We start from the raw sequence: 72089 nt of genomic DNA on the forward strand, positions 1-72089 counted from the left end.
AGCGCAGGTGGCCTTTGTTCTACCTGCTTTGCAACGTAGGTACACCATGGAGGAGTTGAGTTTCAGCGCAGAAGCCTAGTGGAGCACCTGCTTTGATTTCAGGATTGCTTGTTTTTGAGTGTTTTCAGGTGGAGAACTGATCTGAGAGCTGTTGGTTTGCTGACCTTGTTCCTCTAGGGGTAGGAACATCATGTTTAGGGACTTTGGATCCCTTGGATTATTGACAATTCATGCCTGATGCTGCAAGGCACAAAATTGTCTATAACAGATGCCCCCTAAAGTATGAGGTCGTTTATCGGGTGAAATGCTTTATTAGGAGGATCCGAAGTTCATTCAATCTGCTGAGAAGTGTCCTGTAATAAGATACAATACAATACATTATTTTTCATACTTTTTCATGATCTAGCTGAGGCGGGCATTCCCATGCTCAGCTTTATAAATTCATTTTGGTACATAGAACAGACGATCGTCTGATGGTAGACTGATAATTCTCTGCTGAAATTATCATCCTTTGAGAAGGATGATCATCTGCTGCAATGATGTACACATCAAATGTCTTTATATCCTGAATATATATCGCAGCCCGGATGGATGAAACTAGATCCGGGGTCTTCAATCTCTTCCGATCTTCACTCGATGTACAAGTCGATCCATGTGAGAATTTCTTGAAGTCGAACATGGAAAGACATCGCTTGATTACCGGTCAATGATGTAAACCGTTAACAAGCGCGAGAGGAATCACCGATAAGGATGATGACCCTCAAGGTACAACAGTACAATTCGCATGGTGGGAATAAAGGACTTGGCGTCGACCACCATGCAAAATCTTCTGGTCGAAGGTCATTGATGTATACCTGTCACCGGAAGTGAGAAACTTGCCATTGAGGCATGCAAGCTTCAAAGTACTGAAGGGGTTGTTCCTAGATCAACTCCTTGGATAATGAGTTGATGTCGACAAGGAGCGATCCGTCAAAGGAGGGCCTTAATGAATCCCACATCAGTGACACGGAATGGAGCTAGTGATTGTGATGAGGTGAAAACAAACTGTGATGTATGATTCAGGGTGGCGGTCATGAAATGGATGAAGGACAATGTATGGCAGTGGATGGGACACGGTTGACTCTTTGCAGAACAACATCTCTTGAACATATAACGACACTGATGTGATGGATCGGTAGCATTACCCCAAATGTGGATGGTGTGGCGAGGACCATGGTGATGAGACCGGTGAATGAAACAACCCAACCCGATGTGATACGGAGGACAAAGTGTCATGTTCAAGAGCGACTTGCTACCATTAAAGCTGTGAGGTTCTCCCAATTTTTCCCCAGTCATTGCTGACCAGTACCTCTTTATTTTTGTCAAGCTTGAGGAGGATAACATATGCTTGTTCTATAACCTGCCCTTCGGGCAAGCCCATCGCTATGTTTTAACGAGCCTAGCGATAGGGAAACTCGTTCTCGTCTAAAGACAAGTTTGTCACTATTTAATGAATTTAACGAGTCTAACGACAAGGATGACTCGGTCCTTTTCATTTTTAGAGAGTCTGAAAAGGTACATAAAGTCAACTCCAGAATTCCTTTTTCGTCATCTAATCCCTTAAGTCCGAAAAAGTATAAAACAATACAAAAGGGATGAATTTTCGATTGCTTTAACGAGCTGAACAAAACAAGCGCTTGATCTTTTTGTGCAATAATCCCTCAGGTCCGAAAAGATTAAAATCTAGAGGAGGGATAGCTCTTTCGGTTGCTTTAACGAGCTGGAAGGCCAAAACTCGGCAAACTTTTCATATTTTACGAGTCAGTGAAAAAGAGCTCAAAGAAGACTCGTCTCTTGAGGAACGAGTGATGAACAAGGCAACAGCAGATTCCAGGTACAGGTTGGAATATTCCAATCACGGCAGTGTCACAAGGATGGCTTAGTGAAATCACTCTTCGCAGCTGTTCCTCAAAATGGGTAAACAAACATATGGAGATGAATGATTGGCCAAATGAACGGATGGAGGTGAGACTGCAAGAACATGACCAAGGGCTTTAATATGGCTGTCAAAGGTTACATTTACCAAGGTTATTTACCGGTTCATTTTTTCTGGGTGAGCTTGAACTCTAGGGGAAGATTGCTCACAACTTATGTTTATTTTTTAACGAGCATGAACTATGTGCTAAAACTGCTCGGAGATAAGTTTGCATGCCCCCAGTATAATAATGCAAATCGAGGTGCATGCCCCCCAAGCTTCATTGCATCCAACTCGGTGGTTGGAATGAAGGTTCACCTCGGGGATTTGTTTCATTTTTTAATGAGGTTGATACAAGATAGGAACTATCCTCGACTCCTTGTTTCATTTTTTAACGAGGTTGACACAAGATAAGAACCGTCCTCGGCGCCCACTGTATTTACAGTATTTCTATTAGGGCGATGATCCATGCCGACAAAATATTTAGGAATCTTCCGAATCCAACCAGAAGATTGGATTAGATTTCATTTTGTAGGTTTCCACCGTGGCCACTCCTGCCAGATTATTTGGAGGCGGTAGGGCAAAAGTACCCATTAAGGCAAGGTCTTTTAGGAGGCCTACTCCGATATTTTGGAGCGAATGATTCCTTCCATGGATCATTGGAATGCTTCCCGTAACTTGTGGACTGCTGGGGAGAAAAGTTTGTTGGTCGACGATTGTAATTCCTCCTTGGAAGGGAAATGCAATCTTCCTGAAGTAGGTCGACACAACTGCGGCCATGGCATAGATCCATGGTCTTCCAAGTAGGATGTTGTAATCGAGGTTTCCATCAATTACTTCAACATCAATTCCTACTGTTTTGCCCCCCAGTTCAACTTGCAAGTTACTTAAAATTCCGTATGGAGTGTATGATCGTCCATCAAATGCTTTTAACGTCGTTGACGATTTCGACAAGGGTAGTGAGCCTAAATCTTTCCAGCAACTCATCGACATAAGACATGTAGATGCCCCCTCATCAATAATTGTTCGATGAACAGTTTTGTTGAGGGCTTTCACTTGAATAAGGAAAGCTAGTTGAGCTGGTAACTGAGGGTCATATCCTTTATGATCAAAGGCCACAAGATTGGAATCCATTGGGCCAATCCTACCTATTGCTGATAGTAAAGCTTTCTCTTGGGAGGGGCAATTTTGTGGTACCTCAAGTGTCGACATAGTGGACGGCGATTGGGCCAGGTCCTTTACTATATTGTAATTCTGTGCTCCTTTGGCACGAGGATTAAATGTCGATTTGTGTACTACTCCCTTTGGCGACTTTATCATCGGCTCAGGAACGATGGGTGGCACAACTTCGGTCAAAGTTGTTGTTGAACTACTAGGTCCTTCATTAACCTTGTTGTTCGACAACTTTGGATTCCCGTAATCTTTATTCCTTGTCAAAGCATTATTCTGTTGCTTTGAGGTAGACAACATAAGCACTTGGGATCCAGAAGCATTTTGATTAGCAACCAGATTTTGACCTGGATTAGGAAACGGATCAGTCAATACTGTTGGGGTTTTTGAACTCTTGAAGAGTTTCTTAACTTCAGCTATATGTGGACAATATTTCATCCAATGATCCTCATCGCATATATGACACCCTGCCGGGGGTTTCCTTTTTCTCCCTGTCTTTTTCTTCTTGCCCCCTGGTTGCTTCAGTTTTTTGCCCTTGTCGGTCGACATGGCATTTACTTCTGAGGCAAGAAGTTCTTCATTTGCATTTTGACTATAAATTTTGCGCTTGCCAATCACGCCATCGCCGGCGTGAGAGTCATTGTTTGATTTAGGAGGAGGAGGAATTGAGAATTCCGGTCTAGGGGCGTCAGGTATTTTGTCGTAGAGCGTGCCGGACTGAGTATAGACCAAGTCTAGATACTGTGCACGAGCGATAACTTGCTCCTCTGTTACGACTCCCCCCTTGGCCACATCTTCCGTTATAGCGGGAAGTAATGACTTTATAAACCATTCAGCTAACAGCTGATCGGGAACGTATGTTTTCACCATCCTACGACGACGACGCCACTCATGTATATGATCAGATATATGGGTGGCTGTCGTCTGTTTGAAGTTGGTAAGGAGTTCTGTTCCCGTTTCATACCTTATCGGTAATTGAAAATGGGTTAAAAAGGTTGTGGCTAAGGTACTGAAGTTGTCGAACGAAGCTCTAGGCAATTCAATGTACCATTTTGCCGCTGGACCCGTTAACGTCCTCTGAAAGAGGCGAAGTCTTATCGAATCATCATTTAGGGTGTTCGATGAACACCATAGATGGAATGTCATCACATGATTTGACGGATCTTCACCCGGATTTCCATTAAATTTAGGAATGTCTGTTGGAAGTTTATGCGGAATCGCTGGCCACCAAGGGGCATAAGCAATTGGATCATTCATCAGCCGGTTTAGGTCTGGTAATTCTAGAGTTGCTACAAAGGGCAACTGTTGATTCAGGTTAGGCGAAGCATATCCAGGATAAGATGGAATAGCCTGAGCAGTGGGTCTTTGCATACCAGCATAATGTTGGCAACTTTGACAAGGTTGATGGGCATAACCATTATAGTATGGTTGCCCATTACTTACAAAGACTTGTTGCTCAGGTCCTTGACATGATTGCTGGAATGGCGGTTGTTGAGTTTGAACCAGCTCTGGTTGTTGGACCATTTGCTGATGCCCAATACTAGATGATTGACCAAGATGAGGAGTCACAGTACTTGTTTGATCCTGAGTCGCTCCGGATAAGGAGGCACTGACCTGAGGTTGCGATTGAGATGTCGAGACAAGAGGCTGTTGTATGGCAACCTGAGAAACTTGGGGTTGACATACAGTAGGCAGCGCTTGTACTTGCGACGCAATCACCATACCAGGTATAGTGGCAACATTCGACACAGGGTGGACTGGTTGCATTGAATATGCAACTCTTGGTTGCTGAGGCAGTATTGGTACCCAACCGCTGGATGTAATTCCAGTTTGACCTGAATTTTGTTGTAAACTCCCATATGGTTGTTCTCCAGGGGGGAACAATGAAAAGGCATACTGTCCTCCATATGGTGGCAATCCAGTACTTAAAGGGTAGATTGGCCTTTGAAGACACGTTGGATTGATTTGTTGAGTTTCAACATAAGAAATACCAGATGATAATCCGGACGAAGAAATAGGAACTAACCATGTCATCGTCCCTGATGGGACTCCGGCTTGTTGTTGACAATTTGCCGGGACAGATGGTATACCAGCGAACATCGTTGGAGTAGCAACAGGAGGCTCTGCTGCTACTGTGTCGGACGACACAGTCCTAGATGTCGACGGTTGTTCAGACATATCTAGTCTATCCAAAAGATTTCTTAGCGATTCTACAGGAACTTCCACTTGTGGTGGACTAACTTCGAAGATCAACGAGGGAAGGGTGATGATTATTCCGCTTAAAATAAATTTTATAACGACGCTTTAGACACAACTTGGTTTTTCAGTTTTAAAGAGTCGAGAAAAAGCTAAAGATGACTCTAGTCTCCTTCGATGTTTTAACGAGCCCGAAGTGACAAATGCTCGGATGGACTTTTTCAGTTATAGAGTTTGAAAAAGGCCAAAAGAAACTTCTCTGGAGTTCTAGGCAGAGGGTGTGCCAAACTTTCGCGAAACCACAGAATACATTTTACGGTACGGGTGGTCGATCTTCGTGAATGCTGTGTTCACTGCATCGCGATCAGTAGGGCGGCCGACACGGCTTCCTATGGATAAAGGCTTTGTTCCTATAGGGGTCTCCCAATATATACGCGATGGTACGTGGGAGCACAAGTCCGTATTAGTGCCACCGACTCTCAGGAGGAATCACCCACCTTCGTAGAGATCGACAGTCACTATGTTTAACGACGCCGGAACACGTCTCTACCTAGACCTCTATGTGTTTGCGTTATGTTACAAAGCGTTGTTATGTAAATTGAATTTATTTTAATGTTGATTTTGTTTAGCAGTTTGCCTTTAAGGATCACCACGAGATGTATGTAACAAATTCCTGAATGCAGTCTAAGATGAGAAGCAAACTTTTCAATCTTTCAACTTTGAAAATCTTAACTACTGAGGGAAAAGAAAGACAAATCTTTTCACACAGATCATAGAGCACACACTAATGCAATTTTTCCTAAATCAGTATGCAAACAGTCAAATGCAAAATGCACAATGCATGTATTTTCTTTTCCCTTTCTTAATGTTGATGTATTACAAAAAGAAAGTTGTTATATAACTTTGATTTCGATTTCAAGCGAAAGTAAACAAGCTGGTCCAAAATCAAAAGACACCTTAAGATTTACTTGTTTAAACACTAGAAATGCATGAAATCAAACCATAATGACGAAAGTAAAAAGACTAATCAGCTATGGACAGCAAACAAGCTAACTCTTTAGACCAGCAAAATGCCTAACACAGGTTCAGATCTAAGAGGCCAAAGCAAGACTAGTTCACTTTCGTTATGGGAAATTGTAAATGATGTAAGAAATACAAAAGAACAAGTACAATTTCGTTATATAACAGAGGCGGAATGATGGCAAGTAAGGTTGGTTTCAGAACAGGTACAAGACTGGTAACTGGCTGCAAAATCTATAGTGAAAACAGGCAAGAAAAAGGGAGGAAACCCCAAATGCACAAGGCAAAATTGGGCCAACGCAGGTGCTGCACAGCCAGTTTGGCTCTCAGCGCAGGTAGCCCCTTCGGGACCTGCGTTGCAAAGCAGGTAGCCTATGTACTACCTGCTTTGGAAAACGAAAGTTGCGTTTTCTCAGTTTCCGGGTCACAATTTTCTCAAAAATTCACAGTTTTTGCTCAAATCAGAAGCTATCAGTCAAGCACACACTAAGGGATGACAAGGAAGATGAAAAGCTATCACTAAGAGCTTACAAGGATCCTTGTAGATCAGCTCTTCAAATCATGAACATGCTCAGAAATGAGCTAGAGTAGCTGCCCTCTACTTCGCTTTTGATATAGTCAAAAGCTTTTCGATTTGGTACTCTTTTGTTCAGGAAATGAATAGCAAAATACTACAAACAATCAAACAGATACGTTCCCCAGCGGAGTCGCTAGTTTGTTGTAGGGAAAAGTATCCGACTCGGATGACCCTATCCCACTCTAAGGGTGATAGTACCTCAGCAACAACTGTAAAGAAAACTACTTAAGGTTTACTTCTTTATGAAAGCAAGAGAGAATGAAGAAATGCACTAATCGTTGCCTTGCGCTTAATATTTGCTCCAATCTCTTCTCTTTGCTGCTTGCTCCTAGCTCTTTGCTCTTTTGCTGGCCCAACTACAATGAGATCCTGCAAAATAACAAAGAAGGAAACTACAAGAAGCATGCAATCATACCTGATTCAAGGATTAGCATAAATCAAATATACAATTATCACAATACATCATTGAAACAAGTGCATATAGAAGAACCTCAATAGCTTTTATTAATGGAAGAAGTAAAGTTCTGAGAGTGTTACAACCATTGAAGGCCCCAATCCAGCAACACCTCCCAGCAGAAAGAATTTCTCCTCTTCACCTCCTTCAAGCAATCACCCAATAGTTCTATAGTGAAACCAACAGCATATCATTACTTTGCACAAAATTCCAGCCTCCTGAGCTCATAGGAGAGAGCTCAATATATAGATGAATTGAGAAAGGATGAGTCAGCTTGCAACTGATGTGTAGCTGCCTTGTGTCCTCTCTCTCTTCAGTTGATCTTCAGTTCTTGAGTCCACTTGGAGAACCTTGCTTCCACTTGGAGAAACAGAGCCTCTGACTCATCACAAGGCGAAATCCCTGATCCAAGTGTCATTTTTGGAAGATTCCAGAGCAATGACTCAGTGTGCCACTTGTCCCATCTCGCTCAGCGCAGGTGGCCTTTGTTCTACCTGCTTTGCAACACAGGTACACCATGGAGGAGTTGAGTTTCAGCGCAGAAGCCTAGTGGAGCACCTGCTTTGATTTCAGGATTGCTTGTTTTTGAGTGTTTTCAGGTGGAGAACTGATCTGAGAGCTGTTGGTTTGCTGACCTTGTTCCTCTAGGGGTAGGAACATCATGTTTAGGGACTTTGGATCCCTTGGATTATTGACAATTCATGCCTGATGCTGCAAGGCACAAAATTGTCTATAACAAGAGCTCCAGAGAGATTCATCTCCACACAAATTCGTGCAAAAGAAGTGTATTTTCTCCTTCTCGTGGTCTCAGAATCTTTGACAAAACGCCCTAATGTGTTTCCTATGGCAGATAACAATTCTGTTTGCCAGTAATCAAGAGGTAGGGAGTAGAGTCTTACCCAGACCGGGACCGAAGTGAAATTCTCTCGCTCCGGGACAAAATTCATCATCCACAACCACATGTAGAGGCCTGCTGCTGCATAGAAGTAGAGACCTCCTTCAAACACCCTGTCTTTATCCTCAATATTTGTAAAGACCATAGTGAAAAATCCCTTTGACCCAAAATGTAAGTCTATGCTTCCTTTTGGTTTCTAGTGGTATTTAATCCATGTCTGTAATGTCCTTTTAGTGGGCCATAATCCCATGAATTTACAAATGATAGCATATGTCCGCATGTGGTCCTCGTACGCCTGCAAAGCAGGATCATTTAAAACTACTCTAAGTCTAACCTCAACTTTGGGTTTTCATGGTCCCTTTTGTACTTTGTTTTTTGTTCCTTCTTCCTTGTCATCTTCCTCATTTTCTTTTGTGCTATTATTCTCCCTTAATTTGGTAAAATCTTGCTCTTCTTCCATGTTCCTTTTCCCTTCTCTTGAAGGACCTCTGATAGTTTCTATTGGTTTCTTCCCTCGATTGGCCACGACGTGCTTGTACGAGGGAGTGGAGCTCTCTCCTTTGCATTCTTCCATGGAGTTCAACACCTGCAGAAGCATGAAAACCCTAGCTTTTCATCCCATTTCTCTCCACTAAAATCCCGTCACGTTTGGCACCATTCAAATTTGATATAATTTAAATAATTTATATTTTCTTTATTTTCTTTAATAAAAAATAATATTAATTATTTAACATTAATTTTAAATTAAATTTATAATTTTTCCAAATAATGAATTACTTCTTTCGCATTTAATTCAATATTAACAAAAACTAATAATAAACATTACCATTCTTATTTCTCACGTCATGTCTGTTTACATTAACCTCAATTCAAGTTGAAAATATGACCTACTTCAAGTTGATGACCAAACAAATTTTACATGAGTGTCTTACATCAGTTAAATGTTCTACAAGTAGAGTCCCAAGAATTATATAAGTTTTCAGCTCTTTAGTGGTGAACCAATTAAATGTTCTTCGAGTTGAGGCCGCTTAAAGTACTAGTTTTCAGCTCCTTAGTGGTGACCTCAATCCGAGATTCAAAACGTATTAAACTAATTTGTAGAAATTTGGTCATGGATAACTATAGAGTCAAAGCTTATTAGACTAATGTGTACAAATCTTGCCATTGAAAAATGTGTTTTAGTGTTTAGATTAAAATAAAATAGCTGTAAACTCTATACCAGGCTTAAAACTTCTTGAATTAAGCTATATAAATATTGTCATATAATTTTTTTTCTATCGGACTTTTGTGTCTCCTTCATGCTTTGTTGGTTTCCAACCCTACTTTTGTGTGGATGTTCCATTTTGAAATTCGTAAAAAAAAAGTTGTCGTTGCTTAACAGTAAGTTCTAAAACTTTGAAAGAAAAGGGAGACTATGACCTATAAAGCTCTAAAATTGTTTATTATATTTCATTTTTTTATTATCTTAAATGTAAATTCCTACATTTTACAAAATTGTATCCCATCCTATATCAAAGATATAGTTAACAAGTTAATGGTATTATGTAGAATAATGGAGTGACAGTAGTAAACATTTGACTCTATCTGTGTCCGTGGCTTAAAAAAAAGGCCATACAACCTTTACTTATTAGTCCCCTCTCTCTAGGCATGGACTATAGTAATCGTTCGCGACGGATATAGCATTAATTGATCTACTTTTAGTCCCCGGTCATCAACTATATACCAAGTTTTGTAAAGACATATTGATAAATCATGTTATTTGGCCTCTTCCCGAGGACCTAAGGTAATCCGAAGCTAATCCGAAGCTAAAGCATATGTTATATATTTTGTGTTCGCTTCATATTTTCAAACTCGTAAAAATACTAATCTAATGCTAGGATTAGTCCACAGCACTAAATGCTAGCTCCGATATTTTGGATTTCCATGGTATATCACCGCCTATACCCCTATACGTCTGCCTGCCTGCCACAACTTCCAGGTGCCCAGGTGCCATCTCCTATGTTCTGCATGTGCCATCTCCTATGTTCTGCATGTAACCAGGTGTAATGTTATTCCAAATCTTATTAGAGGACTAGCAGCACTAGAAACTCGCCATACAAGAGGAATGATTCATAAAGAAAGGAAAATGAATCATGAAAAAAATAGAGAAGTTACCTCCTGCTTCTACCCATGGCCTCTACCATATGAGGAAAGGGCAGAGTTGCTAGTCGCGACCCTCCAAATTCCACATCTATGTAATACGACAGCAAAATTTTATTCAGTTTCTTGGAATACGGCAACATTAAGGTCAGAGTATTTGTTTTTCTTTTGGAATCTCAGGATGAAATATTAATGGCTTAAGTAGAACAAATTAAAACATAGGCACAGCACGACTATGATGTCTATTTATACAAGTTTCTGATTTTCTCCTTAAAATCTAGTTTAATGAAAAGTTTAGAACTTGGCCTCAAAACTAAAAATAATAGGCTCTAACATCAAAAACAAGGGTTCTCATCACTTCTTTTTTGATTAGGATGCAACATTATGTATGATTTTTAATTTTGGAATATTTCAAATTCGCAGCTGGGTGAGGTTTCCCTGTAACTAATAAATAAGACTATTTCTAACGAATAACTTAATTGTCAATCTTCAAATTTACAAATTATAGATTCATATTTTGTCCATTTGAATTTCAAAACTCTACGATCAAAATTCGCTTGAATTTACAATCTAATTAAACTAGGCCAAACGAGACTAGGTAATTGTGTTACATACAAGGCACTGGCATTTGTTCCTGCAGCGGGGTGTTCAATCTTCTTTGTGCAGTGACACATGCCCGTGCAACCACTCTTTGCAGGGACGTTTCCGAAGGTTTCTCCTCCATATTTCACTTCGCTGCCAGGCTTTCTCCGATCCTGTAAAAAGAACAGGGCAAATGCTTATAATAGACCTGCTCAAATACACCTTACAACAACATCTTAAACAAGTCGGGACTAACTAAATTTGCACAGTTCCAACAAATTCTCGTTGCTGCACCTGCCATGAATCCAATAAGCGTTGCCCGTGACAGAAAGTCGATTATAAATCCCAGCCTGTTGCGACACATGAATCATTCATGTCAATAAACCCATTTATCTTATCATAGAATCCAGCCATATCAATTAGAGAATCTCCTACCTGAGAATCCCTAAAGAAGCCTGGAAAACACCAGCAAAGAAAGTTGCAGTGAATGCAAGTTGCAAGTACAACACAGGCTCTCTGGTTGGAGAAACCTCCTCTCTGAGCATGGCTCCGAGAAGCAGAGAAGCAATAGACACGGGCCCAACTGCAAGATCCCTGGAGCTACCAAGTGCCGAATAGATTAAGGGTGGAACGAAGCTTGAATCTGCCCCAAAACGAGAGAATTATGTGAGAAAGAAATATTTTTTAACAAATTATTCATCATAGTTCAAGGTTCACAGGCTGGAACACTCACACAGCCCGATGATGGGTGGCAAGCTAGCTAGCTTGGCATAACTGCTGCCCTGAAACATCCAGGTCACGCGTTATCAGCCATAACTTTCAATTTGAAAAACACAAACATTTAATGATCTGTTAATGGCTGCCTAACGTACCAGACCAGAATAGGTTGCTTACAGCGACGGCGATAATGGCAATGCGGCCGACAACTTACAGCGAAGGCGATATGGCAACGCGAAGGCGATAAAGCCGGTTTGACATGTTACACTATCTGTGCATGCACCCAATGATTTATGTGCACAGGTCTTATGCTGTAGAAAAACATGATAATTTGACACGCGTCGGGTATTCTGCATGTTTCTTCGCCAGGAGACGATTTACCAAGCTCGTTTCTTCGCCTTCGCTAAGATCTTAGATCAGTTGCCAATTTGCATTATACTTAAAGTTTCGACCCAAAACTTGGTTCGTTGATTTCATTAAATTGTAACTATCGAGATTGGGGCACTAATAAGTACGTGCACAGCAGGAACACCTTTACAGTGGGTTCGGCTGGCCAACCAGCGCCACTCGGGCTAGTCACTCCCACCTTCCTTTCAGTGACGCACGTTAATTTATTTATTTTATTAGTGGCTTTAATATTTTAGTCACTCCGTCCTCTCGCTGAAATATGTTACGTTATTTATTTTATTGATCGCCAACTTCATGGAGGTTTCGACGCGTACATCCAACTGGTTCTCAAAGACTTGTTTTTCAAATAACGCTCTCTCTCTTTAATGTTGCAACGGTTCACTGATGACTGTGAAAGGTCATCTTAGATCACGAAAGTGCAGAGCATATAACGAAAAGATTACGGTTCAGGTTTGAAATAATTGATTATTCGTTACGAATTGTACTTAATTGAACAAACGATAATCACATGGGATGACAGCTATTATTTAAGGTGTATATGATATTATTTTAAGAATTTTCATCACTAATGTATTAACCTCTCAGTCCAATTATTCGAATCATGGTTCACTTACAATTTAATTGAATTGGCATGATGCTCTAATTGTGCCGAAATGCTGTTGTTATTATAATATATTTGATTTAGAAATTGTTGTGCTGCAGATACTGTCTTCGGTCCTTGGTCAAAACAGGATTTGTTGCTGAGGTTTGCAGATTTGATTAACAGAATTTGGTATCTCCACAGGCAGTTGTTACACAGCTCCCAGCACCCCACCATCTTCTCACCTCTCGGTCCACTTCGACTTCTCCGCTGTCACTGGCTTGGACGAATTAGGTCACCTTCACTTACTTGGTCTAATTAGTCCCATCCGGAGCTTGATAGGGGGAATTTATAAACACTTCGCAAAATAATTGTTGGTCTATTAGAATTTGCAAACGATATTTAACATAAATTAACATCGAAAGAAGAACTTAGAAGATAGTGATACCTCAAATTTTCGAGAGAAAATTCACACAGGCAAACTTGTTTGTGACTGCCAATTACTCTCGATGTTTCCCTGCATATGATGGCTAAGCTCCTTGAAAGTTTTTTCATTAGTCTTGTATTTGGCAATTAATTTTATTTAAATATATAGCTTGCCATTTCTAATCTCTCGCCTTTGGCAAATAATTTTATAATTTTATTTAAATATATTGCTATCGTTTGACAAAAGCTGACTAGAAAATTTTGAGAGGCCTCTATTCTTTTATTTTAGCAGTCCACTACATAAAACCATGCACTAACCTTTCCCCTAGCCTTTGCAAATGATCTCTTTGAAGATATGTAGTCCTAATATGGAAGTCTCTTGTTGTTAATTACAAAATAATTGGTAGCACATGCTGTCGAACATTTTACTGGACACGTTGTGATCCCGTACATCTGTCAGCCAACAGAATTGTTTAGCAGAGGCGACTGGACACTTCAGTGAAGGCAAACAGCTAGAAACAGTCTCTCCCAGAATTAGACGTGGGACACGTGCCACTGATTGAGGAGAGGACGTCGGCTCTGCTCCATGTGAGCCCACCCCTAGGCAGGGACTAGTTGCCTTGCAACACCTCTTCTTTTCTTTACGAACTATATCTACGTTAGTGGCCTCAAGATTCCCATTTGAACACAGTTCATGTCTCCACTCTCGCTGTCTTTTGTAGGTTCACTCAACCTTGCCCCATGGCCGTGGGAGTGATGAATCCCCTTCGAGCAATCACTACAACTTCATCTAAACCTTCACGTTCGGACGATATAAAACCCTATTCTTGCATGTTCACACAACTTCATATATATATGGTAGCATGGCTTCTCAACCTCCTTATCCATTGACCTAAGAGAAAAAGATAATTCAATTCGGATATAAAGTTTGTTCGGATAACTCCAACTGTAATGAGAGCTTCCATATATTTCTCATTAATTTGTAAAATAGAGATTTAAATGCAACCACATTTAAATTAAATGCCATTCTAATTAGTTTGTGAAAATTGAGCAACATGACCGAGTCTCAAACTTCGAAGCACTCCGGAAACAGATAGTCCACACGTGGTACTGTTACATACAGCTAGTTTTTGGTACCTGAACCTTCGCTATAATTAAATGATTGGTGATTCGTGAAACAGTCTGTGGAATATTTTCACATCAACATTTCAAAACGACGTCAACATATGCAATTATGCGGCATTTGTGTGATTCGATTGGGAAATCTGTGGTAGTAGGCAAAATCTTAAAGGATGGATGGTTGGCATTTTGCAACTAATATACCTGCAGTTGTACTTCTGTTAATGTAAGCGATCAAAATGGCTATTGAAACTGGTTGTCCTATGGATTTAAGGCTTCTGGTCAACATCAAAACTTGGAAGATATTGTATGGGAAGGCAGAAAATGATTTTGATTTTGTAGATCTTCTCTTCAGCTTTTCTCACGCTGCCAACCGGTTCTGTTATTAAATTGCTTTCAGCGTTGAATCGCACAAAGAGAATCGGCTGCCTCGCGTACCTTTAAAACAGCGTAGACAAGCTTCAGACTGTGTTTATGAATGCGGAGAAATCCCATTTTGGAACCAAATGTTATGTCTACCCATCCTAACGACTTCCTTAGAATACAGTCGGTCCCACTGTTTATTACGTTTGCGGTTCTCAGGGTGCAGGTTACGGTATTACCCACTATTTTACCACTTAGAGGGTGGCCGCTGTGCCTGCAGCCATAATATGAGCTATACGGTGTAGCCGCATAACTTCTCCAACGGAGATGACACTAATAGCGCAGGAAGCGGCCCCAGAGGTTATGTGAAGAGACTGTTACCTTCATAATTACGGATGACTTGGAGATATCTCTCTCCTCAACCATCACTAGCCTTAACTTGCTGAATAAGCTCAATATCAAAGATTTAACGGATTTAGCTGAGCGAAATGTGACTTTCGGTCCCAAAGAGGCAAGGAGTTACTATACCTGCGATATTTTTTTTGTGTTCATAATGCTGTTGACAGGGAAGGGATAACAATTTTATGTTTATTAGGCACTGGAGCTGCTTTGGACTTCTCTGGCTTCTACCACGACTTTGATCGACGTTTTTGGTCTGTCTCTCCACCAGTAAATGAAGATAAGAGCGATTTGAAATTCTTAATCGCCGAGAGTATATGTTGTGTTTTCCTTCTAATGCCTGTTGTCAATACAACCCTTGCAGCTGAGATAAAACTTGTATCACTTCGTGTTGCAGGGTGGAAGATAAGTATTATAGGCAAACAATTGTCTGCTTGCTTGCTTTTATATATATATATATATTATTCTCTAAATATTTTTAAAAAATTAATAAACATAACCTACTATGATCAATTTACTGAAAACTTTTCTATAATTTTATGACATAAATTAAATATAATAAATAGGTCTAAAAATACAAAATTATGGTCTATATGAAATAATCATTAAACAAATAGATTATAAAATGATAATTAATTAAAATAAATATTCTTAAATACATTAAAGACTAACCAAAGTTGAGGTTTTCAACAGTTTAATATTTTTTGGATTTTTTTCAATTTTATTTAAAATGTGGCCATAGAATTGTTTGTTTAAATTATATATTCTATGTATTTTTAATGTCATTGAAAATGTTTAGGATGGTAGTTTTGTTTAGGTTTGTTTAATTTATAGACGAAATATAATATTTTTTTGAGTTAATTCTAATAAAAAAAATTTAATATTTTAAAAAATTTGAGTTTAAGTTGTTTAATTTGTAGAATCAAGAGCGTTAAAGAGCCTTTGAGGATGCTAAATTAATTTAGGTATTTAAAAATGTATTTTAAACAAAAATGATAAAAATTATAACTTTTTCATCTATAAACTAGACTATACATTTTATTTATAATTTAAAAATACAATTTGAAAAAAAAAAAATTCTAAATTAAAAAAATTATAATAATTTAGAATATATTTATATTTAAAAATTCTTTTGATATAAATAATGTCTTTTCAATTTAATTTTAAAAAAATCTTAAATTATATATAAAATAATAAATATTATATTTAATTATAATATTATATAATATTAAAATATAAAGATGATTTTGTCTTAAAAACATTATATAATTGATTATTATTTTTTGTTAATACAAAATATATATAGAAATTCAACTTGAATAATGTAACAAGTATATATAAAATTGGGAATTAATCGAGAGAACAAATTCTTATTTTAAATTTACTAAATATCATTGTAAGTTTATTGTAAACTTGGATATCTCAATTACGGTAAGAAATAAATAATTTTATTCGCATTTAAATTTTAATATTATTTAATTTTATGTGATATATTAATTTTTTTATATTAAATAATAATAATAAATATAAATGTGAGTTTTAAATATATATAAAATTTAAGTATATTTCATTTTCATTATCATTATGATATAATAATTAATAATTTTTTTATTTTTAATTATAAATCAAAATTTATTTATTCTATTTTTATTAGTTATATAATTTAATAAATTAATAACATTTTCTCCACACTTTAATGTCCATATTTTTATGTAATCAAAATTATTTTAAAAGTTTAATGTGTATTTACTTTCACTTTTTTAAAATGATATGAAAATTATTTCACTATATATTATTGAGTTAGTGTAAATGTGTATATTTTATATACAGTAATTAACATCCATCTTAAGTCTAAATTTTAAATTTATAAAATATTGAAAGGGTTGAAATATTTATACTTCATCTATCTAAAATTAATCAGAAACAGACCATCTCATTCTCTTTAAATAGAATGGGATGAATATGACATCCTTAAATAAAATATGTTTGCATGAAATAAGATACACATTATAAGTGTTTTAATACTAGTAACAATATAAAAACATTGTGTAGATGAGTGAAGGAAATAATGACCTGTATAGTCTCTAGCAATTACTACAAATTTGTCTCATGGTCACACCTACAACATTCCCACAAATTTGTCTCATGGTCACACCTACAACATTCCCACAAATGTCTCATACTCCTCTTCAGAGGTTGATCAGTGCACCTATAATTTAATAAATTAATAACATTTTCTCCACACTTTAATGTCCATATTTTTATGTAATCAAAATTATTTTAAAAGTTTAATGTGTATTTACTTTCACCCTTTTAAAATAATAGAAAATTATTTCACTATATATTATTGAGTTAGTGTGAATGTGTACATTTTATATACAGTAATTAACATCCATCTTAACTCTAAATTTTAAATTTATAAAACATTGAAAGGGTTGAAATATTTATACTTTATCTATCTAAAATTAATCAGAAACCGACCATCTAATTCTCTTTAAATAAAATGCGATAAATATGACATCCTTAAATAAAATATGTTTGCATGAAATAAGATACACATTAGAAGTGTTTTAATACTAGTAACAATATAAAAACATTGTGTAGATGAGTGAAGGAAATAATGACCTGTATAGTCTCTAGCAACTACTACAAATTTGTCTCATGGTCACACCTACAACATTCCCACAAATGTCTCCTACAACATTCCCACAAATGTCTCATACTCCTCTTCAGAGGTTGATCAGTGCACCATGACCCTAACCCTGAACATGAGCACTACACAAATTAACAAATTCGTCGGTGTTGCCAAAAGACAATATATCAGCGTTTCTCTCCCTCACTACTCCAAGGGATATTTGTATATTTTCAATTGCCTCGACGCACTTTTGTAGTCTATGCCAACATTGATGGCAACAATTTCCTTTCTCAACAATGCCAGCGGATCCTACGGAAGCCCATCACACCCGTCGTATTTTGTTCAAAGAGAACTCTCGTTGATCTTTATGAGTCTCCCCACATCTAAATTTGTATTAGAGAAGTGGAAGGGGCATATTAGAGAAATAAGCTCCTCATTGATGATGGCGTGAGCATAGAACACAAATCCTCCTTGTAAACATTATTTTGTTCATGATCTGAAATAAATCAATTTATTGAGTGAGATAATTCAGACAGGTTGAAGAAAATTCATAAAGGATATAAAGAACATTACGTCTCAAAGTTTTAACACTCTTGTTTACCTGGAAATTTAATCGGTCAAGTGTTAAGAGTTATAGTTTGAAATTGAACAATCAAAATGAGTCCAAAAGAACTTGGAATATCAATTTAACAGTCATAACAATATATTATATAAATACATTTTTATTAATAAAAAAAGCAACTCAAGTTATATTTTTCATATCGGTGGTTTATCATATATTTAACCTAGTATCAAAGTAGACCAATTATAGCCTACTCAAACCTACAAGAATGCCAACAGATCCTACGCAAGACAATCACACCCGTCGCATTTTGTTCAAAGAAAGAACTCTCGTTCATCTTTATGAATTTCCCCGCATCTAAATTTGTATTAGAGAAGTGGAAGGGGCATATTAGAGAAATAAGCTCCTCATTGATGATGGCGTGAGCATGGAACACAAATCCTTCTTGTAAACATTATTTTGTTCATGATTTGAAATAAGTCAATTTACTGAGTGAGATATTTCAAATAGGTTGCGAAGAAAATTCATAACTCTCGTTCGTCTTTATGAGTCTCACCACATCTAAATTTGTATTAGACAAGTCGAAGGGGCATATTAGAGAAATAAGCTCCTCATTGATGATGGCGTGAGCATAGAACACAAATCCTTCTTGTAAACATTATTTCCCCGCATCTAAATTTGTATTAGAGAAGTGGAAGGGGCATATTAGAGAAATAAGCTCCTCATTGATGATGGCGTGAGCATAGAACACAAATCCTTCTTGTAAACATTATTTTGTTCATGATTTGAAATAAGTCAATTTACTGAGTGACATATTTCAAATAGGTTGCGAAGAAAATTCATAAAGAATATAAAGAACATTACCCTTCAAAGTTTTAACACTTTTGCTTACTTGTAGTTTAGTAATTTATATATAGCCCACGGGGCTTTGGATTGACGTGCGCTGTTAAGGCACTCCTTGCGATAGGTCACTGGTTCAATTCCTCGTGGGTACTTAGTTTAGTCTTAACCTAGAAAAAAAAAGTTTAGTAATTTATAATATAATCTGTTAAGAGTTATGTTCTGGAACCAGTATATTTTTTGTTAATAGAAAATACAACTCATGTTGTATTTTTCACATCTCTGGTTTATCATGTATATATATGTTTAACATGATATCAAAGTACACAAATTATTACCCTACTCAAGCCTGCCCCACTTGTTTTTTTGTGGCATTGTAGACCTTCGCTAATTATTAACTCTGACCATTTTTCTTTCCCGATCTTTTTATTGACTGCACACTCTTGCTCCTGGCTATTCTTAATCTTGAACCATAACACCTCCTGCTGCATATATGCTTGTCTTTCCACTTGCCTATTTCATTGTTGCGCAGACAAACAATACTTTTCTCAGCGCTATATGTGCCATTCTAAAGCTGTATTCTCTAAATACACACTCCATACACTGCTCAGGATTTATCTAATTTAATTTTAAAGTTTTATGTTTCTTTGCCCCCGACCGGAAGCTTGGGAATGCTCGTCTTTGTTAGCATTATTTGGCTATCGATGACATGGATTGAAGAAAGTGGATTACTCATTTTGGTGCTCGATTTCCATTCAGTCTTTCAGAGCAAAGGAAGTGCTTTGAGAGCCCTACATACTGTTGTCTTCTCTGAGCTCACGGGCATTGAGGATGTTGGGTAAAGATTTTTGAGCTCACCGGCATTCAGGATGTTGGGTAAAGATTTTTGGTTGAACTCCTTCAATTTTGAACAAAGGGAATGATTATCGAAAAGATTGACCTTTGTTATTATTGTTGTTTACAAAGTTATTTACAATATCAAAATTGTTGAGACAATTTCTCATGAGGACAGTGTTTCGATGAGCATGTGAACGAGCCGAGCGACGGGTAATCACCATGTTGAATCACTAAGCCAATCCAATTTTAGAGAACTGGATTTCTATCCAAAAAAAAAACGAAAAGTTCATATTCACCTGGTCGAGATCCTGCTCTTTCAAAAATTATCAAATGCCAACATTGTGACCGAGTTACCCATGTGAATGATCATTGTTTCCGCTATTTTGAAAGATTTCTAAAAATTGAACTAAGTGTTCGTGGTTGAGACCTCAATGGTCTCCTTTTTCAAAACAATAGGGAACACTTTCTCTAGCTGAAGATATGGAAGAATCCCGGGAACTAAAATAAGCGTTACAGTTTTATTGGTCATCCTTAAACCATTATTGGTTGAGACCTCGAGTTCTTCCAACTTGTGTCATCATCTCAGAGAGCACATTCCATGTATTGTTGTCATACATTGCTTTATTTTTGTATTGGAGTTCTCTTCTTAGACACTCATATACCCCTTCCTTTTATTGTTGTCATGCATTGTTTTATTTTTATATTAGAGTTCTCTTTTTAGACTCTCATATACCCCTTTAGATTAAAGGGAAATGTTGAACACCTAATACTTTAAAAAAATTATTGTATGAAAATTAAATAGTTAAAAAATAAAAAAATAAATAAAAAAAAACTTTTAACAATATGTTATTATATTATAAATATATATTTTGTTAATAGAAATAAAACTCATTCTTTATCTTTCATATCTCTTGTTTATCATGTATGTGTTCAACAAATAATCCATACTGCCTACAGTCTGAACGCAGGTTAATTGATAAAGAAATGAGCCGAAAATATTAATGAAGCGTTTTAAAATGATTTAAAGTAAATCTATTTCGTTATGCTTAACTTGAATATGCATTAGCCGTTAAGCAGATTTCGTAAACATCCACATAAACATTAAGCCGATTAAAAAATGTCTGAGCAATTTGGTTACAAAATGAAAGCTCCATCCAATCAATTTATGTAAATTGGTTTCATATCAGTCAATGTTACCAGACCTGTCTCCAATACTAGTCTCCTCCTACACAGTAACAACTACAACTGAACAATGATATACTAGTACTATTCTTGAGAACTTCGATTTGTATACCGTACTGAAAAGAACATTACTAAAAACAATATTAAAAGTTTACTTCGTCACTGCTATAAATTTCTCAAGTCCCCACACACATCCAGTGTGGAAGGGGATCCCTTATACAACGCAGCATGTTAACCATGGTTCGATTAACCTCAAACAGAGCCAAACACGGGTTTAAGAGAACATGTGAATCACGCATGCTAAGGTATCCAACTTGAAATCGAGTATCCCCACGCACATCCAGTGTGGAAGGGGATCCCTTACACAACACAGCATGTTAACCATGATTCGATTCAACTCAAACAGAGCCAAACACGGGTTTAAGAGAACATGTGAATCACGCATGCTAAGGTATCCAACTTGAAATCGAGTATCAATCATATGTTGAAGACATGATTGCCGCTAAATCAAAACCTGCATTAATTGGGAGTGCAATAATTTCTCTTTAAATGGGAGTCGGGTGTGTTTCGAACTCCAGATTTTTGGCTCTAATACCACTTTTGGCTCTAATACCACTTGTTGGAGTCACGATTGCGGTTACACCAAAACCCCCAGGTGTTAGTAAACAAAGACATCGCTAGATTTAAGCACATGCCACAAAACACACAAAGAGCGTTGACCTTCTACAACGCCACAGAAAGCCAACAATCTCCCCCCAACTAGAACCTAGTATGTTTCGAACAGTGTTAGGAATCTCAAGTTCAGTATGGTGATATAATGTTAAGAATCCCAAGTCCAACATGGAAATATAAGGTTTTGACCTATCCATCCATCAAGCCTCTATATAATTAATATTAATTTTTATTAAGCTTTAGTTTTAATTTTATTTTAGTTTATTTATTTTTTTATTATAATTTTATTTTAAATAATTTCATTATTTTAACTAAACATTACATTATATAAAGTTTTACAACATTGCTTCCCTATCATATTTTTTCAATTTTAATTTATTTTAAATAATTTAACAGAGTAAAATAACAATATATAAAGTTTTATAACATTACTAATATTTTTTCAATTTTAATTTATTTTAAATAATTTAACAGAGTAAAATAACAATATATAAAGTTTTATAACATTACTACCCTACTAATTTATAGAACACCTCTCAAATGCAATAAAATAATTTTAAAAATATCACTAAATAATCATAATAGTGTCAAAATTCATTCGTAGAACGAGAAAACTTATATCTTTACATTAAAAAAAGAATAAATAATTCTTCAAGTATTTGAAATATTAATATAATTCAAAAATAGAAATTAAGATTTATTTAGTATAAATAGTTATTTTTAAAAAATTTAAAAATATATATCAAACTAAAATAAATATTAATTTCTCTTTTTGAATTATAATAAATAATTTTTTTTGAATTATGGTAAAATGTCAAAAGTGTTAATTTTTTTTAATCTCAATAATAATAATAACAAAAATGTTTTAAAAAAAATCTATTTTCATATTGAAAACATCCCAATTGACTTGAACATCAATTAAATTGAAAAATTGAATAAAATTTATGGTTAATTATAACAATAGAGTGTTTATTTTATCGTAAAATATTTAAAAATTTAATTTAATTATCAGTAATTATTAGGTGCACAACAATCATTGAACTCTATCAAATATTGTAAAATAATTTAAGTAGTAGTCACATATCAAAGATTGAAATGCAACTTCAAAGAAATGGCAACATTTTTCTATTTTAATAAAATTGATTAATTAAAAGAAAATATATGAACATGAGTTATTATTTTTTTATGAAGATAATGATAATTAAAGTCATCTAATACTAATATAGTGCATCATACCTTAAAAACTTATGAAATTAATCAAAATTTTATGGCATATTTCTATGATTCAAAAAAAAGAAAAAAGCATTACCAAATCAGCGTATTTTTATAATTTTAATAGATAAAAAAATTGGTATTATGAAAAATAATTTGAAAATTAGAAATTGCACAATATAAGAGTACTTTTCATCTTCACAACTCTTAATTATAAATTAATACTATATATATATATTTATTTAATTATTTTTATTATTACAAATTAATCCAATAAATTTAATTACGTTTACTATTACAAATTAATCCAATAAACATTTTTTTCCCGGGACCAAGTCATAATGAACCTAAAATCTCTATTCAGTCGTGTATTTATAACGAATTATGATTATTAATGTACATATCAGATGACAAAAGAGCTCCCGGTCCAAGCTCATCCGGCACCAGCTCCTCGTGGACATCACGTTTTACCTCGATCATTAGTCTTGGGTTTTTTACGGTGTTGTTCTCTCAGACACTTTCAATCCACCCTAACGTTTGATATCCTTTCTTATTAAAAAGAGATAAAAATATAACAGTAACAAATGAACCTTTCAAGTTATTTTAATAATTAATTAACTATTTTTGTTGATTTTAATATGTTTTATAATAAACCCATCACATCTTTAACTATATTATATTACATAAACATATTTTAAAATACCAAAATCTCCAATAATAAATTTATTAATAATCACATCAAAATTAATCCTATAATCAATTCGAATCTAACCTAACTTAACATCTGAAATAACAAAACTTCTACGCTACAATAATCTTACTCGCGCAAATCCAATTTTGATAAAATAAAATTTATAACAATATTAACCGTGTTATTAAAATAAAATTTTAATAATATCAAACTTGAAAATTAAAAAATATCATGCTATTGGAAAAAAAAAATTGATAAATCATAAGTATATCCTTGTAATAGTTTTTGCCTCATGCACAAATATCGAGCATTGGAAAAATGATAACTTGGGATTACGTCCTTCTCAAAGATGACATGCCCAAATATTTTTGATGGTTAGATACTACATAGGGTCGAGCGATTGCCCTTATATATCTGCAAGTGAAGCTGCGGATATTATAGGAGCAATATGTCTCTGCAGAGCATTCATAACTTCAGTTCAATGTTGTTTATTTATTTTATATGGAATTTATTTTATATGAAGAGTAGGTTTGTTTTTAAAAATTTTGAAGTCTAGTTTTATTTTATTTTTTTGAAGTCTAGTTTAAAACAACGGTATTCCTTTCATTTTCTTTTATAATATTATAATTGAAAATATAATTGATTTTACATTCCATACAAATTAAATATGATATTTTATAAATAATATTAAAATTTAACAGAAAGTTTTAAGTTTATAAATAATATTAAAATTTATTGGAAATTTTGGAGGCAGTTTAGTTAGTGATCAAAGTAATGTAAAATATGTAAAAATTGAGAAATTCAAAATTCATTAAAGTGGTGACCTAGTTTATAGAGAAGAGAAGAAGCTATACACCCCAAACTTAGTTTAGGGATACTACAAGAAGCTATAAACTACAAAAGCTTAAAAAAATTACAAATTATTAAATTCCTTAAATGATTAAAAATATATATATACATTAAAAATTTTAAAATAAAATAATATTAAGTAATTAAAATTATTATAAAATTAATTTATAATATTTGTTTAATTGAAAATTAACTTATTAAGATTTATGATATCAATATTAATACATTTATTAGTTTTTAGTTTCTAACATCATTATAGAGTTTAGGTTATTTATAGTTTTTTGATATTAATATTTATGTTCATATTAGTTCTTTAGATTTTAATATTAATTTAGTTTTTAGTTTAAGATTTTGTTTTAAAGATATTAAATAAATTATATTAATTTATAATAAATTAAAATTAAAATTAAAAATCAGGTTTCATTATAACTTCTTTCTGGCCGACCTGTGCTTTGCCTCTAATATTCGTCCCTCTTGAGTATTTATTTCCTCCATCTGGCTCTCCTTTTATCATCTTTCTCTTTACCCTGATGATGGATCCCATTTGGGATTTGAAACGTTGGTGTAAAAACTCTATTACTGTGGATTCTCCGGACAAAAATTCAAAATGCACAAACCACAGATCTCTGAAATCCAATTAACTTATTTATTTTTGTTATTTAATTATATATTAATTTTTAAACCATAAAAATAATACCTTAACAATACATTTATTTACCAACAATCATATTTTGAAAGAAGTATTAACAAAATACCATTTTTATCCGATAATATATTTTTCCATTAACCTTAGGTCACATTAACTTCAACTCCCCTAAAGGATCTACTAGTTCACGACTAAATAAATTTTACGTGAGCGACTTATATTAACCCAATGTTCTTCAAGTTAAGCCCCTCTAAAAATAACGAGCTTTCGGCCCCTTGGCGTCGAGCTTTATGTCCCTTAGTGTTAAACTCTGTGCAAGGTTCAAAACCTTTTGAAATAAGCTGTAGAAATTCTGTCTATGGACGGAGATATGTCAGTAACTAGCTTAAAATAATTTGAAATACTGCAACAATGAAAATAAAAAGATCTTAACGCATATATTCAAATTATTAACAAAATTATATATAAATAATAATATTGATGTTTTAGTTTTACGCCAATCCAATCGTCATTTTACATTTATCAACCCATCAAATATATTTTATATACAAGTAATAATATTAATATTTTGAATATACCCCAATTAGTAATGTACATCCATCCCAAACAGAACAAAACAAACTAAAATTAAGGACCGGTCAACATTTTTCTAAAAGAAAACCATAATCAATAATTAATAATATATAAATAAAATATGTAACCATCAAAAAATTTTCAGCTATAAAACTGAATTACCATCCTGCGATATTTATGCAACAAGTTAAATTTCATATTACTTTAAAAGCATAGTTTTTAGACAGCAGATTAGCATTGAAATAGAAACTATAAGATCCGATGTGATGTTACGAAATCGATACTACATAGATGCCCGAATCACTTGTCCTCAAATCTAAACTAAAGTAAATACTACTTACTTCTGTTAAACCTCCATTAAAAGCAAATAGTGCACCTTGTTCTGTATGCGACCTCTGAATTACACTGCCAAATACTTGCAAAAAAATTCTTTCGATTAACGACCATCCTGAAAATACATATTCAAAATTGAAATACGCCCTCCACACTGCAACACCAAAAAGACATAACTTGACATCAGTATTCTCTTGACGAGCAGCAAACAACACATGTCCTTTCGTATATTAAGGACTTCAAATCACTGTTACCTTCATGTATTTGCAGAGACGGCAGCACCGAAAACATCGTTCAAAGGCGTAGTTGAAACCATAGAAGCCCATAACAGCTCCAGTGCCTAATAAATATAAAATTATTATGGTCTTCCCATTAACAGCATTACCAACACAAACTACAAAAAACAAGTCCCATTAATAGCAGCTCCAGTGCCTAATAAGTCCCATTAACAGCATTATGAACCCAAACTATAAACAGCAATAGTATCTCCTTACCTCATTGGGACCGACACTCGCGTTTCGCTCCGCCAAATGCGATAAATCTTTGACATTGAACTTATTGAGCAAGTTAAGGCTGGTGATGGTTGACGAGGGAGATATCTGTAAGTCTTCGGTAATTATGAAGGTAACCGTTTCCTTCACATATCCTCCCCCACAGCTTCCACTTCCACTGACTCCTGCGGCATCAGTTCTAACTCCCATGGAAGGGTTCTGCAATTGCAACTGATAGCTCATAGTGTTGCCACAGGAACACCTGCCGCCTTTCTCACAGCTAATATGGTGGGTACCGATCTCGTACACGTTCCCGCAACCGTAATATACTGTGGGTGGGGGTGCTGACTGTCGGCTTTATTCGAAGGATGTTGTTGGAAAGGTTAGGTATAAACTTAGGCTCCAGTAAGTCGGATTTCTCGGAAAGCATAAACATATTCTGCAGCTTGTCTACGCTGTCGTAAAGATTTGTGAGGCAGCCGATTTTCTTTGCTTTTTTCAACGCTGAAATCAATTTCAGAACGGAACCCGTTGGCAGCGTGAGAAAGCTGAAGAGAAGATCGACAAAATCCTTTCCTGCCTCCGCATACAATATCTTCCGACTTTGCTTGTTCACCAGAAGCCTTAAACTCATGCAACGAGCAGTTCTGCTTGCCATCTGGATCACTTCACAACTGCAAAGGAAAATCTGAGCAGAGTCGAACTATAACGTCACGAAACTCGATTTAAAGAAGGTGGTCGCACACCTCCCAAAATTGACGTTTTAGTCGACCGTCAATGTACTGTGTGAATGATGCGAATCTCGATCAACCATTGTCATTTTAGATTTTGCTTACGACCGCAGATTTTCGGATTTAATACCACATGTGACAAGCATTCCTTAACGTCCGCCTCCAGTTATGTGAAAATATAATTGAGAACCCGTTTGATAAATTGCCATTCAATAATAGTCAAGTTTTAGGTACCTAAACTTGCCCTTATTGTATTGTATGACATGTAGACTATATCTGCTTCCCATTATCGTCTAAGTACAATCTTTTGTATGTCTTTTAGTTCTGCAAGATTTTCGGTGCATACATGGTATAGGTACAGTAGAAAATTTAAGCAAAAAGTTCAAAATTTCTGGGATAACAAGGACAATGGGAAATTTAGTTGTGGCATATTTCAATTTTTGAATAATATATATTAGTATAGATTTTGGGATAACAAGCACTTTAGTTGTAGCATATTTAAAATTTTGAATAATATATATTAGTATAGATTTATTTTATTCACAGATTTTTAAGATTTTAGAGGGATAATTTTTCTTTTTGTGTAAATATTTTTAGAGTGCAAAATACAATATGTTATTTTCTGTTTTTGAAATTATTTTTAAATGCTAAATAAAATATATATAAAACTAAATAAAAAATCAACCATCAGTGTATAGATATATATGAAGTTGATATAGATATAAGTTAGGTAACATAGATCTTCAAGAAGTTTACTTGAATTTCTAGCTAAAATATTTCTGAAAAGTATAAGATTTAAACATATAATCAAAATTTTTTTACTTCCAATTAATTTACAACAAATTCATTTTTTTTAATTATAACAAATATTATTTTTCTATTTAAAATATAATTATTTTATTTTATTTTTATTTTAAAGAAGCAAAAGCTGATGGGTAAACTTACCCATTCCATCGTACTCATATTAAGTTGTAGAATAAAAATTAATACCATAGTTTTAAAGTAATAAAAAAACATAAATAAAAATTAATATGGTTTATAATTAATTAAAAAAAATTAATACCATAGTGTTGTGGTATACTTTTCTATTTTAAATGGTATATTTTTTTATTTATTTTAAATAATACTAAATATGCTATATAGAACTTTCTAAATTAAAACATAGAAAGTATAAATATTGTTATGAACTTCTAATTTCAAAATAACGATGATAGTAAAATAACTTTGCAAGATTATAGTGATGAAGATATTTATTAGTTAAAATTTTTATAATATTAAATATTATTGTATAATTTTTATTTTATAATATAAAATTATATTTATATATATATGGGTGGCTTGGAAAGAGAGCGTGATGGGTGCGCTTAGTAGCTAGGTGTATTATATAAAAGCTTCGATCGCAATGTATTATTGCATACTCTCTCATATAGATTATTTATGGGAAGCATTTAATTGTTTTCAGGTGAGATCTTTCTTTCGTAGATGCAATTTTTTATGAATTCATTGTGTAATAAAAGCGTGTAATTATACCGTGGCTACTATTGATGACATTACTAGTCCCAAAGCTTATTTCAAAAGCTATATTTCCCAAAGGGGTATGTTCCAATTCTTTTTATTGCTTCATATTGGAGGAAATAATATGTCTTGCATACAATCAAGGAACTTTCAGTGTTTAAGGGAAATTGTCCACCTCCTTGTTGATGCTCAATAAAAGGAAGTACCAAGCCCTCCTCACCTCATTTTTTCTTCTCTTCATCTATTATCCTCAAGCAAGATAACATTCTTCTCCTTAATCATCAAAATGCAATAGGAACTTGAAGGCTATGGAAAATCTCTAAAGTTGACACCATCATCTCTTTTCCCCAACCACAATTGGATGTCCCTCTTGAAGGTATATTATTTCAGATTGTCATTGTTCTCAGTCATTTTACGTCGGTTTATGTTACGCTCTCTTTGGTATATTATTTGTATCCACCTTCATGGTGCATTCTACTTCTTTCTTATCTTAGGCTTTAGACACTAGAGTTCCTTCCTTCATTGAGTTTCCTTGACCTCCTACTCATTATGTTTTATGTTGTATCACCCTCCCCTCTTCCTTATCTTTCCTTTCTTTACCTCTAGTCTCTATTGAGAGCTTCATTGGTTGTTTTCATGCGTCGACAACATGCATGTTCGAGGAGGAAAGTTGGGGACCACAACACCCTCAACAACACGAAGACATGGGCTCTAGATCCCATGCCTCTGCCGATCGATATCACAGACACACTCAAATGGTCAATCAATAGGAAATTGATTCCACTGAAAAAGAAACTGCAAAATACAAGGATGACATTTCTTATTTAGATTTTATGCCATCAATTTTTAATTAGATTTCAAACCTCAATACCACTAGGGGTCAAAAAAAGTTAATATCTTCACACCATCAACCCTTATTGGAAAATCGTGAATCTTCTAGGAAAAGTATTGTTTACACTGAATAAAAATAGATATAAGCTTCTCCTACACATGGAGGAATTGCACTTACTTTATCATCTTAGGGACAAATGCATGGAACACCTGGGCACAATCATTATAGGCACCAATGAATGGAATCCACCAAAAAAAACCATTATCACCTTGCACTTGCTAACTAGTCTCATTGTCTTTCATGATATGTTATAAATGTCATCAATGATTTATATTTTCTACCTAATTATTTTTATTTTTGTGTCTTTTCATTTCTGTTCTTTTTATATCACTCGCATTGATGCCAAGCTTTTGTAAAAAAAGCACTATCCGCATAAAATTTGTAATACAAGTTTTGCAAATTCTATATTCAATTCTCAATTATTTCCTTTAATCCATACTTACAAAACAAGTCAAATTAAAAGAATAATCCAATGTTTGCAATGTAAATGTTGCATTGATTAATATATACTTTTAAACTTCAAAAAAATATAACACAAATAATAATAACTCTTATAAACTTTTCAAATTATAACACATATTACAAACAATATATAAAGATTTACAAAAACTCCCACTTCAATATAATAAAATAATTTTGCAAAATGATAATAATGACGATGTTATTTATAATTAACTATTTAGAATTAATTACTTATAATTAATTAAAAAGTTTTATAATAATAAATATTATTGTATATTCTTAATCTTATAATTATTATTATTATTTTAACTAAATTATTAGAATATATATATAAACTTAATATGTTTAGTAGATTAGTTTTCTATAATTTTATAAAATAAATTAAATATATTTTAAACATATGGTTTATATGAAATAACCATTAAACAAATAGATTTTATGAAATAATTATTAATTAAAATTATTAAATAGATAGTTTTATATTTAATATCTATCAACTAAAGTGGTTTAGAAGATAAGTTGATATGAAGCTTTTATATCTTAGTGGAAATGGAACAGATAGTAAAGAAGGTTTGATAGAAATTCAAGGTTGCTCAAGAACGACAAAAAGGATATGTCGACAAGATTTTTTTTAGAGAATTTAGAGTGGGGGATCACGTATATGCAAGGGTCAAACCCAAGAAGAGACTGTTAAGATGAGGCAGTTAGCCCCCCAAATCTGTGGTCCTTTCCAAATACTAGCTAGAATTGGACCTGTAGCATATCAATTAGAACTACCTAGCCACATACAAGTACATAATGTGTTTCATGTTTCTCTATTAAAAAACTATGTGTATTACCCTCAACATATTATTAATTGGCAAGACATACATGTATAATTGAATTTACATATTTACATCCAAATGAGAATTATTTTATAAAATGTCATAAAATAATGATAGACTTTAAAATGTGAAACAAGTAGATTCAGATGGAGAATTATTGGTAGAGTTTTTGTGTATTCTCGATCAGAGAGAAATAATGTTACAGAGGTGAGTTATCACCCAGGTTAAAGTGCAATGAGTACACTTCAGCCCAGAAGAGGCTACCTAGGAGGATGAAGACCTTATAAGGAATGTGTATCCCGAATTGTTTCAAGGACAAGAATAAACACCGAGGATAGTATTTCATTCAAGGGGGGGAGATGTAACACCTCTTAGACCCTTCAGTTATTGTAAATATTTTTGTTGATTTACTTTTGCTACAGTAGCATGTTAGACTGTGGACTACGTAGAAGCTTAAGTGAAACTTAAATGTTAAGTTATTTATTTTATTGTTACTTTTTAACTTAGTTGGCTAGAAAGTCGTGGATATCACAAGAATGACAAAAAATGAAAATTTTATCATCGAGATAGTTAGGAGGCAACTATTATGTTCTCTTGAAATAAGTCATCCCAATTTGAGGAGGAGAAAACTTGAGAAGAAGAGAAATAGAAGAACAAGTGGGAATATCCCATGGGACAGTGTTAAGAGAAGGCAAGACACTAGCATATAGGAAAGTCTTGATTTGGTTAGCCAGTGGAATCCCTAGTGTGGACTAGTGAAGTCTACAAAAACTTATCTTGGACTAAGCACAATCTGAGAAGGCTTCAGGAGGATCTTGAACATCCTTGTCTTGACTAATCTGGAAGTGCAATGCTCGGGGGGGGCAAGGCATTGATCACTTGTCTCATTAGTTGGGAGGTGTGCTCAGTTCCCTGTGGATATATTGGTTGTCTAACTTGTGGATATATTGGTTGTCTAACTTAAAATAGGTAAATATCACTATCTATGATTTTTCTTTGGATGAAATCTATAATTATTCATGGGGAAATTGTAAGTTGGACTCACATTTATTCTTTGTTTCCAAGGAAATGTTTGTACATTAAGTGAGGAATTTGTCCAATGTCTTTTTGTTGTTGTAGATGTAACCTAGATTGTAGGGAGATTATTAGTGAATAAACAAGAAAATGCAATGAATATTGTATATAGTTGAAATATGGAATGGTTAGTTCCTATTAATAAGATTGAAACCGTACACAGGAATAGTCGATGTCCCATTATTAATATATTTATATGTCTCAACAGGTTGATGGCAGGTCCCAAGGGGATATGGGCCCCTCCCACCTAAAAAGCTAGATAAGAGTAATATAAGAACAAAAATGCCGAATAAAACAGTTACGGTTATAATGCTAAAGATAAATAAGAAATTGCGAAACTAGATTACAACCTTTCGTTGTTGCTTAAGTCGCATACATCAAATTGTAGCATTTACACAATTTTATCATATTACAGAACCACGCAATTTTCACATATGCCACAGTTAGTGTTTTTAATACATTCACTAATTATGCCATCGCCTTATTAGATTGTTGAATCTTGTCATCCTAACAAAAATTATTAAAAACACAGGAGCAACCACAAAGATATTTGCAAAGCCAATACCTGCTAATCGAAGACAAAAGAGTATATAGTGCAATTGATCCAGGTGGCTCTAGAGACACACATAGGACAAAGAGGGCTTATGAAAGCTTAAAAATCAAAATGTTTGGAATGACTTCGAACTAGGACCAGAGCGTAGATCTCATCATCCTAATCGCAAAGGTGTGAATGGTTTGTTAATCCGAGCTCATATGAGGGAGAACGAGCTAGTCAATCTTTTGGTCAAAGTTGGGTTGTGGACCAGGTTTAAGTATCCTACAATTTTACCAACCCTGAGGCATGAAACCTAGCTCCTGAAATTGGTCGAAATTATGGCCTCGTTAATTGTCCCAATATCCCTTATTTTCTAAAGATTTGAGGAGCACCTATATTTCAAAAGAAATAAAAATAAAATTATAAATGAGGTGGCGAGCCACCACCCCTGCCACTCCCAAACTACATAACAAAATCTTTTTATTAAAAGGGTCGACGGGCCACAACCCCCGCCAACCAAACTGTACCACACTTTTTTTAAAATTCAAAGGTTGGGTTGGCGGCCATGACCCCGCCAAACCCTTCTCCAACCGCATACCATATAACATATAAACCATTAATTATGGGGTGGGCAGGGGCCACCTCTGGTGGACCTAGCCCGCACCCCCACACCTTACAACGCCATATAACACTTAGTACAGGACCGATAGGGGTCGAAATCGCTTGGCCCACATGGCCAGACCCCAAGCGGGCGGCCCCAAAAACGAACCCACAGTGAAGGCAACCATAAACATAAAACCAGTGTGCGCCTCAACGTGCCACCTACCATAATAGTGCCACATGCAATGTTCATTTGTTAATGCGTGGGACATTGGGCCGGCCACGCAATGCAAACCTGACCACCCGACCTCCTCCTTATAATGTGGTCACTTAACCAATCCACTTAACTACCTTATTGGTTAATCCGCTGGGAAATATTATATAAATCTAGTATTTTCAATACACCTAGGGGATAGATGGAGGAACCAGGAGAGGGCTTGGCTTTCGAGACAGGAGGACGTTGTGCACGCAGTTCAAGGCAACATTTTGCAGGGCGCTGAAATTTCACTTTGTCAAATTTTGACAAATTTTTTATGGTTTCAGCACTTCTCGACGCCACGAACGCAATGGCGTTGTCCATTCCTCCATCATACTTCTGAATTTTTTGGTCATTTTTCAATATGCAAGTGGAACCATGATTGCTACAAAAACAGGGAGCGGAACCATGATCCATGAAATCTTCCTTAGGAGGTAATTTTTCTCCATGTCAGAATATAATCAAGTTTATAGTCGTTTTTCATGTTTTTCCACAAGGATCGCAATGGAGAGGTCAGATTCACCTTTAGAGTTGTAGATTTCCAATCCACCCATGGAGTAGAATCTTTGAGGAATCTAGGGGGAATCTAAAAGATTCCTTCAGCCCCGGATTCTCAACTTATCAGAATTCATATTTTGGACAGTTAATTTTGCACTATTCGACGCCGCAAATCTAATGCTACATTCAGATTTCTCGTTCTCTCATTCTCTTATTCAGCCACTTTTCTAAGTGGAATGCAGGTGTCAGCATTCATGTGCGAGCAACCATTTCCATGCAATTGATGCCTTGAGATCGATGGTCCAAGCAGCTTCAGCAGTTTGACATCCGCTTCTTCAGATGGCCCTTGGTTGTGAGGTATATGTTGTGTTCATGTACTTATTTTTTATGCATTCTGCTGCATAGGTCCTTGCTTGATGTTTGATGTGGGATCCTTTTTCATACTCATTTTCATGATTCCTACTTGATGTGATGCGGAATCATCTATGTGATGTACTTATTGTCATGATTTGTCATGTTGTGTTTTTAGATCCCTTTGTTGTATGTTGATGGGATACTCATGTGTTGCCATCCATGTTTGATTTGAGATCCCTTTTATGCCATGTTGGCGAAATGGTCATCATGCATGAGTTTTATCTCATATTGATAGGAGCCTTTTGACTTAGAGTTCCTGTAGTGGAACATTTCTTAGAGCCACTCCTGCGTGAGGGCATTTTCCTTGTATGATCGAGATAACATCTCTTGTGTACATCATCACTATTGACAACACTTAATGCAGTGGCCTACACCATCTTGACATCGGGGCCTGGAGACATAGTCCCTCATCGACGAACTCCGTTATCAACGACTTATGTTTTCATGTTGTTGATGATTGTCATGTTCCTCTTCTTTACAGCATGCACATGTATACATTTACGTTCTTTTAAAGATGCAATTTAACACATCACTAACGTAAAAGGTCTTGGAAGGGTCCTTTGTCACACCCGGACCTGGATCAGTAATAAATAAACAACCTCACAGACTTGAACTGCTAGTAATCAAATAAATAATAAATGAATTTGGTCATCAATAAAGAATTTCCAAACAAAACATACTCTGAAGGAATTTGTACAAACTCACAACTTGTTATTTCATGAAAGAAAGATACTATGTACATTGTTTTCCAAAACTTTAGGTCTCATCCCAACCCTTATGGGTGCTACATGTAATTTTGTCACCAATAGGAAAATGATCACCAAGCTGGACCTCTCGCTATCTAATGAGGTGTTTCCAAGTAATCCCCTATAATTTTGGAAGTAAAACTATCACAAATACAACGAAAATCCCGATTTATATTGCTTAAAAACCTATTTTCAAGGAGTGTCGCACTTTTCGTAGCAACTGTCTGCACAACCTCAGTTCTAACCATTGTCTCCATTAAAATGCGTGGTGTCCTTTTAGTCTAGGTAAAAATAAAAAGAAATTTCTAGAAACCTTGTAGGGGTATAATATACCAACAAGAAGGACTGGAACCCCTACCTAGTTGGGCCTTATCCCTTAGTTTATCGATCTACTTCTTCTCTTTTTGGATCCCTAATCCCTCTCTTTATGGATCTAATCCTTAAAAAGAGGATCTCAAACCTCCTCCTCTTGGCATCTAAATTCAGCACACACTAGTGGGGAAGGAGTTCACTTTTGATGTAATCTTATATTGTCAATTTGAGGCTGGAATATTATCACGTAAGGGAATATTGGAGACTATTGGAAGGAGGTTTACAACATCAAGGCTAGTTTATATCCCTCCTTTTTATTCAATTATAATAAAAAAGAGTGTTTCTTTCTCACTATATTATCCAATGGATCTCTTGTATTTCTTTTTTACTTTCAATTTTCCATTGGTAGTGATGTTAGGTACTTGTATCATTCATCACTAATATAGACTTTACGTAATCATTTATATATCATATGCTTTTGATCCTTTGTTTGTTATTGCGTTTGTAGAATTGGATTCTGAGCATTAAGAAGTTTCATTAAACTACAATAAGGGTCTTCATTAGGCATTTTAACTAAAAGGTATGGATTCTATATTTCATTATCTTTATTTCTCATTCGATAAAGACAAGAATTTTCCACCTAACAATGGGTAGGCTCCATATCAAACAATAGAAGAAGAAGAGAACTTGAAACCCTAGATTAGCAATTCTGTTATTTCGAGTGTCGACCTTGCCATAGTTAAAATGATATAACAAAATTAAGTTCCATGACTGGCAGCAGTAGGCTTGTATACTCACAACAACTAAAAAACAATAAGGAAAATTACACTGAGTAGGGTTTTTGGAGAACCTAGAAAAAAGGAAAACATTAGTGAGGCAGGAACGTTGTAAGGACGAGATCCCAAAACTCCAAAGGTAAGAAAATCTAGTTCAAGAGTGTGAGTAGTACAAACCCAAACTTGCACATAGAGCATGTATAGGATTGGTAAAAGTCTATCATTATAATTTTGGAACTAATAAAATTGGACAAGGAACAAGTACTTGAGGTCATATGCATACCCTCATCCCTGCAAATGAAAGAGAGACCTTAGCTTGCAGTTGAGGAAAAGAAAAGGAAGGTTTAACTTTTGGAAATACCAGTAGCATCCTATCTTACCTAGGCATCTCAGGCTCATATGGGAGAACCCGCCACTGGACCCTTTCAGCTACAGAATGCCAACTTGAGCTAAGATCTATAAAGAGATGGAAATTTTAAACTCAGTTCAATGTAAAAGCATAACGAGTTGAAGGGAAAAAATGCTTTATGCAATTAACTCTGGAATATTATCATAACTGTAGAGAAGCAGGGATTTGTAACTAGGAATTAATCAAACCCTAGTTGAAAGTCACAATAGAGAGGTTCTCGTAGTGATGGTGTGAAAATGACCAATAATAAGAGTGAGAAAAGTGATTAGTTACCATTATTGAACCACAATTTCCTAAACCCTTTGATCGTTGTTGGGTCATCTCCCAATGTCTAAAGCATGACACCTAGCAAAGTGTAGTGATAGGACAAAGTTGGGATCGAGACGATTCGACATGTGCCTCATTAAAATCTTATAACCTTATGAAATATTAACCGAGAAGTTGAGCTAAAATTCAACTCTTATAAGCTTATAAAAAATTAACCCAAAAGTCAAGCTAAAATTTAGGGGAAACGAAAACCCTCTTAATTCGTAAACTCCTCCACGGACCACTTACACCTATAGTTGTGATTTATTAACTTAAGGAAAAATATATAAATCATTCCCTAAGGAGGTGTGATGATGAACGTGGTCAAGCCCCAAACATAACATTTAATTAGTTGTTCATTCGAGATAGTGGGTTTCTCATGATATATAGCATAGTATAAATAAAGGTAAACGTTGAACTATGACGACTATAGTAATTTTTTTGATCAAGTACTTTAATGGTTCCTTATGTTGTTGTTATTAGCATGGTAATAATCTTCAGTAAATATAAATTAAAAAAATTATTTTAATGGGATAGCTGTGTGGCGTATATTTATTTTATATATTCTCAATATCATTGAACTTTTTTAGGATGGTAATTTTATTTATGTATTTAAAAATATTATTATAATAAACAAAAATATTTATTATTCGAAAATGAATAATATTTTTAAGTTAAAAAAATTAGAACAATTAGATTATATTTGTATTTAGATTTTTTAATATAAAATAATTTTCACAATTTAATTAAAAAATAAATCTGAAATTATATATAAAATAATAAGATATTGTAATTAATTATAATATTAAAATATAAATTTTTTTTTAACTAATAAACAAATTATTTATATATATATATATATATATATATATATATATATATATATATATATATATATATATTTTTGATAAATAGAAATTCAAATGGAACCATATAATAAATATATAACAATAGGGAATCAATCAGAATTAAAATTTTAATTAAATCTAAATTTATATATAAAATATTATACTTAATTATAATATTAAAATATGAAGATGATTTTGGCTAATAAACAAATTCTATATATATATTTATAATACAAAGTATAAATAGATATTCAACTTGAACAATGTAACAAGTATATGACAATGGGGAATCAATGAGAACTAAAGTTATTTTAAACTAAATTTATAAATGGAAGTGTTACACGTATATTCTTAAACTTATTAAATTTCCTTAAAAAGCGTTCTAGATTTATTTTGGATATTTTAATTGTGATAAGAAACGTATTTTTATATATTCAAATTTTAATATATATATATATATATATATATATATATATATTAAATAATAAAAAATACAATTTGTCAAATTTAAATTTAAAATAAAATTATATTTTAAGTAAAGTTTTTTGATATAAATTACATAAAATAAATTGTTGGTTTATGCATTTAGAACCAATAAGTGTGGTTCATCATGAAGATTATTATTATTATCTAATTTTAAGGTTAAGATTATTATCTAATTTTAAGGTTAAGGTCAATCCATACACCAAATTGGTGTATGAGACCCTCTTGTTTGTGGGACGAGGGACTCACCTTTGTGCATCTATTTGATTGCTAAGTGTACTAAGGCATACATACTCTACACCCTCTCGTTTTGAACCCATGACATTTTAAAAAGAAACACATGTTTTGAACCTGTGACCTTTTAAGAAGAAACACATGCTTTTAACCATTAGGCCCATGCATACATACTCTACCCCCTCTGTTTTTGAACCTGTGATGTTTTAAGAAGAAACACATGCTTTAGGCCCAAGAAACAAATACTTTTAATCATTAGGCCCAGGCATACATACTCTACCCCCTCTGGTTTTGAACATGTGACCTTTTAATAAGAAATACATGCTTTAGGCCCAAAAAACACATGATTTTAATCATTAGGCCCAGACATACATACTCTACCCCTCTGGTTTTGAACTTGTGACTGTTTAAGAAGAAACACATGCTTTAGGCCTAAGAAACACATGCTTAGAAGAAACGCATGCTTCAGGCCCAAGAAACACATGCTTTTAATCATTAGGTCTAGGCATACATACTATACATACTCTACCCCCTCTGGTTTTGAACCTGTGACTTTTTAAGAAGAAACACATGCTTTAGGCCCAAGAAACACATGCTTTTAATCATTAGGCCTAGGCATACACACTCTATCCGCTACATATAAGAAGAAACACATGCTTTTAATCATTAGGCCTAGGCATACATACTCTACATACTTTACCCCCTCTGGTTTTGAACCCGCGACCTTTTAAGAAGAAATACATGCTTTTAATCATTAGGCCTAGGCATACATACTCTACATACTCTACCCCCTCTGGTTTTGAACCTGTGACCTTTTAAGAAGAAATACATGCTTTTAATCATTAGGCCCCTAAGCATAAATACTGTGACCTTTTAAGAAGAAACACATGCTTTAGGCCCAAGAAACACATGCTTTTAATCATTAGGCCTATGCATACATACTCTACCCCCTATGGTTTTGAACCCATGACCTTTTAAGAAGAAATACATGCTTTTAATCATTATGCCCACTCCTCAAGCTATAACGTTTATTTTATTATTATTATTATTATCATATAGTGATTAACAATCTTTTATATTTCTAATTTTTTTCCTTTTAAGAAAAAATACTTGCTTTTAATCACTAGGCCCACATTTATTTTATTATTATTATTATTATCATATAGCGATTAAGAATCTTTTATATTTCTAATTTTTTTCCTTTTAAGAAAAAATACATGCTTTTAATCATTAGGCCCCCTCTTCAAGCTATAACCTTTATTTTATTATTATTATTATTATCATATATCAATTAACAATCTTTTCTATTTCTAAATTTTTTTGTGACCTTTTAAGAAGAAATACATGCTTTTAATTATTAGGCCCACTCCTCAAGCTATTTATTATTATTATTATATAGCAATTAACAATCTTTTATATTTCTAATTTTTTTCCTTTTAAGAAGAAATACATTGTTTTAATCATTAGGCCCATTCCTCAAGCTATAACGTTTATTTTATTATTATTATTATCATATATCAATTAAGAATCTTTTCTATTTCTAAAGTTTTTTTTGTGACCTTTTAAGAAGAAATACATGCTTTTAATCATTAGGCCCACTCCTCAAACTATAACGTTTATTATTATTATTATTATTATTATTATTATCCTATAGCAATTAACAATCTTTTATATTTCTAATTTTTTTTCCTTTTAAGAAGAAATACATTGTTTTAATCATTAGGCCCACTCTTCAAGCTATAAGGTTTATTATTATTATTATTATTATTATTATCATATAGAAATTAACAATCTTTTCTATTTCTAAATTTTTTTCTTTCGATTTTCTAGTTTACATGTCCATTATTACGGGGAGGGTAGCACAAGATTTCAATTCAAGGCCTTAGTTCCGTGAGACTTCATTCCACCGCCATCACCACTTACCCCACACTGACTTCTATTTCTAACTTTAATTCAATTAGATAAATCAAAATTTATCCCCAAATACATTTATAAATTTTCCTTTTTTTTTTTGTTTTTTCTTTAATTTAATATAATATATTACTATATAATAACATCTCCTCTATATTTAATTGTGTAATAAAAAACAAATATCTATTAGCTTTAAATATTTTAAAATAACATAAAAATAATAAATTTCTCACTCTATATCAATCGAACAAGATATCAATCAAACAAGAGAGTGAATGCTTACCTTCTATATATACAAACCTACATCTATTTAATTAACTCTGAATTTATAAGTGAATGCTTACCTTCTATGTATACAAACCTACATCTATTTAACTCTGAATTTATAGCTCTAAATGTATTAATCATTTAGAGGGATGAAATAGGTATACTCCATCTATCAGAATCTAATAAAGGAGAATCTAATAAAGGAAAAAATAAAGTAGATTCCTCTTTGAGGAAAATACAATGTGTCACATCCTTGGCTAGGATCTGCTTGCGTTGGTGATGTAGATTTTTTTTTCAAACAATGTTGGAATAGGATGCAGATTTGGAGTGTTTGAAGACGAGTAACAATATAAAATCATTGCGTGGATAAGTGAAGGAGAGAATGCCCTATATAGTCTCGCACAACTACTACAAATTTGTTTCATGCTTGCGGCTATGACTTGCTAACAAATGTCTGGTACTTATGTACAATATAAAATCATTGCGTGGATAAGTGAAGGAGAGAATGCCCTATATAGTCTCGCACAACTACTACAAATTTGTTTCATGCTTGCGGCTATGACTTACTAACAAATGTCTGGTACTTATGTTTAACAAATGCTTGTTAAACATGTTGAGGGCTTGATCAATGTATCATGACTAGGGTTGGAATTTGGATTTATTGTTAGTTATTATATGTAAAATTCGAATTTAAAATGTTTGGTATTTATGTTTAACAAAGTTCTATTACTCATGTTTATGAGTAGGGTTGGAATTTGGATTTATGATTAGTTATTATATGTCAAATTCAAAATTTAAAATGTGTAGTACTCATGTTTAACCAATGTCTGTTATTCATGTTCAAGGCTTGACCAATGTATCGTGCCTAGGGTTGGAATTTGGATTTATGGTTAACAAAGGTCTGTTACTCATGTTCAGGGCTTGACCAATGTATCTTGCCTAGGGTTGGAATTTGGATTTATGGTTAGTTATTATATGTGAAATTCAAATTTAATTTAGTATGAGCATATTGATATATGATAGCAAAAAATAAATTAACGGTTGGAGGGAGTCTAATCAGTCTCGACTTTTTAAGTTTCTACTATTCGGAGGGCCATAAAATCCCATATTCATGGCAGATTCACAACCTCAGGGGGAGTCCACAGCCTAATCATTCTCTCTAAGTCTACTCAACTACTTCAGCATCCAAACTTCATTTCACATTATTTTTTTTGTACGACACTATATACTATATTATAAGATTTTGTCATTAAAGGAACATCCTGTACACATTTAATGACACTGAATGAGTGAATATATACCTCAAATCAACTCTGCTCTGGGCAGGAGAATCCTATTTTCACCACTATAGGATCATTAATGCGCTCTTACATGCGCGGGAGATAGACGTTTATAATTAGATAATAAAAATAAAAACGGCGCCTTACCCCTGCGCGTGTTATAAAAATCTATCTCCCGAGCATGTAAAAGCGCATTAATGATCCTATAGTGGTGGAAATAGGATTTTCCGGGCAGGAGAATCCTATTTCCACCACTATAGGATCTCTGGGCAGGTCAAGGTGAGTTGGACAATTGTCATTGTCGAGCTTCATCAGATAATGGTCATGGTGAGTGGTAGGTACAAATTAAAGTGAAGAGAAAGAAGAATTAATAACGTTTTAAAATAGTTATTGCCCGTCCAAAAAACCGTTTTCTCCAATTTCAAACACATCCAGAAAACAGACCTACATTTTTTGCGCCATGACGGGCAAAATTCCCATCAAATCCCTGATCATGACCCTGACCATGAGCCCTACACAAATTTGTCGGAGTCACAGCGTGAAACAAATTTTGTCGGCGTTGCCAAAAGACCATATATCTGCCATTCTCTCGCTTAATACATCACACGATGTTTGTATATTTTCAACCGTTTCGAAACACTTTTCCAGTCTATGCTAACACTGACTACAGCAAATTCCTTTCTCAACAATGCCAGCAGATCCTACGGAAGACTGCCACACCCGTTGCATTTTGCTCAAAAAGAGAACCCTCATTCGTCTCTATGACTCTTCCCACATTTAATTTTTTCTTAGAGAAGTGGAAAGGACATATTGATGAAATAATCTCCTCATTGATGATGGTGCGAGCATGGAACACAAAGCCTCCTCGTAGACTTTATTTTGTGCATGAATAGAAATAAGCTAATTTACTGAGTGAAAGATTTCAGACAGGTTGTGCAGAAAATTCACAAAGAATATAAATAACGTTAAATCTCAAAGTTTTATCTGTCTTGCTTGACTGTAGTCTGGTAATTCATGACGAACATTTGAAGCAAATAATCTTGCCTGCCTGTAGTCTGAACGCAGCTTAATCGATAAAGAAATGAGGCAAATATATATTACTGAAGTATTTTAAAATGATTAAAATAAATCTATTTCAAGATGTTTAACTCGAGTATTTTCAGAGAGAGTTAACTTGAGTATGCATTAGCCATTAAGCAGATTTCGTAAACAATCAAGCAAACTTTAAGCATATCATAAAATGTCTGAGCAATTTCGTTACAAAATGGGAGCTCCATGCATTCAGTTTATCCAAATTGGTTTCGTAGCCGTCAATGTTAACTGAGAATCCAATTCTTGTATGATTGTACATAGTAGAAACTAAGATTCATCAATGATATATTATTACCATGCATGAGAATCTGGATTTGCATACCCTCCAACACAGAAAATTACTAAAAGCAATATCAAATGTTGACTTCATCGCCCCTATGCTTTCCTTAAGTCCCCACACACCTCCAGTGTGGAAGGAGGTCACTTATACGACACAAGATGTTAACCATGGGGCGGTTTAGCTCAAACAGAGTTATATGCGAAGGTATTCGACCTGAAATCTAATATAGATACTCAACAATGTTAGTAATCTTAAACTCCAACGACGGTTAGTCAGTAATGTTCATCCCAAGAAGGCTATCTATATCAAGATCATATCTCACTATATCAAGAACTAATTATTATTTTTGGATTTTAATTTTATTTTTATTATTTTAACATAACATTACATAATATTTTATGTAAAGTAATAAAATATTTATTATTATTTTTGGATTTTAATTTTAATTTTACTAATTTAACATAACATTACATAATATTTTACATAAAGTAATAAAATATTTTTTTAAATATTACTGGATAGCAGTAATCTTGTTAAGAGAAATTCCAATTAAGTAAAAAGGCGTTAACAATTTATTAAAGGAGAGATGTAACATCTTTAAATTAAAAAATGAGATCTTTATGTTTAAAGATTTTAAAAATATATACCAATTTAAAATAAATAATGTGATAGGTTTACATTGAAAAATAAGAAATAAATCTCAATTTATATTTTTGAATTAGAAAGTAAATCTCAATTTATACTTTTGAATTAGAATTAAATTTAAAAATATTATCTATTTTCCCGTATCTGGATAATAATAACAACAAACAAAATTATATTTTACAAGAATATATAGGAATCCATTTAATATTGAAAACATATAAGTTGAATTTAACCTAAATTAAATTAAAAATAGAAATAGAAAGGTTATTAAAGCATATAAATTGAATTGAACATAAATTAAATTAAATATAAAATTAAAAGGTGGTTACTTATAAAGTAAGAGCGTTTGTTTTAAAACAGAGTTTTAAAATTTAAATTTAATTAACCATAATTATTAGGTTGGCCATAAACAAAATATAGTAAAATAATTCCAGTAGTAGTTGTATTTCAAAAGTTCGGAATTATTTTAAAAATAATCATATTTTTTTTCCTTTTAATTAAATTGGTTAATTAAAAAGATATATAAATATGAATTATGTTTTTGTGATGCTTTAATAAAAAATATGATGATGTTGATGACTACGACTAATGACCACTAATACCAATATGGTAAATACGAGATTAAGAAGGTAAGAAATGAATTGAAATCTTTTAACATATTGTTTCCATACTTAAAGAGAAATGAGCCAAGTGTTCTGAGATCATCATACCTTTGCACATTAGTAACTCATGAAGGTTGGTAGTGTGACATATTTTTTGAAAATTAGGATGGATTTGACTAAAAATTATGCAATATAAGATATAGTTCTTTTCATCTTCAATCCTATTAGTATTACGCAAGTGAGAAATGCTTTCTTCCTATGGTATTTTTGGAGTAGACCAATGCCCAGTTTCACTATGAAGCTCAACATAATTTTTTCTTATCTTAGTAATGTTCATTTTCTTGTTAGTACTCTTCAAGGCACATAAATAATTAAAGTTTTCAAGATTGAGATTGATAACCTCCTTGATATCTTAGTTTTTTTTCCCTCTAACTCTTTGGAAGTGAATCTCCATGATTAGAAAACTTGTTTATATATATATATATATATATATATATATATCTATTTTTTTTTTTTTTTTTTTTTTTTTTTCCACTGGAAAAATCGTAATCTTTCATTAATTAGAAAAATTACATGTTGTAGATGCATTTGCATATGCAGAAGTTCTTCCACTACACATGTGGGTATCTGTAGGTTCCATATCTGTCTATCAAAAAACAAAAATCATCTCGCAGGATGTTTTACATCGCCATATATACATATTGCCACGCAGGGCTGTCAGTTATAATATTTATCAGCTATATACAAAAATAGTTCAAAAATATCAGTTCTTGTTTGTTCATGGGCTGGCTGCCCTATGATATTGTGCATCTATGTATGGGCGGTGATAGTACTGATATGCATTTGCGCCCCGCTGCTCCTGAATCATCCACTCGCCTCTGGGAAGTGCCGTAGCCTCCTTGGATAGTTGATCGGCACTGTTGTTGTGTTCCCTGTAGATATGATTGCAAGAGATGTTATTAAACTGTTCCTTCAGTAAATTTATTTCATCCAGTATACTGCTGAGTGTGTGCGAGTGGCAAGCAGAAATATTATTGAACCAATCAATGACAATCTTTGAATCCCCAAATATGTTTAAATGCAAGCAGTTATGGCTCAATGCAAAATGAATGAGATGGCGGAGGGTGATGATCTCTGCAAAGTTGTTAGAACCAACGCCCAGACCCAGCTTTGCTTTATAGAAGTGCTGTTCGTTAATGAAGAGGAGAAAGCCCCCTCCACATCCCTGCTGTTGGGCTGCACCATCGAAATAAGCCCATGGGCAGCTGTGATCGATTTGAGGGGGATCCCGGGGACGGCGGACCTTAGGCTGCGGTGGCTCAGGTATATCATTGAAGACAGCAATAATCTTAGCAGTAAGATGCGGCCACTGAACCATTTTGTCCTCGAATGTCAAACGGTTTCGGGCCAACCATAGGTACCAGCATATAATGATGGGCAGGCTCTGTAGCTTTGAGTTCTTATGCTGGTTATACCACGACTCCCATGTTTGATTTATGTCGACCCCCTCCCATTTACCGGAGAATTGTATAGCTGGGGAGATAGCTTGCCATAGCTGTGCTAGGACAGTGCATTGTAAGAATAGGTGTGTGCACGATTCAGTAGACTGCTTACACAGGATGCACCAAGACGGTCCATGTATCGCACGCCTCATGAGGTATTCCCCAGTGGGAGCCACCCCTTTTAGGATACACCAAAAAAATAATTTCTGTCTTGGTGGAGCAGTTAACTTCCAGATGGAGTTCCACCAGAAAGATATCAAATCCGGAGCCTTATGTGCGATCAGAGATAGGTATCCCGCTTTTGGGGTGTATGTGCCATGCTCCGAGGGATACCATATGAGCTCATCAGGTCCCTGCTTGATCCTGATGTGCGATTCAGATAAGGCGTTTATATAAGACTGCCAATCTTGGTGCCAGAGAGGTGGAATGTTGATCTGTTGTGCCGATTTCCATTGCTGATTGAAGATGGTAGTGTGCTGTGGATCCGCTATGTCAGCAATGTGAGAGATCCCTTGAGAGTGCAGGTGTCGAACGAGGGCTTCAGGCAATATGTGCCTTCCACCGCTACCGTTCCATGGGTCCAGCCCGATCCTAGCCTGAGTGCCATCGTTTATTTTCCATATCAGGTTATCTCTGATGAGTGGTATAGCATGGAGGAGTGCTTTCCAAACTGATGATATCCCAGCTTTGGGCCAGGATGGGAGCCGGATCCAATCCATTATTTGATGAGGCCAAATATATTTGTGATATACAATTTGGGTCCATAGGTTGTCCCCAGTGATTAGTGTCCAACCCATCTTTGCAGCCAGGGCCTGTGCGAATGAAGGGAGATCTTTGAGGCCCCAGCCTCCCCACTTCTTTGGGATGGCAATCCTCTTCCATCCAATCCATGCAAAGATGCGCTTTTCTAATGACCCATTCCATAGGTACCTATTGCAGGTCTGCTGCAGTCTGGATAGGATGCTGCGAGGGATCCATGCCAAGGCCATCCAGAAGACCGGAGTAGCTTCCAAGACAGATTTGATCAGGACGAGTCTACCTGCTCGTGATAGGTATCTATGGTTCCAGATGTTGAGCTTTTTCTCCAGTTTGACCACTAGCCAGATCCAGTCTGCTACTTTAGGGCTAATAGGCTTGATCCAATAACCCAAGTATTTAAGGCCCTGATCCAAGGGGTGTATGCTGTAGGGGAATAGCTGTAGAGCCATCTGGGATTCATGGACAGTGGTTCTGGAGAGAATGATGGATGATTTTGAGTGGTTGGCCTGCATCCCAGTGGCAGAGGAGAAGAGGGAGATGATATTGGAGAAAGTGCGGGAGTCCCGGGTGCTTCCATCCAGGAAAATCATAACGTCATCTACAAAAAGGAGGTGGGTGAGGAAGCAGTCCACTGATATCTTGAGGCCACTAATGTCTCCATTCCTCTTAGCAGATGCAATAAGCCTACTGAGACTATCCATGACTATAAGGAAGAGGAGGGGGGACAATGGGCACCCCTGTCTGAGACCCCTCTCCGAATGGAAGAACTGGGATGCAGAGCCATTAATCAACACACTGAAGGAGGGAGTGGTGATGCAGGCCATGATCCAAGTGATAAATCTGTGGGGGAAGCCCAGATGAATAAGGAGCATCTTGATATAGAGCCAGCTTACCCTATCAAATGCTTTAGCCAAGTCAATTTTTAAGATGATGGCTTTGTGGTGTTTTGTCCAAATAGAGTGAAAGGCCTCATGTGCTGCCCCAATAGCTTCATGAATCTGGCGATGTTCCAGGAATGCGAACTGTTGAGGGGCAATGTGTCGGGACAAAATGGGGCGAATTCGATTTGCAATGATTTTTGAGATGATCTTGTAGAGTACATTGCAGAGAGAGATAGGACGGTATTCATCAAATGAGGAAGGGGAGTCAGTTTTGGGGATCAGGGCAATGAAGGTGGAATTGATTGCATTGTACATGGATCCTGACATCCTACATTCCTCAACCACCCTTAGAAGATCCTGGCCGATCATCTCATAAAATGCAATGTAGAATTCGATGGTCCATCCATCCGGACCAGGGCTGCGCTCCTTCTTAAACCATTTGATGGTGGATTCCAGTTCCTCAGGGGTCACAGGATCAAAAAGGGACTCTGCTTCCTCCTCGTTAACAAACCTAGGAAAGTGTCCAGCAATGTTGATAATGTCAGCAAGGTTGTTACCTGGAGGTTGCTTGTAAAGGTTCCTGAAGTGTGTTGATCCCATCTGAGATAGCTTATTGAAAGTATCAGCCATTCCACCATCGGCCATAGGGAGGTTCCATATTGTATTGCTGACCTTTCTGCCCTTGGCATAATTGTGAAAGAAGCGAGAGTTTTCATCTCCTGCTTTAAGCCAGGTTGCTCTACTGCGCAGTCTGATAGATTCTTCCCTCTCCCTAAGAATCTTTTGCTTCTGATTTTCCAGCTCCACAAGGTGTGCTTTATCGGCCTCCGATGTGAAACCCAAACCTCTTTCGTCAGTGAGAGAGGTTAGCTCAGCTTCAATGTTCATGAGAGTAGAGTTTTCCAGTCGGTACTTGTTCCTAGCCCATTCGATAGTGAGAACTTTGAGTTGTGACAGATTCATACAGAAGCCTTTTGCCAGAGAATCGGCTCTGTCTATTGGGTTGTGAGGCCAGAAGTCCTTAACAAGTTTGATGTAGGAAGGATCCTCAAGCCATCCATGATTGAACTTGTAAGGGGCTTTTGGCTTTTTATTGGGGCCATTTATTTCCAGGTATATAGGATGGTGATCTGATATACCACCTGAGCCCACCCATTGTTTGTAGTGATGAAGTCTTTGAAGCAGAGGTCCTTTCATCATGAATCTGTCGAGTCTACGGGCCAGAGCAGCTTCACCGATCCTTCTGTTCCGCCAGGTGGGAAGGGGTTTGATCATGGGGACATCACTCAGATCATGTCGCTCCAAGAGATCGGTCATGTAGGCAGTGATCGAGTCGATTTGAGCTGTGGCACCCCAAGATTCCCCGTAACCCAATGAAAAGTTAAGATCCCCCCCTATGATCAAGTTCTCTGATGAAAAAATGTTAAGCCCCAGAAGGTTATTCCAGAAAGCTTCACGCTGGTGACACGGGCCATATATATTGATTACCCTGAGGTTGATACCCAGGTCTGCAGAAAAAAGGTCGAGACCCAGAAAGCCCGGCCCTCCCCAAGTACCTAGGGCCCTAATGGTAACAGGATTGTATCCAATTGCTAAGCCACCCGATCTTCCAGAGGAGTCCATTGCCGAAAATTTCCAACCAGGTATGATCGATGATAGTGAGGCCGAAATGGAGTCCTCAGGGCCAAGCGTTTCTTGAAGCATGATAATATCGACAGGAGATGTTTCAACCAGTCTCTTGAGGGCTAGTTTCTTTGAGGCACTAGCCAGGCCTCTGCAATTGAAAGAGAGGCACCTCATGGGGGAAGATGGCCAGGGGTGTTCTTTGCTCTAAGTACCCCATCGATAGTAGATTGACGCCCAATGGCCACCTCTGCCCCCGCCCGCCTGATGGCTTTAGTAAGATCAGATTTTCGCCCTCGAGAAGGCAGCGAGGTCAGACCAGATGTTAAGATACCCAGGCCGGCGATGTTGGATTGTGTTCCCTGGGTGTGAGGGCGAGGGCGAAGGAAGTATGAATGCTTTGAGCCCCTGGAAGATGAGGGGGAAGATGCAGGTGATGAGGGCGGATGAGAGGATGTAATAGTAGGGGCAATGACCAAGGGGGAGGGCATTGAACAAAATGCAGCTGTCATAGATGGAGAAGATGATGAAGTCATAGAGTAATCAGACATTGAAGGATTGAGAGATTTACCCGGAGGTGCTGCAGAAGCGGTTGCGGAGGCCGCCCGAGATCTGGTGACTGGAGCTGTAGCACGACCAAGAGGAACACCTGGTGCCTGAGGGGTTGCATGCGAGGGAGTGCTTGCGGTCGGAACTTGTTGAGCAACCGGAGAGGTAGGTCTCGGCATATAGGCATTGGGTGCTGGAGCCTCATCTTTCCTCTGATTTAGCGGACAATCTTTGAAGATGTGCCCTACCCTATGGCACCGCCGGCATCTGAAGGGGATGCCTTCGTAGTCAAGAATCTGGACCCGAGTGTATTTGCCCCAATGTAGAGTGATCTTTTCTTCTAATCCTTCGCGAGTGTCTAGGTGTACCAGGATCCGAGCTAGCGTTCTATTTCTGGATTCCACGAAAGTTCGATCATAATCGAGGTAAGTCCCCAGAGCGTTCCCAATTCGGATGAAAGTATCTTCGTTCCAATATTGGAGGGGAAGTCCAGGGAGGCGCACCCATAATGGCCCAGCCCCAATCTGTTCGCGCTCGGGATCAAACAGAGGACTCCATCGCTTGAGCAACACTGGTGCCATTTCTATGTGCCAGAATTTGGCCAAGACAAGATCCGTATAATTGTCCTTTGCGAAGTGGAGGGAAAACCAGCCGCGAGGGAGGACCTGAACTTCAGGGAGTTCCTTCAGAATCCCACCCCATATCTCCTTCACCCACTGAGTAAGCCGGGTCGCAGAATAAGCACGCCCACGGACATGCCCCACAAGGATAGAATTTGCCATATTAGCGGCCTCTTCAGCGGCCATATTCTCACCGAACCAAATAGAGATGTCCCTGGAAGTGGATTTGACGCACTTTGTTCTTTTTTTCCCGTGCGCGGCGCAGAGGGATGATTTACCAAGGGGTCCGGGGAGCAGTCCTGTGGGTTCGACCTGGAAGAGCTGACCTTGACTGCGGGGGTTTCAAAACATCCCGAAGGAGAGTGGAGAAGCGCTGCAAAACCAGTCGACGATGGAATAGGAGGACCAGAAGAGGATGGAGCCGGAAAGGATGAGGTCTGAGGCCGCGAATCAAAGGGTGGCGATGGGGGAATGACTGAAGATAAAAACCGGAGGGTACCCGGAGAAAGGGGGGGTAGATCTAGCCCAACAGAGTCGGATAGGATGGTGCCTTCAGGAGCGCTGGATGGAGGGGGGGCCGGGATAGAGACCGCCGGAGAGGGATGCGGTTCAGTACGCAGAGGGCCGGAGGCTGCAGACGACGAAGCAAAATTAGGGCGGTCGAAAATTACCTGGGAGGATAGCGGGTCTTCGGAGAAATCAATGGCTTCTTCCGTGTCCATACTATCACCGACAGTAACCGGATCCATGGTGAAAACGACGGTTGTTGCCTGAAAAGTCGGGCCAGGTAAGCAATCGAAACAGGAGCTGGGAGCGGACTTCAGGCTGGAGAGGTAGGGTTAGGCTGCCTTAACCGGAACCCTCACGGTTATCGACAGAGCGCGCCGATGACTGTTGCCCTAACCCAAACCTACGCGGTTGGCCGCAGAGCGCTTGCGCTCCATCATCCTCCCCCATTTGCTTTTCTACTCTCTGGATATGACCAATACATATACAAAGGACAAAGGTCCATATATATATATATATATATTCGTGTTTAACGCAAATGCAATTTTTATTTATTTAATAATTATAATAAAGAAGCTTCTATAATTTAATTATTTTTTTGAATTTTCTTAATATTCACAAGTTGAAATGTAAGATGAATCAAGTAAGTGTTTTGATGCTTATTTTCATTTTCCTAACCATTTAATTTATATGACTATGACAAGTTTATATGTCAATAAAAATAATTTAATTTTCTTTATGAGTTAGTCCTTGTAATGGAAAGAAAAATATATATTTGATTAATTAAAAATGAAAGTAAATATTACTTTTTATTCAAAGTCTTATGCATCTACAAAATATTCTATAACTAAGTATAATTACTAATGTGTGTGTGTGTATGTATATATATATATATATATATATATATATATATATATATATTATTTCTTAGAAATTAGAGAGATATCAGATAGGGATTGTGCACACAAAAAATCACACACTATGTTATTATGGACCACAAAAAATTACATATATAGTTGTAGTCACCAATGTCTAGATGATAAAATCTCGAGAAAGTGGATCTATGATTCATAGACAACTGATACACATTGGGAAATAACTGCTTCTAGAATCACACTAAGGGACTCACAATGAAAACTCACAACAACCTAAAACACATGGAAGCATTACTTCCAACATACTCCCTTAATGCTTACATGTAACAAATATAGAAAACACAAATTACAACAATAAATGAATCTCTGTCATATTTGTCGGATATGGTCATCACTAGGACTCATATCCACTCTGAAATCTCATAGTTTCTACTCTTTTCTTTACCACACTTTCAAGCTTCCCACTTGATCCATCTAAGACATAATCACTTCAAACCATCGTTGACCTACTTTGTAGAATTGACGCTTCTGATCCTCTGGAAGCATGACGGGTGAGTCTCAACCACCTCGTGAAACATCCACCATTTGTTGAATATATGGCCTTTCGCCATATTCACTAGTTATCTAGGATATCATTATAGGTATACAATATCTTCAAGAGACAAATCTACAACTTGACCTTGTATAAAATAACTTGTACTAATTCTCTTAGAGCGTAATGGATAAAACCAACTTGACCTTATTAAGAACTATCTATGACAAGTGCTCTTGTAGCTCAGAGCACGATAGATCACACCAACTTGACCTTATGAAGAAATAACTATGACAGATACCCCTAGAGCATGATGGGTCAGATTAATTTTTTTTTTTTTTCCATCTATGCAAATGCAAAATTGCATTCTATCTCTTTTATTACATATAATACCAAACATGTAGAAATACGCTTTAACCCACTTTAAAAAGTTGGGAATTAAACCACACAACAATCCCATAGTGATTACATATATTCAACTCCATTGTCTTACTATTATTATAATAAATAATTTCAGCCTAAGTCCATGCACACATCCATACAGTGACAATAATATAGTGTAATATATATATGGAGAATCTCAGTCCAGTCCAGCCAACATAGTCTTGTTTACATAATATGTATCATACATAGGAACTTCCTCATGCAACTAGGGTTACATCTTGTTCATCTCTTTAGGGGGTAGTGTAGGGTTGATATTTGTAACCTTCGGGTATAATTTGCAAGGGAGTGGGTGATGGCTAATTGATCTTCACTGTTATGGAGAGAAGGATGAAGTAGAGGCAGGTGGGATATGTGGATAACTTGTGGACAACGTTGCAGCAGTCGCCTGAGAAAATAATGTTTTTGTTCTGAGCAACCGTCATGCACTACACTAAGTTCAAAACCTTCTTCAACAACTTTTGATGATCATGAACCCATGCAATATAACCAAACAAATCTACTCTGAAAAAAATGGTGATAGATACACAACGTCCGACTTGACATAACGCGTGGAGGGAAGTTTTCAGTAAGCATTGAAAGGAGCAGATCCTCAGGCAGTGGTTATACACTCGGTGCCTCCTTTAATATTCAACAAACCTTCCATATGTAGCAGATCATGTTGGAGAAATTTCCCTTGGACAATTTGACCCACACTAAAATAAATTTCTCTTCTCAACTTTTTTCAATAAACAAGCAGAACGATTACCTTTGTGGAACTCCTCACGCAGGCGTTTATGTGTCGAGAAATCTTTTTATTTGCATATTTTTAATAGCCATGAACAAAATCACAACACTCTGCCCCGATTATTGTATTCCTTTGACAAAGGCATGTGAACAATACTCTTGGACAATGATTTAACAATTTTCCTTCTCACAATCACGCCCAACAATCTTGCTTGGACTCCAAATATACACATGAATAAATCTACACACAAACGCTAAAATAAAACACTCAACTAATCTATTTACATAGGATCTATAAACTCAAGACTTTCTCACATCTTTCTAGCCCTCTCTTGAATGAGGGAGGGAATAAGTTAGAAATTCTAGAGGTATCAAATTAAGATTGTGCACACAACACATCACACATTATGTTGTTATTGAGCACATAAAAAATTACATATATAGTTGTAGATCACCAACTTCTAGATGATAATATTCGAAGAAGGTGGATCTATGACTCATAGACAACTCATACACATAGGAAAATAACTACTTCTAGAATCAGACCGAGAGACTCACAATGACAACTCACAACAACCTGAAACACATGGAAACATTACTTCCAACATTATTATGTACAAGTAAAAATATATATAAAATATTATATTTTAATTAAATATATAAAATAATTTTTAAATAAAAATTAGAATTTTTCCCATAGTTAAAATGCATTCTATTTTTACTTTTATTAATATAATAATTTTGCAAAAAAAAAAAATCTAATGTTATAAATAAATAAACAACACTAAAATGTAATAATATTATTTAGAAATAAATTATATTTTCTTAAAATAAAATTTTAAATTTTAAAAATATTATAGAGTATTGGAAATATGATAATAATCACACATACTAATAATATACATAAATCATATATAGTATGATTTAGTTAGGAAAATCTTTATTGGTAAAACACAATATTATGGCCTTAAAAGTAGGGGTTATCAATAATCTGCGTTGTTAAAACCAAGACCCATTAGTACGAGGTGTGACCTAACAATTTTAACTCATTTCATTTAAGGGTTCCCAATACTATGTGTTCAAAACCACCACATTTGAACTCATAACCTTGATTCATTTTATTGAGTCAAATTTACTCTACAATAGCCTATATCATCTATGTCTCTCTACTTTTACCTATTGCATCACCTCATCTTATTCCATGAAATCAATGTCCTTTATTCAATTTTGAACACCAACTTTAGTTCAAATATCTTTTCCCTAGCTCCATGCTTGCATGCGAACCCTACAAGGCCCCAAGTTGTTGTTCTTCCATCATCCCCTTACCTTGGATTTTAGATCCCTAAGCACCACATTGACATGTTCTTCTCCATGTCACAGATCCCTAGGTATATCTATTACCTTTTCCACAAGAATCTTTGGTTACAGATCCCTAGCCACCACACATTCGTCAACGTCAAACATATCAACACGCCATCTTTAATTTGCTCTCACCTGAAGTCCTCATTGAATGCCACACTAGCATCAGCTTCCACATTAATTTGTAGTCGTTGTCACCCAACCTTGCACTCCACATCATTTCTCTTCAAAAAATTCCCTTTAGTTACCGATATGAAGGAGCTCCATAATATTTCCTACACATCATGATAATTGTGGGAATTTACCTCTATGGCTTTAATGCACACCATTAGTCTTCTTCTCTAGACAAGTGTTCTCTGTGACAAGCTTCTTCACACCATCTCCTATGGACATCAATTTTTCCCTCGATGATTTTTCATAGCTTCAATTAGTGATCTTGATACTTTTACTTTATTGTTCTCTTGAAATATTCAATTCACTACAAAAGTCTCATATCATTTACTGTTTTAATGGATGTTGGAAGTAATGCTTCCATGTGTTTTAGGTTGTGAGTTGTCATTACGAGTTCCTAATGTCAATCTAGAAAATGGTGTTTCCTATGTCATGTCCCATCTTAGATTTACTTTTTTACTATCTAAATTTGTCGAATTCAGAAATTTATGTCTTATATATATGTAATTGTTTTATGTCATAAATAATAGAAGTGATTTATGTGTTGTGTGTGAATAATCCACACTCTCTGTGGTTTTTTATTATGATATCAGAGCAAGTGAAGGCTGAGATCTTGAATTTGTGTGGAGTGATCAATTAAACAACACGTGCATGGTTCACTGTGTTGAGACCTGATTTTGGAACAATCATTCATTGGATAAGCGCTAAATATGAACGTTGTGAGGAGTTGATGTAATGGTGTAGAGATGTCATTGTTTAAAGTCGTCACCAACGTCTAAGCTACCATGGAGAGAACTGGGTGCCTAGAGTTGTCATCTTAAAATAAACTACCAATTGCACCGAAACGTATAAAGAAACGCCGAAAGAAGATGCGCATGTGGAAAATTGCATACTATTAAAACTTTTATATTGTTCATGTTCTCAAGCTCTTGTAATAAGGACATTATCCCATAGTCCATTATGGTCAACTCTGTCAACCGACTCAACAATTTATAGGAACCCAATTTCTATAGTATAGAGGCCCATTTTCACTTATAGTAATGAATGGATGTTTGACTAGAAATACAAACTTCTCATTACCCTCCATTTCCCTGTGCTCATCTTTATGAGAAGAGTACCATGCGACCATCATCTATTAACACAAGATAAAAGAGTTACATGGTCACTAAAGAATCCAGACTACAGTGAGTAGACCGAGGTGTTCCTATGCATATGATGCAACATCTCAAGAGAATTACATCGGTCTAATCCTCCATATCACATCTGGGAGGAAATGGTGACATAAAAAGAGCTAGGTTTGAATAAAATACATGAATGTGACCCTTAGACACGCAGTTAAGGTATTAAAAAAAAAAAACTAGCCAACTTAAATATACTTAACAAATATTTTTGCTTATTTATGGATCTTCAGGTTGGTGAGAACTTTGTTGTTTACTGGATCAACCAAATGATCCAAGAGGTACTGAAATGGCCCAACTCCGGTAACGAGGCCCTGAATGAAATAACTCAAGATAACCAACATTGCAAGCCTTCCATTCTTGACCTCTTTCAGCTTTAAATGTTTCATGGACTTCTCATCCTTAAATAATCCCAGAGGATTGAATAAGGGACCTCTGGGGTAAGCGAGATTACCTGAATCTCCCAATTACTTCTCAAATCCGCAGAAATATTGTTTTGCGATCGATTGGGGGTTTTTATAATCTTTTAATATTCTTTGTTCTACAAATCCCATCAGGGCCATATCTAGCACAAAAAGAGTGAAAGAGTCAGCCAGTAGTTATATTTCCTTGCTCGAAGAATGAATCTAGTTCGGAACCATGGAAGTGCAGTCTCTTGTGGGATTAGACCAATATTACCTAAGATTTCAAGAGAAATGGTTTGAACTACACCCACGATTGTGAATCACCTGTTGATGATTTCTCCATAAGTGAGCCAACCTAGTTCGATAAAACCTCCAGGTCCTTCAGGATCCATCAAGCCAAATGGATCAAATCCAAAGTCACTAGGTAGGATGAGATTACCCAAAAATATTCAAATAATTGGAAGAAGAATCACCATTCAATATAACTCTTTGAGAATTTCATTGGTGTCCTACTTCTATAACTTTTAAGTTTTTATGGATAATAAGGTGAAGAAGAGGACATTAAACAAATTGTGTGAATTTTCTAACCATAACCCTTATAGGTAGCATGGGATCTCCATCATGAATATATAAATTAGTTAAAATCATGGGTAAACAACAACAAAAGCTGTCAAATTTGGCATCCTATTCAGATTACAAATTAGTTAAAAGCATTGGTAAACAACAATAAAAGTTTTCGAAATTGGCATCCTTTTCAGATAAGATACATTCACTACAGTATATTAGTAAACAATGATCCCACAACCATTACAAAAATTATCCCATACCAAGCCAAGCTGGTCACCAAATACCCCAAAATCAACCCATCCCGAATTAAACAAGCAATCAAGACCTTACCTTCACTATATCGTTTAAGTGAATTTATGACATTCACTTTTTATGAGGTAGGCAGTCCTACCTAAGGGAAAATTCATAGAAAGGGATGGAAATAAAATCAACCCTTTTTCCCCCACCCCAGTAAGCTTCAACCAAGTTTAAGATAAACAACATGAAAATCGGGAATCCATTAGTGGCATGGTAATCAAATAAGAAAAATCATATTTGTAGGTAAGCAAAGGAAGAAGCAATGGATATGTTGAAGTGGAAACAAAAGGGTTGGTAAAATTCATGATTAGGTAAGGATGAGAAGTCCATGAAAGATTTGAAGCTGAAAGAGGTCAAGAATTGAAGGCTTGCAATGTTGGCTATCTTGGTTTATTTCATTTAGGGCCTTGTTACTAGAGTTGGGCCATTTCAGAACCTCTTGTATCATTTGGCTGATCCAGTAAACAACAACGTTCTCACCAACCTGCAGATCCACAACTAGGCCAAAAATATAGAAGGAATTACACTCTAAAATTTACTTTGGCTTTGATTGGTTCATGTTTTGAATATATTGTATGATGAACCTTCTGTATCTGTAAAATTGCAATGTAAAAATGGAAGGATATGCATGGATATTTTTTAAGTACATTTAAGTTGGTTACTTTGTTTTGTTTATTTGAATACCTTTACTCTATGTCTAAGGGTCACATTCATGTTGAAAAATATCACTTTTGAAGATTTCTATGAATATATGATCCTGAAAAAACTTTTAAAGCTCATGATGATCCTACTGAAAAATTGATGATAATCTGATAATGTATCAAGCATTCAATGGGGTTATAACCAAATCAATTATGAATATGTTTTTGAATGCAAAGAGTTATCTTTTTTCTGAAAATAATGTTGGAAAGTTTAAAAAAGATTTTTCTTCAACAACCCCACAAGCATAAAATTTGTTGAGCCTATTCGAAGAAAATCAAAAGAGCATTGATTCAAGAAAAAGAGAGATCATTAAGCTACAAAATTTTCCTTGAAGATATTATCTTGTTGAATTTGATAGTCTCCTATTTATGAGTTATATGATTAAGGTGAAGATTCATCGACAACTGCCCAAGAAAAGGAACTTGATAATAAAGTTGATGAAGAGACTTCAATCTATGACTCATATTTAGAATAGGATTCCATCTATGACTCATATGATTTAGATGAGGATTTTAAGGCATTTCTTGAAATAGTCTCACTCACGAAAGAAACAGAAGTGGAGGTGATTGGGTTATCTAAGGATAAGAATGTGGCATGTACAAGTGAGACCTCGAAGAAGCATATGGTTGTTGTTTAAATTCGTCTATGGTTAGACATGGAACTTCAGACATGGCAGCAGTTCCAAAAACTAGAAATTTTGGTATTAACCAACTTCCAAAGGAAATGCATGACATGAAAATAAAAGACAATAAAGGAAATAATCCAAATGACAAGGAAATAGAGGCTATAGTTGTCAATGGCAATGGCACAAAGACTGGCCACATAATTTCAACAAAAATAGGTGGTCAAAATGGGTAGCCAAACTAGACCATCAGATACAGGGAAAAACATATTGTGGGCACTGGGTCATTTGCTATTGTCTTCCAATGCCAATGGCACAAAGACTGGCCACATTATTTCAACAACAATAGGTGGTCAAAATGGGTAGCCAGAACATACCATCAGATATAGGTCAGAACATATTGTGGGAAGTGGGTCATTTGGTATTATCTTCGAGACCACATGCTTAGAAACTGGAGAGGTCGTTGCCATAAAAATGTTGCTGCAACATAAGATATACAAAAATAAAGATCTGCAAATTATGCACATGCTTGGCCATCCTAATATTGTTCAACACAAACATTGTTTCTTTTCAACTACCGACAAAGATGAATTATACCTCAACCGTGTATTGGAGTATGCACCTGAAAGAATGTATCGAGTTACAATATATTATAGTAGGATGAACCAACGTATGCCATTGATATATATCATATTCTACACCTAAAAAATAAATGTCATTATTTGGCTTACATCCATGGTGTTGTTGGTGTTTGTCATCGTTATATAAAACCTCAAAATTTATTGGTTGACCCTATACTCACGAGCTTAATCTTTATCACTTTGTCACTGTTAAGGACTTGGTGAAAGGGGAGCCCAATATATCATATATATGTTCACATTATTACAAAGCTCTAGAACCTATTTTGGGAGCTGCATAGTATACTACGACAATAGATATATGGTCATTGGATTGCGTCTTATCGTAATTTCGCCTTGCACTGCCCTTGTTACGACAATAGATATATTGTCATTGGATTGCATCTTAACATAATTTCTCCTTGGACTGCCCTTGTTTCCTAGAGAAATTGGCATTGACCAGTTGGTGGAGATCATCAAGGTTCCAGGGACTCCAAATCGAGAGGAGATTAAGTGCATGAATCCAAATTATAGAGACCTTAAATTCCCTCAAATTAAATCACATCCATGACAGAAGGTATTTCACAAACACACACCTCTAGAAACGGTGGATCTTGTATCAAGACTGCTCTAGTATTCTCAAAACCTACATTGTACTTCTTTGGAGGCTTGTGAACACCCTTTCTTTGATGCATTGTGTGATCCTAATACACAATTACAAAATGTTCATCCTTTGTCACTTCTCTTTGTCTTTACACCCAAAGAGTTGCAGGGAGCCTCACCAAAATTATTTGAGTGACTTATACCTGAGAAATATGCCAAAACAACTTTAAGAAATGATTTATCTACTCTATAAACATTGAGACCACTACCACACCATACAAAATAAAACATAACAAAAGGCCAGGCAAACCTCGTACTTTTGAAAATATGGTTCCCCAAAATTCCTCTGGGCATAAAGGCATAAACCAACACTCTTCCCTCATCCTCACTAAAATAACCAACAAACATTTCATATCTTTTCAATATATGGTTTATGGAGTTAAAAAAGTATGAAACTCACTTAATCCCTGCCTAGGTCTACAAGAGGGCCTGCACTCTCTGTAGGATGCAGAGATAAAATGATGAGGTTTTCCAGTTTTCTCTCCCCCAACCCTTACCCTTTATTTTGAATAATCTGTTTTTATTGTTAAAAAACTTTTCCTTTTGCTCTCCTCTCTGAGGTCTTCAAAGTGAAAGTGAAGTAAATTGTGAAAATGCACTACTGGTTGGAACATTAGTGAGGTGCAATCTTAAGCGCTAATGGTGGCTGGAACTGTGCCATGGTACACCTAATCTCAAAGAAACTGTGCCACAATCTACCTAGTTTCCTCACATCCTAGCAGGCAACCAAGAAATTTACATTCTATTTCATAAGATGCTTTCAACAAGAATTTAGATTAAGTGGCTTGTTAATCAAGAATGACTTACAATATCCGAACCTTTAAACATATTGGATAATTTTATCTCCCTATAGAAGATTCTTTAGTCTGTAACTTCATATTATAGTTGATATCATGTCATCCTTTCAAAAAAAATCTAACCAAATTAAATTTTCAGAGAATTCTATTGAACATACCCAAGATGAAGAAAATCTTGGAGTGATAGTTCTTCACATTATTTACTATATGTTTGACTTTTCTCTGAGAAAAATGTTGAATTATGACTTACTAGTTAAATAAGATTTCACGTCAATTTTTTTGACTCAGATATTGGCTTCTAGTGATTTTGTTTCATCAACTTGATAGATGTAAAAAGCTAGCAAGATGAACACAAGTCGCTACAAGAATTATTGCATCGTTTGATTAAAGGCACCTATAAAACGCTCATGACTATGCTAAATCTAAAGACACTGTATTGTTCTATTCTTAATTGGTTATTTTCCAAGACCACGGATGCAATCCTACCAACTCAGGCTCAAGTGGAAGACATAACCATTATCCCACCATGCACAGAAGGCTACAATAAAAAAGGAAGTGTAGGAAGGAATACGTCTATTTCTGTTCATTATGAAGATATGACATGTCACAATAATTTTCAACAAAATAAAGTTGTGGCCTTAATTTCTTGAGTTCCTACAATTGGTGACAAATCAAACCATCGAAAATTTGAGATAACCCTTTCATTATTAGATAGTTTCACTTCCTAATATTTGTAGGATGATGTTTTCCTTAAATTCATTCTAGCATCATGAAAAACGTAAAAGATAAGATGAAATGTATTTTCTGAAAAAGGGTTTTCAATTTTTTTAAGTTAATAAAAAATTGAAAATGGAGAACCAGAGACAAACACAAATATCTAAAACAAGTTACAACAAACAAATGAAATGGAATTATACATTGACTGCATCTCATGCTGGAATAAACAACAAAGATGAGTTGAGCATTGCCCCTCACGCTTGCATCCTCAAGATCAATTCATCTCTTCAATTCCAGAGTTCGTCATAGAGATACAACAACTCCCCTCCATGCCCAGTCCAGATAGGCAAGATCATTTCATAGGTTCTTTTGCTCCAAGGGTATTTTAGTCTTGAATGGTAGAAGAGCTATTGTATAGGGTTGTTTACAAGTTACAACCCCCACTACTAGTCTAATGACCTCTTCTTAGACTAGAGCCTTCTCAGGTTGGAGCACTCACTTGATGACATCATCAAGCTCTACATCAGGAATTTTATTTTGATCATGAGAATTGTACACTCTATCATACTGAAACTCCCTTTCCCATTCCTTCAATATGTTCCTATACTTCCTGTCAATTCTCAGCTACATTGTACATGCATTCCTTCATTTACTTTGTTATCTTCCTGCATTATTGATCGTCTAGATTTGTTTTTTTTTGGGTAGGAGATGCACTAGACACCCATTTTTCTATTTTTGCCCACCCTACTCTACTCTTGAGTCACGTTGACCTTTCTTTGGCCATGAACCGACCAAAGTGATTTCCAATGTGTGTGACCTTTAACGATTCATGTCTACTAATATCAAAGAAAATACCAGAACAAAGACATGATACATTCTTAATAATAGAATTCTCTAATCAATACGCTGCAATCTACTACAGCAAGCAACTATAAAAATCAACCACTGCAAATAATTCCCTCGGAAAGATAGAAAGACAATTTAATGTATTTGAAACTTAAACAAAGTTTTTCAGAGAAATCATAATTAACAATTATTGTTTCCATATAGACGTAATCCTATATATTTTGTATAAATAATAAATAGCACCTAAATCAACAAAGAATCTTGCCATACCCTAAAAACCCCTCATTCTCTATGAAAGTAGCAAGTTCTCTACTGATTTTATACAATTCAACATCTAAAATGATCCAAAGTTTCCAGATATTTGCAGCTTAAAGCCAAAGATGAAATTTATAGATTATACTTGGGATAGTTCATGGGTCGGTGGGGCATTGGGAAAACAAAAATAGGAATACCACAAACAATTATACTAATATCAAATAAAATACCACAACAACGACATCAGACATGCTTAATAACAACATTATCTAATCAATATGGAACAATCTACTTGAGCAACTAGTGGTACAAATCGACCATTGCAAATAATGCACTCAGACAGTAAAAAATATGATTTTAATGTATCTGAAACTCAAACAAAGTTTTCCAGAGAAATTTTTAGGCTCTACGATACTTGTTCCCAACCTGGTGCACAAGACTTGGAACTTTCTTTCCAAGTCTCTTGTTAATATGTTACGTAAGTAGCCCTGTTGTAAATCATTTTTCTTTCTTGTGTCTCACACATAATATTTCTAACAATTGAACACTACAAACCTATAGGAAGGTTTATCTAACAATGTCCAGACTGTCAGATAAGGTCGAGAAGAAGGATAAAGAACCCCTATTGAAGAAACATAACCACACTGCAAAGTGACACGTTTTTCTATTATTTTATTCAATATACCACACACGCAAGTCATGGAGGACATGTGGAAACTCCCCTTCCCTAGGTTTCGTTGCATTATAATTGGCCATTACAGCTTTATTATAAGTGGGCATTACATTTGTTAGACTAGTGGGTCACTTAATCAAAATTTCTTAGTGAATGTTTAATTTTTGCAGCATTTTAACTGTGCACCAACATTTATGTCAATGTATCAGACATCATGAGAGCTATGCTAGAATAGGTGATTAAATTTTCCTTACTGCAGTCTGGTGATTTCTTTTAATGTTATGAGAAAATTATTGTCACGGTTGTTTTCACAGATGAAAGTGTAAAAATAAGAGGCAATTTCGAGAATGTTCTTTTCGACTACGAGGTTCTGAGAGACTCCACTAGAAACTTTGAAAAAATACAATATGCTTGGCAAAGAATACAATATGCTTGGAAAGGAGGATTTTATGGAGATGCCTCAACTGCCCTAAGAATATCACCTATTCCTGAGAAATAGGTCATTAACCCAAACATAACAGATAAACCAAAATCTTGCATTAGCCCAACTTCAAAATCCTAAAAACAAACAATTAGTCCCATTTACCAGCCACTCCCTATGCCCCTGAAGCCCTTCTGTATTAAGCACGTTGACTGCAACTTCTATTCCCTTCATTCCATGCCTCACATTATCATTAATGTAGCCCTTGTATATGGCCCCAAAGCTTCCCTCCCCCCCAAGCATGTAATATGAATGAAAATTATTCGTAATAATTTTGATTTCGCTCATCATGAAAACCTCCAAATTTGATCCTAGAGACCCTTGCAAGAATTCCTATGCTTCCCGAGGCATCGAGGGGTTATTGTTCGAATTAATTTCCGACCATGCCAACCTATGAAACGTTGCTAGTTTTCTCATCTCTGTGGAGGATTTCAGTTGGGAAGCTCGACATTTGACAATGCTCATGACCACAGATTCCTCTTGCGTGCAAAAAGCTGCGACAGAGATGGGATTTTCTAATAAAAATGTGATTTGCAGGTGACAGAATGTGGTGTGTTTATGAGGTTCGAATGTGGGACATCGTTGGAGGAGACATAGCTTTCGCAATGCATTGAGCTCTGGGAAGTTGTTAGGCCCCTATACTACTAGTGTAACCCCTTATTGTTATTAGTACAACCCACTTATTATATTGATGTACCCATGTACTGCCCATATTGTTACTATTGTGCCCCATAGAAGCCCACTATTTTTATTATTGTGCCCTTACATTATTATTGTTATGTCGGCTCTGATTATGTTATGACCCCTTAGACTTCTATATATAGAAAGGAGGTCTTTTCATTTGTATCATCCAAGAATTGTTCATTTATGTAATGTAAAGGAGGTTTCCCCCTCGAAGAGGCTAAATTCTAAGGTGTTGATCTATCTTTTCTATCTTTTCTTGAGCTGGTTTCATAACATTTAGTATCAGAGCTTTGGATTCTAGGGTTTCGCTGCTCCAAACAGGTCATCGTGGCATTTTCGATATAATTTTTTTTCTGCGACTTTTCAGAAGCTAAAAAAAAAAACCATTTGAGAAGAAATCACGCTGAATCTCGGATCTGAATTTCAGAGCTTTTCACGCTATATTTGCAGAGACATGATCTGAGGAAGTTGGTATTTTTGCAGACTTCTGAATTACATTCCAAACAGGTGACGTGGGGAAAATCATCATAACTTTCTCTCTGAACATCGGATTGAAATTTCATAAGAAGGTACAGAAAGAGGACGGACTGTAGTTTCCTGTATATATTTTTTAGAGCCAAAGGTCAAAACAGTGACTCGTGGCACATCCTACAAGTTCGCTCTACTGAACTAGTCTATAATCAGGTTATCTTGGGAGATTGTGCATAACTCTTCCTTGGAGAATCCAATTTGGATCAGACTGGTGGCATTGGAAAGAGGACGTAAAGGGATACTACAGGGCACAATTTTAGAACTTAAAGATCCAAAAATACAGAGTTACAGTCGTTTCAATATCGAGCTCCTAAAATCAAGAAAAAGCAAGATGAGGAAGTTTGATGGCAAGGATCCGGTAAATTGGATACTTCAAATGGAGAAATATTTTGATCTACATGGTGTAACATTATTACAAAAGGTATGTATTGCATCTTCATATTTAGAATCAGATCAATTTTTATGGTATGAAGGGCTTCGTTCTCGTAAACAACTTGTTACGTGGTTAATTTTCATGGAGGAAATGATAGCATATTATGAGGATACAAAGAGAAAAACCTTCTTTAGAGCAACACCACAACAGTTGGAAAGAATAAAAGGGCTTTGTGACATAGTGGAAAGAAAAATTATGGAAACCAAGAAGCATACCCCTCACAACTATAAAGATGGAAGTGTTGTTTCTCCTAGCCTTCCACAACCTACAAGGGTTACACCACAACAATTGGAAGAAAAAAGAGAAAAAGGGCTTCATTACAATTGTGATAGCAAATGCACTAAAGGTCATAAGTGTGTTGAGAAGAAATTATTTTACATAGAATATGAAGAGGCGGAAGAAAAGGATAAAAAAACATCAAAAGAAGAGGATATATGCCAGGACACCACCCCAGAGAAAGAAGAAATGAATCAGACCATATCTTGTAAAGCATTGGCAAGAATCACCACTCCTCAAACTCTCAAGATAGAAGGACATATGAAGAAGAAAAAGGTGCAAGAAGTGAAAGATCACATCGAGAAAGAAGAAATGAATCCAACCATATCTTGTAATTCATTGGTTGAAATTACCACTCCTCAAACTATTAAGATAGAAGGACATATCAAGAAGAAAAATGTTCAAGAAGTGAAAGATCACATCGAGCATCAAGAAATGAATCCAACCATATCGTGTAAAGGATTGGAAGAAATTACCACTCCTCAAACTCTAGAGATAGAAGGACATATCAAGAAGAAAAAGGTTCAAGCAGTGAAAGATCACATCGAGCATCAACAACAAGTTCTCCATAACACCACTTCGGTGCAAAATCAAACGAAACAACAGGTAGATCAAAATTGTAGTGAAAAATGTTTTGATGTAGGTGATTGGGTATTTTCACTGCTACATCTCAATAAAGCTATTTATGAGAAGGAAATGTTGGCAATACTACACGCACTTAAAAAATGGCGACCTTACCGAATGGGAAGACTCTTCAAGGATGAGGATGTGGAAGCATTGTTTTGTGCTATTTCTATTATCCAACCAAATTGGATAAATGAAGCAAAGGATGAATGGAAGAAGGACAAAGAAGTATGGACACTTATTCAAAAGTTGCAAAAGGTCCCAATTCAAACAATATTGCGAGAAATTGTAGAGGAAGGAAAAATCATATTGGAACCTGGAGTAGTCATAGAAACAAGAACCCGACAGCTATGAAATCAATCAATTTCAGAGTATCTCATCAAGTGGAAGAAATTACCCACTGAAGATTCCACATGGGAGGACAAGAATTTTATACAGAAGTATCAAGAACTACTCAAGCATTGAGGACAATGCTTTTTGAAGGAGAGGGGCATGTTAGGCCCCTATACTACTAGCGTAACCCCTTATTGTTATTAGTACAACCCACTTATTATATTGATGTACCCATGTAGTGTCCATATTTTTACTATTGTGCCCCATAGAAGCCCACTATTGTTATTATTGTGCCCTTACATTATTATTGTTATGTCGGCTCTGATTATGTTATGACCCCTTAGACTCCTATATATAGAAAGGATGTCTTTTCATTTATATCATCCAAAAATTGTTCAGTTATGTAATTTAAATTAGGTTGCCTCCTCGAAGAGGCTAAATTCTAAGGCGTTGATCTATCTTTTCTATGTTTTCTTGAGCTGGTTTCATAACATAAGTGCTCTGTACAAGGCGGAAAATGCGAGCCAAATAAGATTGTACTCAACAACACGGAAAATATGAGCCCAAGAAGGTTTTTGAGGCATTAACTCCTAGCCTCAAAAACATTGATAAAAAGTTTACATAGCCTCAAAAACATTGATAAAAAAATTTACACGTGTTGAATTTGGATGGGTGATATTGACGAAAATTGGAGTGATGGGATTGGATGGACTAAATAGTGTTTGCCAAGCCAAGTTCATAGAGAAAAATCCTTTCAACACAATTAAAAGAAGACCAAGATCTGCACCGGATTTGAGATCCGAGGGTTCCACCATCAACAAATTAACTGATCCTAAGGTTGATTTGTTTCTATTATTTGGGTACGCGGCCACTGCATGATTGCTTTACTTTTATTGTTGCATTCTTCAATTCTTCTCAAAGTAGCAACTATGACCAAGTTAGGTCACATTAACACTGCAACATATCACTATCTTCAGAAGGATATACCAAGGGAAGAACCAAGGGTTTCATGAGGAGTGATGATTCAAAGTTCCCCCAGCGACTTCCAATTTAAATGCGAGGGTCTCCATTAATTTGTTTATTATCATATCTAAGAAAAGCAACATTAATTCGTTTATTATCATATGTAAGAAAATCAACAAAAAAAGTGATAAGATGACTATCACAATAACAAATTAATCTAATCCTTTATCATTATCATCTACGAAAATAGACAAACATGTTTTTTTTCACTTTTATTTTATGGATTGATTTGGATTTGTTGGAAAAATTATGTGATTGAGATATTTATATTTCATTGTTTAAAAATGATTGGTGATATCCAGTGAAGAGAAGTGTAAGACGTCAATAATTTAGATTTGCATGTGGAGAACTGTAACATTTCCCTCATCATATTTTTTTGTTTTGTTTTTTTTATGTAGGTACATAACTATTTACCATGTAAGAAGTTTCTGCTTCCAATATACGTAGTCATTGGGTTCATTTGACTCTTTTAACATTTATAACAATATACGCAATGTTCATTGTTGGTTTTTTATATGCTATATGTTTAATTAAGATATGCACAGTCCATAGTTCGATATTTAATTATATGCATAGTTTTAATGTATGCATGGTTCAAAGTTGAATAAGTGATCATGTATATATGGTCTGTTGTTTAACATGAGAGGCCATTAAATTAGTTAGGGTTACCTATACCCGCAACTCTCTTGAACATTTTTAGCGCTCACACACCTCCCACTTGGAGCTTCCTTGACCGAGGGATCAACTATTTATCGATGATGGATACAACTCTTGGGATTCACAGGTTATCAATGATGCAGAAAATTTGGGAACACATCGATGATGAGGACGAATTCACAGTGGGTAAAGGGTAACTGTCTCTGCTTCCCGCGCCATTCATGCGAGGAATTCGCAGTGGGTAAAGGGTAACTGTGTCTTCTTCCCGCGCCATTCCGGTGCTAATTCGACACTTATGCCAAGCGCCTTCCTCTACAACACAGTTAGGGTTTCACGATCCCTTCTTGTTGCTCAGGTTTCTGGTGATATTTATTCATATTGAGACTTCATCCATTAACAAGCTTCCCACAATGGTTCTTTTCTTCACGTTGTTCGCCATGGTAGGCTGAGATTTTCCATGTTATTAATATTTTTGTTTTAAATTTCTCTCTGATTTTTCATATGTTAGTTTATCTTGATAGTGTCTCATGATTCATCTTACTGTGAAGGTATTCGCTCCTTCTTCCTGTGTGGAACGTGTAATCCGTCATGTTCACTCATACCCTTGGCACTCCCATCAGGTAAAGGTTGATTAGTCATGAAATTTTGAGGGTTTATTTAGTTTTTCTTCTCGTTTTTCACAATTTAATCTCCAACTCTCTATCTTCGAGGTTTCAAGATGTTGGGCGAGGTCTAGAGGATTTCCATATTCAAAAAAATCTTTTGGTTGGCTTCAGCACTCCACGAGTGGTCTTAGCGTAATTCCTTGTTCGTCATAGAGAGTTTTTACTGTCAGTTTGTTGATATCATGTTATATACCTAGGGGGGATAACATGGAGTACAAAGGGAGGTATCCAAGGGAATAATGTAATAATGGGATGGGCCATAGTAATAAATAAGGTGGTTAACCCATATCATGTTAGGGACCACAAGTAGTTAGTAATAATGTAATTGGCCCATGGTATTAGATAGATGGTATTGAGGGAACCATGGTAATGACCCATGGTATTGTATGTATGAGGCCTATAAAGAGGCTAGAGACTCCACATTGAGGGATGTGAAGGATTATTGTATGAACAGGCATATGGCTTGTGGAGTGTTCTCCTTCCTTAAGGAGTGAATATATGGTGTTGCCCTACCTTAAGGGTTTGATCAATAAAGTGAATCATTTCTATCTATATTCAGATCTTGTTATTTCTTGGGTTTATTTTCATTGTCTTATATTTTCATATCAGATCTATAACAAGTGGTATCAGAGCACTTTCTTGGGCAAAAAAGTGGACAATTTTTCTTATGTTTTGCAGGAAATTTTTGGGGCGATGAGTTTGTAGATTAGATCTATATGTTTTGGTGCAATATCTACAAAATATAATTGCATATCTGTATTCTATGTGAAAAGGTACCCGATTTCAAAAAACAAATCGGTCGAATCGGAGTCCGGATGAAGGAGATAACTCTGATTTAAAAATCAGTGGGGTTGCAGACAATTTTTCGGGGCAGCGAGTTTGCGGCACATATATAGACGTCCTAGTGCAAGATCTACAAAATATAATTATAGATATGAATTCTTTGTGAAAAAATACTCGATTTAAAAAAAAAAAATCGGTCGAATCAGAGTCCGGATGAAGGAGATATCACTGATCTAAAAATCAGTGGTGTTGCAAACAATTTTTCGGGGCAGTGATTTTTCGACATAGATCTGGACGTCCTAGTGCGAGATCTACAAAATCTAATTGGATATCTGAATTTTTTGGGAAAAAATACCCAATTTCAAAAAAAAATCAGTGGAATCGGAGTCCGGATGAGGGAGATATCGTTGATTTAAAATCAACTCTTTTTTGCAGAAATTTTGGTGACGACGGGAGAGTTGTAGTGCAGATCTGAAATTCCAGTGCCTGGATCAGGATTTCTATCACATGGGTAGATGCAGAATGGTTGTTCCATTTCCAAAAACAGGTCATAATAGGGATTCTGAGCAATATTGACGAAATTGTGGCCATTTCAAATTTTCGCCAAGTAAGTGAATTTTTCTCAAACCCTCTTCATGGAAAATTTTACTGGAAAAGATGATAGCCCTACTATTGAAGAATACATAAAACAAACTAAGTCAGTATGGGCAAAAAATTGGAAGGATTCAATGTGGCTTAATTTCAGAGATGAGGCTTACAAATGGTATTTCTCACTTGACGGCAAGCAGTTGTCCAAACTTTCAGATGCAGAATTTGAAAGTGTCCTTTTAAACAAATGGTCTCAGACTAGAGAAAAGGAGAATGAGACACGTAAAGGGTTATTTTCTACGGGTGTCTCCTTATTGCAGGTTCATGGATTGATTCATAAGGAGAAAATATTTTTATCTATAAATCCTAGTTGCAAGCACAATTTTATGAATGTTAATTTGGTAAAAAAATTGCAAGTTCCAGCAAAACACATTGAAAACACAAAAGTGGATGATGAGGATGTTCAAGTGTATAAAGATTTGAAGATTTCTATGGATAAGTATGTGTGGCATGGTGATTTTTATACTTCAGAGATGGATAATATGGATGTTGTTTTAGGATATCCTTGGATGGAATCCATGGGTACTATCAATATTAATGTGCAGAAGAAATTCCTGAAGCTCTGGTATAAAAAGAAGAAAATTACATTACAGGATATTTCCATCAATAAACAAGTAGATTCCATGAAGGTTGATACAGAAAATGTTCCAGGGATTGACATATCAGATGATGAGCCATTGATGATCGACAATCAAACACAAATAGAGGCTGAAGCAGAAAATGATACAGGTGCTGATGAGGGCTCAGTGGTTGAAGTAATATTGGAAGATAAGACACCACACCAGGCACCACAACAGGGTGAATTAAATAAAAAGACACCGTGGGTTAAAACTTCAACACATCATCACCCACATCACCCCGCAAGAAAACAACCAACAAAATGGCAACCAATTAGCCACAAGGACAACAACCCCGCATGACAGGTAGAGAGGAGCGAAGATCCACCTACTACACATCAACATAGAACAGCTACCACGGTCAACTTCCATCTCAAGCGAGCGAGGCACCAGCAAGATTGAGGGTTCACCTTTCTCTTGGATGGCTAGATACACGTCCATGGTACTAGTGGACTACTCTTTTGAGTAGATCTTATTATTTGTGTTCTTCTCATTTTTCGGGGACGAAACATGTTAAGGGGGTGGAATGTTATATACCTAGGGGGGATAACATGGGGTACAAAGGGAGGTATCCAAGGGAATAATGTAATAATGGGATGGGCCATAGTAATAAATAAGGTGGTTAACCCATATCATGTAAGGGACCACAAGTAGTTAGTAATAATGTAATTGGCCCATGGTATTAGATAGATGGTATTGAGGGAACCATGGTAATGACCCATGGTATTGTATGTATGAGGCCTATAAAGAGGCTAGAGACTCCACATTGAGGGATGTTAAGGATTATTGTATGAACAGGCATATGGCTTGTGGAGTGTTCTCCTTCCTTAAGGAGTGAATATATGGTGTTGCCCTACCTTAAGGGTTTGATCAATAAAGTGAATCATTTCTATCTATATTCAGATCTTGTTATTTCTTGGGTTTATTTTCATATCAG

The 72089-nt window shown here is 35.6% G+C and overlaps 3 pseudogenes; 1 reads left to right on the forward strand and 2 right to left on the reverse strand.

Annotated features, from left to right (window-relative positions):
• Window positions 1-26287: 26287 nt before the first annotated feature.
• Window positions 26288-27180, reverse strand: LOC149181974 (uncharacterized; annotated as a pseudogene).
• Window positions 27181-56452: 29272 nt separating this feature from the next.
• Window positions 56453-57063, reverse strand: LOC149181975 (photosystem I chlorophyll a/b-binding protein 3-1, chloroplastic pseudogene; annotated as a pseudogene).
• A 1813-nt stretch (window positions 57064-58876) lies between these two features.
• LOC149181976 (shaggy-related protein kinase epsilon pseudogene) lies at window positions 58877-60245 on the forward strand (annotated as a pseudogene).
• Window positions 60246-72089: the final 11844 nt, after the last annotated feature.

Source organism: Pinus tabuliformis, chromosome 3_2 (genome assembly GCF_031772625.1).
Source record: "Pinus tabuliformis cultivar Carrire ecotype Pingquan chromosome 3_2, CPIR1, whole genome shotgun sequence".
Classification (NCBI taxonomy): Eukaryota; Viridiplantae; Streptophyta; class Pinopsida; order Pinales; family Pinaceae; genus Pinus; species Pinus tabuliformis.